Source organism: Mirounga leonina, unplaced genomic scaffold (assembly GCF_011800145.1).
Source record: "Mirounga leonina isolate KUSES-001 unplaced genomic scaffold, KU_Mleo_1.0 Mir_173, whole genome shotgun sequence".
Classification (NCBI taxonomy): Eukaryota; Metazoa; Chordata; class Mammalia; order Carnivora; family Phocidae; genus Mirounga; species Mirounga leonina.
Genome location: NW_023270447.1, coordinates 66,941,881 through 67,011,838, shown reverse-complemented (window position 1 = coordinate 67,011,838; position 69,958 = coordinate 66,941,881). Strand labels below are relative to the sequence as shown.

Genomic DNA, 69,958 nt, shown 5'->3' with positions numbered 1-69,958 from the left:
GAATGGAAGGTAGGGGATAGGATGTCAAGATTGTTGAATTAAATTCAACTCAAGGATCTATAGAGTGTCTTTTTGGAGACTGAATATCTTTTGGATACACAGAATATATGGAGAGAACGAGACAAGGTAACTTCCTTTGAGGATAGAAAACACAGAGCAGATTGTGATGAGTGTTACGGGAAAGATATGAAATCTGTGCTCTGGGAAGTATGATCACAGCAGAACTTGAATATGAAGCATGGAACTTCAGACAGTCATTCATTCACTCCACAAACCTTTACTGAATATTGTGATGGATTGCTAGAATAATCACAGCTCTTTGTGTCCTCTCCCTTCCTCAATGTGATTTTGCTATGCCTCCCATCTAATTCTCAGTCTCTTAAATCTGCCTGTCCTTGTTACTTGCAGTGATGAACAAAATATAGAGAGAGTATCATTGTATATAGAGCTTCTGAGGCTAAGCTTTAAGGAACTTTGCAGGTTTTATTTTCATTATCTTAGAGCACTGTGGCTACCATTTAAGAAACCTCAGGTATCTTACTGTATGGGCCTCATAGAGGAGAATAAAGGCACTTCAGCCAACAGCTACCTGCTAGACTTGACCATCTTGGACTATCCAGCCCTACTGAGCCTCTAGATGAATGCAGCCATGTAAGTTACCAAAGATGAGACCAAGAACAGAACTGATCAACTAAGCCTAGCCAAATGACAGAATCATGGGCAAATAAATGAGCCACTACATTTTAGTATGGTTTGTTATGCAGTAATAGATAATTGAAACAAGCCCCTACCATGGGTCAGGCATAGAAGATATGTATTTAAACAATATTTCTGCTCTTATGGAGATTATATTCTTGTAGCAGAAGATAGATAATAAACAAATAAGCAAATATAATGTCAGGTAGTCATAAATGTTTTGAAGAAAAATAAAGGATGTTAAAGGATTAGAGAGTAGACCCCAAGTAGCCAAAGCAATCTTGAGAAAGAAAACTGTATTACAAAACTATTATAATCAAAACAGCATGGTATTGGCATAAAAACAGACACATAGGTGAATGGAACAAAGTAGAGAGCTCAGAAATAAACCTATAAATGGGGTACCTGGCTAGCTCACTTGGTAGAACATGTGACTCTTGATCTTGGGGTCATAAGTTCAAGCCCCGTGTTGGGTGTAGAGCTTACATTAAAGGGGGTGGGGGGAAGGAGAGGTAGAGAGAGACCTGTGAATATATGACCAATTAATTTACAACAAAGGAGCCAGGAATACAACAACAGGAAAGGACAGTCTCTTTAATAAATGGTGTTAGGGAAACTGGACAGCCACATGCAAAAGAATGAAACTAGACCACATTCTTACATTGTACACACAAAAAAATGAACTCAAAATGGATCAAAGACTGGAATGTAAGAAACCATAAAACTCCTAAAAGAAAACATAGGTGGTGAGCTCCTTGACATTGTTCTTGATTATTTTTTGGATCTGACACAAAACCAAAGGAAACAAAAGAAAAAATAAAGAAGTGGGACTACATCAAACTAAAAAGCACAGCAAATGTAATCATCAACAAAATGAAAAGGCAACCTCCTGAATGGGAGAAAATATTTGCAAATCATATATCTATAAGGGGTTACTATCCAAAATATATAAATAACTCATACAACTTGATATAAAAACAGAACAAAAAATCCAATTAAAAAATGAGCAGGGGGCACCTGGGTGGCTCAGTCATTGGAGCATCAGACTTTTGATCTACGGGTTGTGAGTTTGAGCCCCACATTGGGTATAGAGACTACTTAAAAAATAAATTAAAATTTTAAAAAATGAGCAGACAATCTGAATTGACATTCTTCCAAAGAAGACATACAGATGGCCAACAGGTACATGAAAAGGTGCTCAACATCACTCATCATCAGGGAAATGCAAATCAAAACCACAATGAGATATCACCTCACACCTGTTAAAATGGCTATCACCAGAAAGACAAGAAATAACAAGTGTTTGTGAGGATGTGGAGGAAAGGGAAATTGTACACTGTTGGTGCAGTCACTTCCTCAAAAAATTAAAAATAGAACTAGCATATGATCCAGCAATTCCACTTCTGGGTATTTATTTGAAGAAAATGAAAACACTAACTTGAAAAGATATATGCACCCCCATGTTCATTGTAGCATTATTTAGAATAACCAAGACAGGGGCGCCTGGGTGGCTCAGTCGTTAAGCGTCTGCCTTCGGCTCAGGTCATGATCCCAGAGTCCTGGGATCGAGCCCCGCATCAGGCTCCCTGCTCCGCGGGAAGCCTGCTTCTCCCTCTCCCACTTCCCCTGCTTGTGTTCCCTCTCTTGTTGTGTGTCTCTCTCTGTCAGATTAAAAAAAAAAAAATCTTAAAAAAAAAAGAATAGCCAAGACATAGAAACAGACTAACTTTCCATTGATGGATGAATAGATTTTTAAAAATGTGATGCACACACACACACAGGAACATTATTTGGCCATAAAAAAGAATGAAATGTTGCCATTTGCAACAACACGGGTGGATCTTCGGGGCATTATACTAAATGAAAAAAGTCAGAGAAGAACAAATACCATATGATCTCACTTTTATGTGGCATCTAAAAAACAAATTCATAGATCTCATGGATACAGGGAACAGATTGGTGTTTGTCCAAGGTGGGGGCGGGGGAGTGGAGAGTGTGTGAAATGGGTGAAGGGAGTCAAAAAGTAGAAACTTCATGGGATGCCTGGGTGGCTCAGTCAGTTAAGCGTTTGCCTTCAACTCAGGTCATGATCCCAGGGTCCTGGGATTGAGTCCCACTTCGGGCTCCCTGCTTGGCTGGGAGCCTGCTTCTCCCTCTGCCTGCTGTTCCCCCTGCTCGTGCGCTCTCTCTCTCTCACAAATAAATAAATAAAATCTTTTTTAAAAAGGTACAAACTTCCAGTTATAAAATAAATAAGTCTTGGGGATATAATGTGCATCACAGTGAGTGTAGTTAATAATACTATATTGCATAATTGAAAGTTGCTGAGAGTAGATCTTAAAAGCTCTCATCACAAGAAAAAAAATTGTAACTACGCATGGTGACAGATTGTGGTGATCAGTTCAAAATATACAATTGCCCACTGAATAATGTGGGGGGTTAGGGGTGCTGACCTCCCCATGCATTTGAAAATCCACATATGACTTCTGACTCCCCAAAAACTTAACTTTTTTAGATTTTATTTATTTATTTGACAGAGAGAGAGATAGTGAGATCAGAAATACAAGCAGGGAGAGTGGGAGAGGGAGAAGCAGGCTTCCTGCTGAGCAGGGAGCCCGATGCAGGCCTCCATCCCAGGACCCTGAAATCATGACCTGAGCCAAAGGCAGACGCTTAACAACTGAGCTACCCGGGCATCCCAAAAACTTAACTGTTGACCAGAAGCCTTACCAATAACATAAACAGTATATTAACACATATTTTGTATGTTGTATGTATAATGTGTTGTATTCTTTTTTTTAAGATTTTATTTATTTATTTATCTGAGAGAGAGAGAGAGCTCAAGCAGGGGGAGGAGCAGAGGGAGAGAATCTCAAGCAGACTCTGCGCTGAGTGCAGAGCCTATAGGTACTGTATTCTTACAATAAAGCTAAAGAAAAGAAAATGTTATTAAGAAAATCATAAGAGATAATACATTTACAGCACTCTACTGTAAAAAATGCCCATATAGGTGGGCCCACACAATTAAACTCATGTTGTTCAAGGGTCAACTGTATACAAATATTGAATCATAACACTGTACACCTGAAACAAATATAATGTTATATGTCAGTTAAAACTCAGTTTTTAAAAGTTTATTAAAAAGGGAGGGTTAAAGGATGACAGGTGTTGTTGGGGGATAAAGAGAAGAGCTGCTATTTTAGAAAAATAAATCTTTTGGTTTGGGGGGGTTGTTTTCTTTATTTCTTTCTCTCTCTCTTTTTTTTTTTTTTGAGAAAGAGAGAGAGGGTGAAGGGGGGAGAGGGACAGAGGGACAGGGAGAGAGAGAATCTTAAGCAGGCTCCACACTGGGCATGGATGATTCGGGTCTTGATCTCCCAACCCTGAGATCATGAACTGAGCTGAAATCAAGAGTCAGGTGCTTAACCGACTGAGCCACCCAGGCACCCCAGAAAAATAAATCCTTTGAAGAAAATCTGAGAGTGTTCTAGAAAAGGTTTTCATGCTGATGACCCTCTACCAACTATCAGTAAAGTCTTTTCATGATCCTAACCCAGATCCTTACAACTGCATTAAATTCCATTTATAGAATCATGGAAGGGGGGACACCTGGGTGGCTCAGTCGTTAAGCTTCTGCCTTCGGCTCGGGTCATGGTCCCAGGGTCCTGGGATCGAGCCCCGCATCGGGTTCCCTGCTCCGCGGGAAGCCTGCTTCTCCCTCTCCCACTCCCCCTGCTTGTGTTTCCTCTCTCGCTGCTCTCTCTCTCTCTCAAATAAATAAATAAAATATCTTTTAAAAAAAAGAATCATGGAAAGGGCATCTGGGTGGCTCAGTCGGTTGGGTGTCTGCCTTCGGCTCAGGTCATGATCCCAGCATCCTGGGATCGAGCCCTGCATTGGGCTCCATGCTCAGCAGAGAGCCTGCTTCTCCCTCTCCCTCTGCCTGCCTGTCTGCCTGCTTGTGATCTCTCTCTCCGTCAAATAAATAAATAAAATCTTTAAAAAAAAAAAAGAATCATGGAAGAAACTTTAGAAGTCAGTTCATCCTATCATAAATAAAATGAGCCCTAGAGGAGGTATTATGTTGTAATTTACTTATATTAAATACAATAATATAGAATATAGAATATGATATATTATATGTTAATAAGTGTTAAAATACTTCAGACTAGAAAGTTTGATATACATGTATATTAACTAGCTTTAGTGTAAACCTATTAGGGTGTAAAGCTATTAGTTAACATTGAAGTACCCTAATAAGAAATATACTTTAGGAGTGGTTAGTTAGTATCTGAGAATGCTAGTCAATTGTCTACATTCCAGTAGCAGTTATAAGAACTTCCACTATTTCCGTCTCCAATCAGCATTAGAAACCGTTGAATACAGTTAGATGTTAGATACAGTTTCTCATGGGTGAAATGAGTGGTGTCAAGATATGTGATTCGGGTAAAAGTATTATATTGTACAAGCATCCCCACCCTTGCCTAGCCAAGATATAAGAATCTAGTGTGCCCAACAAGGTTCCTTTAGCGAGATGTTATGGGCTAGGACCTATTCAGTTTTTTTCTTCCCATTTAGTGGAGGATTGTGTTACCTGATTCTGACTAGCATGTCAGATAAATCCTGCTGCTAGAATATTTTCTTATTTACCTAAAGTAAACCTTTCATGCCAAGTGCTTGGCAAAGTGTCTAAAAAGATCAGGAGCTAAGACTTCATTGAGCTAACAAGTTGTATGACTGGTTTTGCCTGCTTGTTAATAAATATTTGAGCCTGTGGCAGATTTCAGTCTGAGACTTGCTTTCATTGTAGCACACCACTTGGTGGTAAGGTTTGAGGAAGGAACATGTGACCCATCTCTTCCTGTTGAAGGCTACTGATAGCTGCCCCTCACCCTTGCAATAAAAACAAACCCCCCAAAAAACCCCACTCAATAGTTAATAGTTTATTAATAGAATATAATTAATAAATGAACAAACTGGCTTGGGTCAGTATGCAACAGAAGATGATTTGCCTAAAATCACATAACAAACTGATTCTTACCACCATTAAATATCAAACAATTTGGACCCACATTACCAAAGAGAAGCCAACCAATGTTAAGTCAAGGTAAACATGTGTTTCAGGAAGTTCAGCTTGCTATAGCCTAGAGAATGGGCTGAGAAGAGAAATGCTGGAGATAGGAATAGCAATGAGGAGATTGTTGCTATAGTCCAGGTGAGGCAAGAGTCAGAGGAAACAAGCCTGGGCACTGGCATCAGAGAGATCCTCATTCCAGTACTGGCCCTCCCATTTATCAGCTGTGTGACTTCAGGAAAGTTACTTCCCTTTTCTCAGATTCAATTTCCCCCAAAAGAAATAATGATTATATGAAGTGGTACGTGCTCAGACCCCTAACTCACTGGTATGCAGTAGGCACTAAATAAATGCTAATTCCTTCCACCACCATTAAACAAAATGGAATGATGTAATGGATATAGAAAGACTAGTCTAAGCCTAAGCCCATATTATGTGGGCAATAATATAAATTTGTGGTCCAAATCACCCCTACCTACTCCATATACATACTCTCTGCCCAAAGTTCCCAAATATTTTCCCTATATAACTCGGAGAATCCTTTTTATGACTACCATCACTTTTAGGATTTAATACAGTTGGGCATATTCCTCTCGTGTGGCTATTATGGACATAGAAGGCTTGACAACATGGAGGAGTCAACCTGAGTTGGCCCCTTGGCAAGTAGGAAACGCCTCCACAGTCAGGTAGTTGGAAAATAGATGGATGGACCAGGCAGAAATACTTCTGGTCCAGTTCTAGCCTCTGGGAAAAAGAAAACAAGAGAGACTCTGGAAGACCAGAGGCACCAAGAACTCTAAGGAATGTGGCTTCTCTAGGGAAGAACTCCCATCTCTTCTAAAATTCTGGTCCCAGAACCTAGGACATTGCTATACATTTGATATCTCAAAATACTGTTGTTGAGAAGGAGAACTGGTAGTTTGAACACATATGTTTATCTCTTCTCCTTCTTGGAGCCCCACAAAAATGACAGCAAGTGAATAAAACCAGAATAAACCCACAAGGATAAAGAGAGTAGGAGAGGAGGCATCAGAGGATAAGAAGATGGAAAGCCGAGTGGAAAAATTAGCAGGGCTGAGAAGACTGCATACCAAGTGTCTGCAGAGGTGGTGCTAATGAGAAGCATGGCATTTCCTGCCACAGAACTCCGGCTAAGCTCAAGTACTAGAGAGGACCCAGAAACCCAGGAAGAAAGACCCAGGGAGAAGAATGGATTAAAGACAAAGGATTGGATCAAAGTCTCTATGATCCATTAGCCCTTCAGGTCCATCTACAATCTTGCACCTGTGAGATGCCTGCCCCTGCCCGGCAGGAGTCTCGAGGGTTAGTCTGTAGAGCAATTGAACCGGAGAGGTGCCTCACTAGAAAAAAGGAATCTCATTGGAAGTCTATATACCGCAAAAGAGAAAACACACTTCTCTGTCTACTCTCACCCCAGTCTCTTTGTTTGGTAGCTAGGTTAATCCCTTCCTAGGTATGAAAATGAGGACACTTTCTCTGGAGAGACTGAACAAGTTGTAGCTGCTATTATAAAAGCCACTGAAACTCCACACATAGATACAGAATTCAAATCAACCTTTTAATACCTGACTCTTCAACGTGAGTGGACAAAAAGATCAGCAGACATTTGATGAAAGCCCCCCAAATAAATGAAGGAGACCCAAACAAACAAAAAATAAGAGACTAATATTTTTATTTTTATTTATTTAAGATTTTATTTATTTATTTGAGACAGAGAGAATGAGAGACAGAGAGCATGAGAGGGAGGAGGGTCAGAGGGAGAAGCAGACCCCCTGCTGAGCAGGGAGCCCGATGTGGGACTCGATCTCAGGACTCCAGGATCACGACCTGAGCCGAAGGCAGTCGCTTAACCAACTGAGCCACCCAGGCGCCCGAGACTAATATTTTTAAAAAGGGACTAATATAACACTTGCCTCCCTTCATTTCTGGGATTTCATACACCCTTCTTTTCCTCCTACCTCTTTGGCCATTTCTTCTCAATCTCCTTTGCTGGATCTTCCTCATTTCTTTGATCTTTAAATGTTACAGTGCCCAGGGCCCTATCAATCCCAGAATCTCTTTTCTTCTCCATCTACACTCACTCCCTTAGTGATATTATCCAGCCTCCTGGCTTTAAATAATATCCAAATACTGTTGACTCCCAAATATATATCTTTAGACCAATCTCTTCCCTGACTCCAGATTGTGTATCTCTATGTCTACTAAACCTCTCCACTTGGTGCTCTAATAGGCACCTCAAAACTAATGTGTTCAAAATGTACTACTGGTCTTCCCCCCAAGAATCTGCACCCACCAAAGTCTTCCTCATCTTAATAAATGTCAATTTATTAATAGATAAACATTAATAAATGTCTTTCCCAGCTGCTTAAGCTGAAAACCTTGTGTGTTACTTTGAGTTTCCCCAAAAGCCGACTCTGAGATAAGGATTCAAGTACAAATAGTTTATATTTTACAGAAGCAGGATTCACTAGGAGGAGAGTGGGGAAGTGATATATGGAAGAGGAGGTGGCCAATGAAGATGTGTTGTTCTGCCAGCTACCACTGATTGGCTGGAGCTTAATCTTGTGGGAACTGATATAAAACACATGTGTCACAATTATCCCATCTGAGGGACTAAGGAGCTGGGGTATTTATACACCAATTCCTGAGGATCACTGGTCGACCTAGCTTTCCACGGTCAGGGTTAATTTCCCAGCACTTCCAATCTAAGGTAGGAATTGTTAAGACTGGCTTTTCCTTTGCACTTCTGGGAAAGGCCTCAGGCACAGAGATGCAGACATCTGAGGGTACTAACAGCACTGAAAGCTTGGAATTATACTTAATGCTTCTCCTTCTTTTATACCCTATATCCAGTTGATCAGTAAATTTTGTCTTCAAGACATATCCAGAATCCACAGCTATCACCCGCTATGACTCTACTTCCTTTCCTGTTTAACTTTTTTGTTCTTGTTAGAGTTAATAATTGCCTTGTTTTTCATTTTAAATAGTTCTTAATGTGACTCTCTTCCCCTCCTCTAGTTTTATTGAAATATAATTGACAAAACTGTAAGATATTTATTTATTTTGAAGATTTTATTTATTTATTTGTCAGAGAGAAAGAGAGCACAAGCAGGGGGAGTGGCAGAGGCAGAAGCAGGCTCCCCGCTGAGCAAGGAGCCTGAGGCTGACTTGATCTCAGGACCCCAGGATCATGACCTGAGCCGAAGGCAGATGCTTAACTGACTGAGCCACCCAGGCATCCCAGTTGTAAGATATTTAAAGCATACATCATGGTAATTTGATATACATATACACTGTGAAAGGATTTCCACCATCTAGTTAATTAACAGATACATCACTTCACATATTTATTTGCATGTGTGTGAGAGAACATTTAAGATCTACTCTCTTAGCAAATTTTATTTTATTTTTTTAGAGGGGGTGGGGAGGGGCAGAGGGAGAGAGAGAATCCCAAGCAGGCTCCATGCCCAGGCCCAGCACAGAGCCCAACCTGGGGCTTGATCCCACGACCTTGAGATCATGACCTGAGCTGAAATCAAGAGTCAGACGCTCAACCTACTGAGCCACCCAGGCACTCCATTAGAAAATTTTAATTATATAACAGTGTTATCAACTTTAATCACCATGTTTTATATTAGTACATTAGACCTATTCATCTCATGGCTGGACGTTTACCAACCTCTCCTTATTTCCCTCATCCCTCAGCCCCTCTAGTTTAAAACGCCATCTTTTTCATGTACTAAATTTCAATAGATAGATAGATACATAGATAGATAGGAGAGAGGGAGAGAGAGAATGGTCTTGGATGCTTTATTCTGTAGTAAAAAATAAGGCAAAATTTAAACAAAAAGTGTAATATAACTCTATTGGGAAAATGGAAGGAGAGGAGGGGATGTCAATAACAGTATTAAATTCACATCTTCCACAATAGTCATTAGATAGTTTTAGTGATTAATTGAACACTATTATAAGCACATTACCTAGAAATATGGCAGTAAATATCCAAAGAAACACCCAAAAGAATTGAAAATGGTTGGGGCGCCTGGGTGGCTCAGATGGTTAAGCGTCTGCCTTCGGCTCAGGTCATGGTCCCAGGGTCCTGGGATCGAGTCCCGCATCAGGCTCCCTGCTCCTTGGGAGCCTGCTTCTCCCTCTGCCTCTCTCTCTCTCTCTGTCTCTCACGAATAAATAAAAACAAAATCTTTAAAAAAAAAAAGAATTGAAAATGGTTGCCTTTGGGAAGCAAGACTCTTGAGATGTAGCGGTATGGAAATCTAAACAATGGTCATGTACTACATTAATAAAATCTCCATTCTGATTTTAGATGGGATGGATGTTTCTATTTATGTTCCAAACTTTCTATAATTATCTTTCATTTTATTACTCTCTATTTTAGTGTTATGCAAATACTATATGAATACATTACTTTATTTTAAACATTCTATGAAAATGAATAGAATAAAATGCATAGGGGCGCCTGGGTGGCTCAGTCAGTTAAGCGTCTGCCTTCAGCTCAGGTCATGGTTATGGAGTCCTGGGATCAAGTCCCGTGTTGGGCTCCCTGTTCAGTGGGGAGTCTGCTTCTCCTTCTCCCTCCACCCCTCCCCTGCTCATGCTCTCTCTCGCTTGTGCTCTCTTCCTCTCAAATAAATCAATAAAATCTTTTTTAAAAATTAAAAAAAAGAATAAAGTGTATAGTCCTCTTTAGCTGCCTCCTAATTCCCTCATTGAGGTAACCACTATTAATATTTTATGTGTACATATAATCCCTGACATTTTTCTGTGCATTTATAGTTTTGCATATACAAGTACATATTATATTTTATATTAACAAGATCGTATTGTACATCTTATCCTGCAACTGTATTTTTTCACCTTAAGAACATATTTTAGGGGCGCCTGGGTGGCTCAGTCGTTAAGCACCTGCCTTCGGCTCAGGTCATGATAAGGGTCCTGGGATCGAACTCCGCATTGGGCTCCCTGCTAGGTGGGAGGCCTACTTCTCCCTCTCCCACTCCCCTTGCTTGTGTTCCCTCTCTCGCTGTCTCTCTCTATCAAATAAATAAATAAAATCTTTAAAAAAAGAATATATTTTAGAGATCCTTCCATGCCAATACATATGGATGTATCTCATACATTTTAATTGTTACTTATTATTCTATAATAGAAATGTAACCCACTTTTTAACAATTCCCTTTGGTGAATGTTAAGGTTGTTTCTATTTTTTCCTATTGCAATCAATGCTGTAATGAAAAAACATCCTTGTATGTGTGTACAGAAGTTCAAGTTTCTCAAAACAAAGACCAAGAATGGAATTAAGTTTTTGAGGGAAGGCACAATTAAGTTTTTAATAGACACTGACTGACTACCTTCCAAAAATGCTGTCCCAATTTACAACCCCACCAACATTGTTCAAGAATAGTAATTTCCCTCACTCTTACCAACTGGTTGTAATAAATTTTTAAGATATTTTTCAAGCTAGGAATTTATTTTATTTTATTTATTTATTAAAAAACTTATTTATTTATTTGAGAAAGAGAGTGAGCGAGAGAGAGCACAAGGGGGGAAGGAGTAGAGGGAGAGGGAGAAGCAGACTGCCCACTGAGCAGGGAGCCCAATGCGGGGCTGGATCCCAGCACTCCAAGATCATGACGTGAGCCGAAGGCAGACGTTTAATTGACTGAGCCACCCAGGCACGCCTGAAGCTAGGAATTTTTAGAATATCTCATTTTTGTACTTTGCTTTTCTGACTGCTAATGATTGCACACATTTTCAAATTTGTTAGCATTTGTATTTCTTCTGTGAGTTGCTAATTTTTCTACTGTATTGTTAGTCTTAAACTGACTGTTTTGTAGGAGACCTTTATAGTTAATTTTATGGTGTTTTTTGTGAGAAGTTTTAATTTTTCATGTTATTAAATCTGTTGGTCTTTTTCCTTATGTTTTCCAAATTTTGTATTTTGTTTAAGAATGCCTTTCCTACCCCCTCAAAATTTGGAAATACTTTTCTTTTAAAGGTTTATTTATTTATTTTAGAAAGAAAGAGAGTGGGAAAGGGGCAGAGGGAGAGGAAGAGAAGAAGACTCTGTGCCGAGCATGGAGCCTGACGTGGAGCTCGATCCCAAGACCCTGAGATCATGATCTGAGCTGAAACCAAGAGTCTGACGCCTAGGCGCCCCCAAATTTGGAAATATTCTATAGTTTCTAGTATTACTTTGTGTTTGAAGTTTATCTATTTTAATCAACCTGGAATTTATGTTTGTGTATGGTGTGAGCAATGATTGGAGCATATTATTTTTCCCAAATGAATAGCCAGTTGTCCCAACAACATTTGTTACAGACATTATTTTCCCCTCTAATTTGAAATGCCATCTTTTTCATACCAAATTCCAATAGATAGATAGATGGGGAAGAAAATCTGGTCTTGGACACTTTATTCTTTTTATGTTCATCTATTCTTGGGCTAATAATATTATATTTGAATAATTATAGCCTCATAGCACATTTTGATATCTGATAGGGTAAGTCCTTCCTCCCATTTGGTCAACATTTTTGGCTATTCTAACATTTTTTGTCAACCTGCCAAATTTCATTTTTAAAAAGATCAATTTGAGTAGCAATAGCATCTTTAAAATAAGTGGTCTCCCATATGTCTTTATTTATTTGGATATTCTTTTATATCTTAGAGTAAAACTTCATAATTTTATTCATATAGGACATTCACGTTTCTCGCTAAGTTTATTTCTTGGTTCTTTATAGACATTGCAGCAATTGTGAATTGATTCTTTTCTGTGACATATTCTAATAAGTTATTGCTGGTCTATAGGAAAGCTATTGATTTATATATGATACTTTTATATATAACTATTTTATTAACATTCATTCTAATAATTTTTGAGTTGGTTCACTTAGATTTTGTAGGCTCTATCTTTCTTCTCCAAATAATGCTTTTATTGTGTCTTTTTTCCCCAATATTTATACCTTATCTTTTCTTGTCTCTCAGCAGTAGTTAAGTACTCCAATGCGTTGTTGACTGGTACAGATGATCATTGACATGCTTTTCTTGTACTTTAACTTAGTGGGGTTTGCCATTTTTATTTTAACAGGTAATTTGGTGGGTAGATTCTCAATTATCAGAAGCATGAAGGCATTATCTAAACAAATTGTTGACTTAGAGTTGCTTCATTCAACAGACAGCAAGACATCATGAAAGATATTCTGCAGCTGACTTCCCTTTGTCCCCTAGAAATATCCTGACAAGGGAACAAAATGTTAACAGTTTATTTGAGGTGAGTTTCATGGAGACTAAAGACCTGCCCAAATACTTTCTCACTTACTCCTTGCATGAGTAGCACAATTTGTGCATATTATAGTAACATGTTCAACTTAATAGGATGCACCTGCATTTAATATAAAGTATTTAATTTGATAGAATGTATCTTTATATAATATTTACACATTTAACTTTGGATGATTGCCTTTATAGGGATCATAGTGTGGGCATCCCCTTATGTGGAACCTCTACTATAAGTACAATGTTTGCCTTTGGTTTCTGGTAGATACTTTTTATGACATTATCGAAAGAGAGTAATAATAGCAGAAGTTACTATATATTTGTAATAGTTACTGTTGAAATTGCTTCATATATTAACTCATTTAGAAAATTTCCTTCTAGGGGCGCCTGGGTGGCTCAGTCGTTAAGTGTCTGCCTTCAGCTCAGGTCATGATCCAGGGGTCCTGGGACCAAGCCCCACGTTGGGCTCCCTGCTCGGCGGAAAGTCTGCTTCTTCCTCTCCCACTCCCCTTGCTTGTGTTCCCTCTCTTGCTGTGTCTCTCTCTGTCAAATAAATAAATAAAATCTTTTTAAAAAAAGAAAGAAAATTTCCTTCGATTCCCAGCTTATTAATAATCGTGTGTGTGTGTGTGTACGTGTGTGTGTGTTAACAGGAGTGTGGGATTTTACTGAATGGTTTTTCAGCATCTATTAGGATAATCTTATGACTTTTCTCCTTTATTCTGCCACTGTAAGGAATGAAATCAATACACCTCCTAGTGTTGAATCAGAACCTCATGGAGTCCCTTAATCTATCAACATCATCACTTTTCACTAATTATCCCACTCTCCTCATGTTCTCATTTTTTTCTCTTCCAGTCTAGATTCCATGGTACATCACTGCAATCACAATATTGTAAATATTCATAATTCTCTTGTCACTTTCTTTTCATTACATTCACTGACAGAACTCCAAATCCTCTTACACCCAATTCACTGGGTAGTCCACATCTGTACCTGAGCAGCTGGACATAGCTGGAGAAAATCACTCACCTGTGCTGTCTCAACTGAAATTTCTGACTACAAACCTTAAACGAGACTCAATACTTCCCAGTAATGCTGCTATACTCCCCCTGGTATAATTTTGTTTCCCCACTGTCCAATATGACCTTTTCTACTCCCTTCAAACCTCCAACATACTCCGTCCCCCTTTACTCTCATATGACTTCAATTTATAATTCATTGAGAAAGTAGAAGCATTCAGATTCATCTTCCTCCCACCTAATCTACCAACTTTTCTTTCTTTCTTTGACACAGAGAGAGAGAGTCTACCAACTTTTCTGATCTGCATCAGGATCCATATTCACTGCTTTTTCGCCTGGGTCTACACTCTTATCCCACATTCCTTTGTCTTCCCAAGGATCAAATTCCTTCCCTCTGCTGTACCATCAACTTCTCCTTCTCTACCAGATCATGTCTATCACCAAAATCACATGCCTAAGGATCTCTCATCTTAAAACACACATAAACAAAATTCTCCCTTGACAGCATATGTCTCTTCAGCTACCATTCCACTTACTCCTACTCATAACCTTTCCATAAGTCTTCAAACTTATGGGAAGGTTGTCTATATTTGCTTTCTCTGCTTCTTAACCTTTCATAATGATCCAACCAACCTTTTAACCTCTTCACTCCCTGAAGTTGCACTTGTCAAAGCTACCATTGACCTCTAGTTTGCCACATACACTTCTCTGTTGTTCTCATCTTGATCAACTTCTATGAAGTTTTCAACATGGTTAACCACTTCCTTCTTGAAACACTTTCTTTTATTAGCTTCAATAATATACCACTCTCCTCATTTCCTTCTACTTTATTGGCTGATGCTTCGTAGTCTCCTTTGCTGTCTTCTTGTTAAGCAAACCTCCAAATGTTGAAGTGATTCAGGACTCCATTCTCTGCCCTCTTGTCTTCTCACTCCTTTGTTGATCTCATCCAGCTCTAGTGATCTAGTTTTCCTTCCTTTCTTTCTTTCTTTCTTTCTTTCTTTCTTTCTTTCTTTCTTTCAAATTTATTTATTTATTTGAGAGAGAGCAAGCACAGGTGGGGGAGGGGCAGAGGGAGAGGAAGAGAAAGAATCTCAATCAGAATCCCCACTGAGTACAGAGCCTGATGCAGGGCTCAATACCGAGACCCTGAGGTCCGGACCTGAGCCAAACACAGACGTTTAACCATCTGAGCCACCCAGGCGCCTCATGTGTCCCAGAGGTTTTGAACAGATGTGTTTCCATTTTCATTTGTTTCCATGATTTTTTAAAATTCTTTAATTTCCTGGTTGACCCATTCATTCTTTAGTAGGATGCTCTTTAGCCTTCATGTATTTGAGTTCTTTCCAAATTTCCTCTTGTGATTGAGTTCCAGTTTCAAAGCATTGTGGTCCGAAAATATGCAGGGAATGATCCCAATCTTTTGGTACTGGTTGAGACCTGATTTGTGACCCAGCATGTGATCTATTCTGGAGAATGTTCCATGTGCACTTGAGAAGAATATGTATTCTGTTGCTTTAGGATGGAATGCTCTGAATATATCTGTGAAGTCCATCTGGTCCAGTGTGTTATTCAAAGCCCTTGTTTCCTTGTTGATCTTCTGCTTAGATGATCTGTCCATTGCAGTGAGTGGGGTGTTAAAGTCCCCTACTTATTATTGTATCATTATTGGTGTGTGTCTTTAATTTTGTTATTAATTGGTTTATATAATTGGCTGCTCCCATGTTAAGGGCATAAATATTTACAATTGTTAGATCTTCTTGTTGGATAGACCCTTTAATTATGATATAGTGTCCTTCCTCATCTCTTATTACAGTCTCTCGTTCAAAATCTAATTGGTCTGATATAAGGATTGCCCCACCACTTTTTTTTTTTTTTTGATGTCCATTAGCATGATAAATGGTTTTCTACCCTCTCACTTTAAATCTGGAGGTGTCTTTGGGCCTAAAATGAATCTCCTGCTAAGAGCATATCGATGGATCTTGCTTTTTTATCCAATCTGATACCCTGTGTCTTTTGATTGGGGCATTTAGTCCATTGACATTCAGAGTAACTATTGAAAAATATGAATTTGTGCCATTGTATTATCTGTAAAGTCAGTGTTTCTGTGTATTGTCTCTTTTCCTTTCTGGTCTATGTTACTTCTGGGCTCTCTCTTTGCTTAAAGGATCCCTTTTAATATTTCTTGCAGGGCTGATTTAGTGATCACAAATTTTTTTAGTTTCTGTCCTGGAAGCCTTTTATCTCTCCTTCAATTTTGAATGACATCCTAGCTGGATAAGGTATTCTTGGCTGCATATTTGTCTCATTTAGCACCTTGAATATATCATGCCAGTCCTTTCTGCCCTGCCATGTCTCTGTGAATAGGTCTCTGCCAGCCTAATGCTTCTACCCTTGTAGGTTACGGATCTCTTGTCCCAAGCAGCTTTCAGGATTTTCTCTTTGTCTCTGAGATTTGCAAGTTTCACTATTATATGTTAGGGTGTTGACCCCATTTTTACTGATTTTGAGGGGAGTTCTCTGTGCCTCCTGGACTTGAATTCCTGTTTCTCCAGATTAGGAAAGTTCTCTGCTATAATTTGCTCCAATATACCTTCTGCCTCTCTCTTTCTCTCTCTCTCTCTCTCACTTCTTCTTCTGGGATCCCAATTATTCTAATATTGTTTCACTTTATGGTATCACTTATCCCTCGAATTCTCCCCTGGTGATCCAGTAGTTGTTTATCTCTCTTTTTCTCAGCTTTTATATTTTCTATCAATTTATCTTCCATATCACTAAGTCTCTCTTCTGCTTCATTTATCCTAGCATTTAGAGCCTCCATTTTTTATTGCATCTCATTAATAGCCTTTTTTATTTCAACTTGATTTTGATTAGATTTTAGTTCTTTTATTTCCTCAGAAAGGGATTCTCTAGTGTCTTCTATGCTTTTTTTCAAGCCCAGCTAGTATCTTTATAATCATTATTCTGAACTCTAGTTCCAACATCTTACTTATATCCATATTGATTAGGTCTCTGGCAGTCAGTACTGCCTCTTGTTCTCTTTTTTGAGGTGAATTTTTCTGTCTTATCGTTCTGACAAGAGAAGAATAGATGAACAAGAGAACAAAATGTTAAAATGGCAACAACAACCCCAGAGAAATACACACCAAACAAATCAGAAGAGACCTGAAACTGAAAAAAAAATAAATAAAATTTAAAAAAGAAAGAATATAGGGGTGTCTGGGTGGCTCAGATGGTTGGGCATCTGCCTTTGGCTCAGGTCATGATCTCCAGGTCTTGGGATCGAGCCCCACATCATGTCATCAGGCTTCCAAGTCAGCAGGGAGTCTGCTTGCTTCTCCCTCTGCCTCTCCCCCTGCTCATGCTGTCTCTCTCTTAGATGGATAAATAAAATCTTTTTTTAAAAAAAAGAGAGAGAAATTGGGGTGCCTGGGTGGCTCAGTCATTGGGCGTCTGTCCTTCGGCTCAGGTCATAATCCCAGGATCCTGGGATTGAGGCCCGCATTGGGCTCCCTGTTCTGTGGGAAGCCTGCTTCTCCCTCTCCCACTCCCCCTGCTTCTGTTCCCTCTCTCGCTGTGTCTCTCTCTGTCAAATAAATTAATAAAAATCTATTAAAAAAAAGAGAGAGAGAATATAATCAGACAGGTTGAACAGAACAGAGCAATACACTGGATCCTGTGTGTATTTTGGTCTGTTAGAAAACTAGATCCCAAAATTGTAAAGAAAGAAAAACTTGTATATGTACAAAAATAAAATTAAATACAATGAAAGGATAGAATAACTGTAAAAATGAAAATTAAAAGACAAAAAAAAAGAAGGAATATAAACAGACAGGTGAACAGAACAGAGCAATACATATATTCTGAGTGTATTTTGGTTTGTTTGTTAGAGGAAATTACATCTCAAAATTGTAAAGAAAGAAAAACTTATATAAATAAAATTAAATACATTGAAAGGATAGAATATAACTGTAAAGATGAAAGTTTTAAAACTTCAACCAAAAAAAAAAAAAAAGAAGAAGAAGAAGACAAAAAAGAGAGCATATGATCAGACAAGTGAAGAATACAGAGCCAAACACTAGATTCTGGATGTATTTTGGTTTGTTAAAAGAAACTGCATCCCAAAATTGTAGAGAAAGAAAAAATTTTATATATATATAAAATTAAATACAACAAAAGGATAGAACTTAACTGTAAAAATGAAAATTAAAAAAGTTTTTTTTTAAGATTTTATTTATTTATTTGAGAGAGAGAGAATGAGAGACAGAAAGCAGGAGAGGGAGAAGGGTCAGAGGGAGAAGCAGACTCCCCGCCGAGCAGGGAGCCTGATGCAGGACTTGATCCAGGGACTCCAGGATCATGACCTGAGCCGAAGGCAGTCACTTAACCAACTGAGCCACCCAGGTGCCCCGAAAATTAAAAAAGATTTTTTAAAAAGAGTTGATAAAATAAGAAAATGGTTGAAAAAGGAAAGAGAAAAGGGGTGCCTGGGTGGCTCAGGTCACGATCCCAGGGTCCTGGGATCGAGCCTGCATCAGGCTCCCTGCTTAGCAGGAAGCCTGCTTCTCCCTCTCCCACTCCCCCCTGCTTGTGTTACCTCTCTCGTGTCTATCTCTGTCCAATAAGTAAATAAAATATTTTAAAAAAAGGAAAGAGAAAAAAATTAAAATTCAAAGACTAAAGAATCATGGGGAAAAAACCATGAATTCTATATACTATTTTCCCCTAGCACTGGAGTTTTACAGTTCTCTATGATTGGAAAACTTGGTCTTATCTTATTCTTTTGGTTTATTTTCTGTTTATTATTAGTCTCATTTCAAGACTGAACTGCATGAGGAGAGGAACCCCACTTCTCTGGCTCACCCTTGGATCCCCATTACCTAACCCAGGGTTTGGCACATGACAAATATTCAATAAATAGTTGCTGAAAAAATTCAGTAACATATAAGTCAATGAATATTTTCATATTAACTTAATAGACTCTAAAGAACCACAAAAGTCATCTGACCTTACCTTTTTCATCATTTCAAACTTGCTTCAATACCCTCAGAGCCTGGAGCTCACTACTTCCTGAGAACCCTTCCCTTTGGATAAGTCTGGGTATTAGAAAGGTCTTTCTAAAATCAGTTATTTCCCCCCCAACCTATAGATGAAGAAACCTTGTTCTGGGCTAGGGCGGAAGTCAAAGGGATTCGGCATTTTTTGAGCCCTTAAAGTGCCAGGCACAGTGTTAGGTGCTTTTCATTCATCATCTTCTTTGATCATCTCAATAACTCTAAGAAACAGTGTCATCTCCATTTCACAGATGAAAAAGCTGAGGTTCAGAGAGATGAGGAGAATTACTCAATGTCACATGGCCTATAGAATTGAAATTTGAGAATTACACTATAGATTTGAAATTCAAATTAGATTTATCTCATTCCCTAGTTCATTCCCTTTATTTCATCTTGAAGAAGAAAGAAAAAAATCAATTGTCCCAGTTAAAAAGTGTAGTAGAAACAAAGGCTGGAAGTAAAAGCAAACATATTAATTGATTTGTTTGTCAAAGCCTCATGCACTGCCCTCCTTAGTAGTTACACCATCTCGTAAAGATGGCAAAATCAAATATAATTGCCAAGTCTCTCTATTCCTGGCCCTAGATCATGGATATGTAGAAAGCTGCCTGCTTGCAAAATACAAATGAGGGCCACTTTTTTTTTTAAGTTCCAGGAGTTCTTTTATTGTTTGACTGACAGGACAACAAAACCAGTCAGAGAAGTCCCCAAGGAAATGATGGTCATGTTTCATTGTTGTTTGCCCTCTGGTCCTTCATCTTCTAAACATTTATTATTTTTCTTTTACAGATATTAAACATTTATTTTTATCACAAATGCAATCCAAGTGTGAATAAATAAATGTATTATCTTTTAACATCTGCCCCCCACCATGTTCCTTTAAATAGAAAAAGGAGCTAAGTGTCTCTTCAAAGCCTGTGTGGCCATAGTTGTCCCACCTATGGTTTTAAAAACAGACCATAACTTACATTCTGAAATCCCTTCTTGAACTACAGCTCATTCTGTTAAAGAAATCCTGGGAAAGAAGTCCTATTGATATTGCCAATAGCCTCCAAAAGGTGAGGATGGTAACTGGGCTGAAGGCAACTGAGAGGGGTCTTCAGCAAACTGAGGACCATTGGGAAATCGTGCAGAGGCAAATCTTGTCAATGAGATACCAGGTCCTATAATTAAAGCTAGAATGCCACCTATCGCTGCTGACCCAACCATGGCCACTGGTCCATTTCTTGCTGTCAGTATGGCTCCTGTTAAGGCAACAGTTGTGAAGGAGTTTGAGGGATCTTCTTTCGCTCTGACTTGAACCACAGTGCAGTCAGTCATGAAAAATAAACCTTCACAAACTGCAAAGCTATCTCCCAACCGCGGAGCCCTGGTTTTAATAGCTGTGAAACTCCCTTGTAGTCTGTGGTTTACTCCCACTGGAGAATTGTAAAAATCTTTGAGTGCTTGAAAGATACCACCATCTATGGTATCCATGGTAAAGGCCCCACCACAATCATCCACAGTTCGCAAGGGCAAGGCTCTCGCATATATTCCTCCATCTTGACTCCACCAAAAAAAAAAAACCCGTTTTTTTTCTTAAGTTTTTATTAAAATTCCAGTTAGTTAACATATGGTATAATATTAGCTTTAGGTGTACAATACTGTGATTCCACACTTCCATACAACACGTGGTACTTACTACAGCAAGTGCACTCTTTAATCCCATCACCATTTCCTCCATCCCTGTCCCTCCTCCCCTCTGGTAACCATTAGTTTGTTAAAAGGGCTACTTCTTAAAAAAAAAAAAAAAGAGAGAGAGAGTCACTTCTATTCAACATGGTACTGGAGGTTTAGGGCAATTAAGTAAGAATATAAAAGAAAAAGCATCTGTATTGGAAAAGAGAAAGTTAAAACTATCTCTATTTGCAGATAACATGATCTTATATATAGAAGATGCTAAAAAAATCCACACACACACAAATTAACTGCTAGAGGTAATAAACTTATTCAGTAAGATTGTGGATGCAAGATTAACATAAAAAAATCAATTGTATTTCTATATATTAGCAATGAACAATCCAAAAATGAAATTAAGAAGACAATTCCACTTATAATAGCACCAAAAAGAATAAAATACTCAGGAATAAATTTAGCCAAAGAAGTATAAAATTTGCACTCTGAAAACTACAAAACATTATTGAAAAAAATTAAAGAAGAACTAAAGAAATGAAAACATATCCTGTGTTTATAGATTGTGATATTTAATACTGTCAAAATAGCAATAATCCTCAAATTAATCTGCAGATTGAATATAATGCTTATCAAAATTCCAACTGCCCTTTTTTTTTTTTTTGCAGACGCAGACAAGCTGATTCTAACTTTCATCTGGACATGCAAGAGACCCAGAATAGCCAAAACAGTCTTGAAAAAGAAGAACAAAGTTGGAAGACTGACACTTCCTGATTTCCAAGCTACAAAGCTATAGTAATTGAGACAGTGTGATTGATACTAGCATAAAAAAAGACAAAGATTGATAGAATTGAGAGTCCAAAAATAAACCCTTACATTTGCAGTTGATTGATTTTGACAAGGGCTGTAGGCCATGGGGGAAAGAAGTCTTAAACAAATGGTGCTTGGACAACTGTATGTACATGCAAAAGAATAAATTTGAACCCTACCTCCCATCATATACAAAAGTAAATTCCAAATAGATCAAAGACCTAAATGTAAGAGCTAAAACTATAAAATGCTTAAAAGACAAGATAGGAATAAATCTTCATGACTTTGGATTAGGTTTCTTAGATATGATAGCAAAAAACCACAAGCAATCAGAGAAAAATTAGATTGTTGAAATTAAAAACTTTTGTGCTTCAGGGGCACCTGGGTGGCTCAGTCGGTTGAATGTCCAATTCTTGATTTTGACTCTGGTCATGATCTCAGAGTCCTGGGATTGAGCCCCAGGTCAGTCTCCACACTCAGTGGGGAATCTGCTTGAGGATTTCTCTCCCTCTGCCCCTCCTCACCTCAAATAAATAAATAAATCTTTTAAAAAAATAAAAAGAACAGAAGATTTGAATCAGCATTTCTCCAAAGAAGTTATACAAATAGACAACAAGTACATAAATAGATGCTCAACACCATCTGTCCTTAGGGAAATGTAAACCAAATACACAATGAGATACCACCTCATACCCAAGAGGATAGGTATAATTTTTTAAAATCTGAAAATAAAAAATATTGGCAAGAATGTGGAGAAATTAGAGCCCTCACACATTGCTGATGGGAATATAAAATAGTGTAGCCACTGTGGAAAACATTTCTTCAAAAAGTTAAACATAGAGTTATCATATAACCTAGCAATTCTCCTCCTAGGTATATACCCAGAAGTGAAAAGTTATATATCCACACAAAACTTATATGTATCCACACAAAAACTTGCACATGGGTGTTCATAACAGCATTATTATAGCCAAAAATGGAGACAATCCAAATGTCCTTCAACTGATTAATGGATCAACAAAATACAGTGTATACATACAATGGAGTATTATTCAGCATTAAAAGCAATGGAGTAGTGGGGTGCCTGGGTGGCTCAATCAATTAAGCATCCAACTCTTGATCTCAGCTCAGGTCTTGATCTCAGGGTCATGAGTTCAAGCCCCACATTGGGCCCCATCTTGAGCATGGAGCCTACTTAAAAACAAAACAAAACAAAACAATGAAGTATTGATGCATGCTACAATATGGGTAAACCTTGAAAACATTATGGTAAGTGAAAGAAACTAGATACATAAGAGCACATACTGTATTATTCCATTTATATGAAATGTCCAGAATAGGCAAATCCATAGAGACAGAAAGTAAATTAGTGGTTGCCAGGGGCTGGGGTATAGGGTTTCTTTTTGGATGATGAAAATGTGCTGGAATTGGATAGTGGTGATGATTGCACAACATTGTGAATACATTAAAAACCACTGAATTTACACATTAAAATGGCGAATTTTATCATATGTGAATTTTATCTCAATTAAAAAAATGCAAAAGAATGAGGCTGCCAGTAGAGTAGGAGCAGGTGGGCAGAAATTCCATTTGGATGCCAGGTGGTGTCTCTTGGCAAGCTAGTCTGGTTCAGTAGTGTCCAGTGAAGGTCCCTGTCCTCCTCAGCCAAGTGGCTCCACTTCAGCTCCCACTTAAGATTTTTGTTTGAATAAGGGGTTCCCCAGCTAAAGAAGAATGAAAGCCCTTGGCCCAACTGATCAACTGCAAAGAAGTTCCTCCCCAACTTCTAAGCTCCAGACTTGTGCAACGTTAGTATGAGGAGAGGCTGAGGAGTCAAAACATCAACAGAGGCCAGTGGCCCAGACAAGGGTTGGAGTGTCACAAATAGGGCTGCTGGCTGGAACCCAGCCTTCTGGCACAGTGTCTGATAGGAAGTCTCCCTCTGGCTCCTTCTGGTCTCAGGGGAGCATTGACATATTTGAGAGGTTTAGTTTCATTCATAAACCTTGACTGAGCATGTTCTGGCTCTCACCCCCAGATGGGTGAGCCAAATTCCTGTCCTCAGGTGGCTCAGGCACAGGATGTGAAAACATGCTCAGTCCCTGACAGTCCTCTCCCCTCTCTTGGACTGGGCTGAGATCTTGGGTTCACTGTCTCTCAAAGGACAGCAAGAGAGTGGCAGGGGAGCAGCTCTTAGCCTGGGGAAAGGAGGGAAGGGATGAAAATTAGTGACTATTGGGCACATATATTGGGCCAAGCACACAGGAACATGTGCATATATGACTTGACTTCCTCCTTACTGACTCCTTTAGCAGTAGGTGAAGGGACTTGTCCCAGGTACTTGGAGCTAGTATGCTATAGAACTGAGATTTGAACCCAGGATCATCTGATTTGAAAGTCTGTGCTCTGGAGAAGCTGGAAGTTCACCCAGAGTTTTTCACCTAGGCCCCTCTGTTGGACCATTTCTAGCTCCCACTATTTACACATTACTTGCTCATTCATTCATTCATTCATTCATTCCATAAATTTCCCTGAGTAGGCATTTGGTGCCATATAATGTGTTAGGCAACAGACACACAAACCTGAATACCCAAATAAGGCATGAGCCCTGCCTTCAAGGATTTATAATGCATTGGGAGCTAAGCCTGGACTGAGATAGAAGACCGGGGGCTGAGTTAATTATACCACCAAGGGAGGCCCTATGGTGGTCTGGCCAGATGGCAAGTGGTTTTAATATGAGAATGAGAATTCAAGGTTTGGGACAATGGGGGCAAACATATTGCTGATTCTCTACCCAGCCCCCACCCTGTCCTGTAGATATGGGCGGTGTAGGAAAATGAGCAGCCACCATCAGAGAGAGCTGAGGGGGAAGTGGTATTCTGGGGAATGGCTTCTACTCAGCCACAGCAGGAAGTGGAGGGAGGGCTTGCTGAACAGGCCAAGGCTTAGGGGACTTTACTGACTATAGAACTTTGGTTTGGGAGGGCTTAGAAGGGTCTTTGGGAAGGGGCCAGTGGGTGCTAGAGTGGGTTTGGGAAGGAGAATGTAGATGATCAGAGTGGTCAAGAATAACAGAGTGAGAGACAGGGGATTGAGGCATTGCAGTCCTGACTGAAACAAGGTAAATACATTTCATACGCAGGTTTCTGAGGCTATTTTTGGTACAGGAAACAAGCTATCATCCTTGCTCAGGGTACCAAATAGGACATGGGGGAAATTTGTTAGGAAGTGGGAGACTGAAAATCAGCCTCAACTCAGGCTGGAAGCCACCAGCACTGTTTAAACTATGGGAGGAATTTAGCCTGGAGTAGAGAAGAAGGGAGGTGGCTACTAGGTTTAACTCAAAGCTTGATCTCTAGTTGTTTTTTCTTATATTCTTAGCTGTAAACCTGTCTGTTCATTTAATGACTACTTCCTCCTCTTCAAACTTGCTGTCCCCTCTTACTATTTCCAGTTAATATCTGATTTAACAGAGAAGTATGGTGCTATGGAAAGAACTTCGAATGTAGTATCCGTCACTATAGAATCTAGTCACTCAATTAAAAGTCCCACTTCCATCGCCAGTCAGGGATGGAAGCAGCCAGAACTAGAATGCAGGATTTAGAACTCCAATTTTTCCATCCTTCACTGCGGTATCATATAACGCAGAGCCTGACTTCCTCAGCTTCCCTGAACTTTGGTTTCCTTAACAATATCTACCTTATAGTCACTGTGAAGATTAAATGACATGTGAAGCCCATAATACAATGCCTGGCCATGGTATGCCCCTAACATTTTTTATCATTACATGCAAAAATTACCTGGCTCTCTGGCTTTGATGCTCAAATGAATATCTCATTATACATGTTACAGGCTGAACATATGAAATTCATATACTGAAATCCTTACCCCACTATCTCAGAATGTGACTGTATTTGGAGATAGAGTCTTTAAAGGGGTAATTACGTTAAAACAAAGTCTGTAAATTGGGCCCTAATCCAGCATGATGGGTGTCCTTACAGGAAGAGGACATTTTGACACAGACATGTACAGAGGGAAGATCACGTGAAGACACAGTGGGAAGACGGCCATCTACAAGCAAAAAAGAGAGATCTCAGAAGAAACCCGTCCTTGGACTTGGACGTCCAGCCTCCAGAACTGCCAGAAAATTAATTTCTGTTGTTTAGGCCACTCAGTCTGTGGTACTTTGTGATGGCAGCCCTAGCAAACAAGACATACGCATTGTACCCTTTTAACTGGTGGGCAGAAGGCTCCCTCGTTTTGCTGACTAGAAACTGCTTCTTGGGCTGTAGTGCTGTGCTCTCCAACTCAAAAGTTCCCACTGGGCGGGCCATGCTGCCTTGGAGTGGCTGTTGCTCCCTTGGCTCTTGGCGGCTAAGAGGAAGTCATGTGAGAAAGCAAGACTTGCCCTTCTGAAGTGCTTGGTGACTTGCTGACCAGAGGTGGTTGTGGTGTGACTAGCAAGAGAATGCATCATGCATCATGGTCCATTCCCGGGGTGCTTTCAGGCTGCATGGGGAGGGAAAGGCAACTGGGTGTGCGATCTGGATGAAGCAATGGAGGAAAAGTGTTCCGTCTGTGGTGACCCTGGTGTCCTCTGTCCCAGGACAGGAGAGAAAGAGGAGACAGAGGAGAAAGAAGGGGTCTGAGGTGGGAGGAAGGAGGAGAGGTGCCTGATGTGAATCACAGGGCACTTTCCACCGCCAGAAGTGGTGAACTGTGTCTGTGGATCAGCGGGGTCTGGAATCCCGATCTTTTGCGGGGTACGGTTTGCCGGGAGGCTCTGGGACCACCGCACGAATCACCGCCCCGCCCGCCTTTTGCCGGGTCGACGGTCCTGGGCGGCTGGGCAGCGCGAACGGGCGCGCGCGCCCCCGACACGTCCTCGGGGCACTGCCCCCTCCGGGCGCGCGCGCGCCCCCGCCCCACCCCGTCCCGCCCCCCGCCGGGCTCCGTGCACCGGGCGCCCGGGGCCGCGCACGCCCCCTCCTCGAGCCGGGACCCTGGGTCGGGCGCGCCCCGCGCCTCCTCCCCGCCCGGCGGGCGCGCGCGCTGGCTCCCGCTCCCGCTCCCGCTGGCGGCGGCGGCGGCGGCGGCGGGGATTGTTTTTGTTGTCGCTGAGGCCGGAAGAGCCGCGGGAGCCGCGTCCCTGTCCCCGGGCCGGGCGCCGCCGCCGCCCCCTGCCCAGCGCCCGCGTCTCCGCGGCGCCCCCCCGCAGCGCCAATATTCCGGAGATCAAGCGTTACGCGGCGGCGGCGGCGGCGGCGGCGGGGCCCGGAGCGGGAGGCGCCGGGGACCGGGGCGAGGCGGCCCCCGCCGCCGCCATGGAGGCGCTGGGACCCGGTGAGGAGCGCGCTCGGGCCGGGCCCGGGACTGGTGGGCGGGCGCGTCGCTCCGGGTCTCCCCCATCGCTCTTGCTCACCTGGGTTCGGGCCGTCAGGCGTGGGGGAAGGGGATCCGTGCCCCATAGCACAGGGCGGAGGGAGCTGACCCGGGCCTTGGGCGGCGGAGACCGCGGTCCAGCCTGGAGAGACGAGGCAGGGCTCGGGGTCTAAGGGAGGCGGGCCCAGGGTGGTGACCCCCGTCCCCAGGTGGACGGGAGACCTAACCGAACCTCGGGGAGGTGGTCTGTGCTCCAGGGTTGAGGCAGGCCAGTTCGGGCCTCAGAAGGAATGATCTGTGCCAAGTGCTCAACTGAGGCCTGGCCTCTACTGGCCCGGGAAGGACACCCTCCTACTACCAGGGGTATGCTGGGCATGGGGCCACACCCGTGTTTTTCTTTGCACTGGTAGACGGTCCAGAGCCCTCAGATAAGGAAGAAGAACTTCCCCCAAATACTTCTCATGACCCCCCAGAGGCCAAGAGGCAAAGTACCCACCCTCTCAAAGGCCCTGAAGTCTCAGGAAATATGGTCCTATGCCTGTCAGTCTGTGCAACAGTCCGGGAGTGATCTGGGCTGTCGCCTTAGTGACAGGCAAGTGTCCAGTGAGCCCCTTCTAGCATGGGCTTTAATGGCCTGAGTGCTCATCTAACTGGGTTATCGTTGGTTGGGAGGATTAAATGAAGGTGAAAGTGCTTTGGAAACTGTAATTCCCCATCTTTTGGAATGACCTCTGTTTCTCTCTCCCAGTCGGCCCAAACTAGAGGAACCATTCCAGGTTGTAAGAAACGCTCTGCAGGCTGGGAACCTGGTGCTCCCTCCTCAAACCGCAACAGGTTTCTAATGCCTTCGCTAAGCAGGGTTTAGAGGCTGTGATAGAATTAACTTTATATCAAACCTTATCTACATAGTGGACTTAAGTTGTAGGGCATTTCATTTTTTTAGTGTGCAGAAAATTCAGTTTACCATTTGAGTTTGGAAACTTTGCCAGTTTGTTTACTTAGAACTTGTTTACAGAACTGAATGAGTAAAGCCCACTTTAATTTGCTGCTTAAAATATTTTTTAAAGGCCCCCATAATCAAATTTCATATGCCTTTTAAAAGTAAATTGGTTTCGTGACACTAATATTATTTGATAAACCTCAATCTGAGTATTACTCTGGGTTTCTTCAGCTATGTCCCCCAGCCAAAGGCATGATCATGTCTTTAGGAATGTAACAGACTTCTGTTCAAATCCAATCTAGTAATTTAATAGTTGTATAACCTTGGGCAAATTCCTTAATTCCTTTGAACTTTCATTTCCTCATCTATAAAATGAGGGTAATAATAATTATGTACTGCAAGATTGTTGTGAGAATGAAATGAGATAATGTATATGAGGAGTCTTATTGTGGAGACTAATGCTTTGTAGATATTCAACAAATGTTTCTTCTTCCCTCCCAGTTAGTAATTCATAATTGAAGCAACTGTTGCATTTATGAGCTGATGCTGGAAGAGACTATGTAACTAACTGTGTATACAAATTGAATTTCATGGAAAAGATCAACCTGGTAGTTAGGAACCTCCTAGGGACTTTTGGGGGGGGGGGGGGTGATTTTAGCTTTTGCCGATTTGAAGACAGCTCAGGATTGTAGAAAATTAATTCTCACTAAGCACAGTTTGAAGACACGAGTGGAAAAATCAAAATGTCACATAGATCTTTTCTGTTAACTAGAATATTTTCTTGTCTACTGTCTAGCAAACCCCTTTTCCGGTGTCACGGTACCTTGGAAACCCAATTAATAATAAGCCGCTTGCTGAGCATAGAACTGGAGCAAAGGGAGTTGATAGTCTTGTGGGATATTTTATCCAGGCTGTTTTAGAACTTAGAGAAGCATTATAGCCTTACTGAAACACACCACTCTAGTGCTTTGTGCCCTCCTCACTTGAATAATCACTGACATGTTCTTAGTCTTGCTGTGCTCTGTCCTCACCCCATTTTGGTTTCTGACAATAATAACTTAGAAATATAGTTAGTCAGATTACCATTTATTTTGGCTATATTAATGATAACTTTTATTTTTACAGTGCTTTATAGTTTGGAAGGTGCTTTCATAGCTCTTAGCTCATTTGATCTTCTGTGAGGTAGGCAAGGTAGCATTAGCCCCATTTTACAGATGAGTAAAGAGATTCAGAGAGCTGAAGTGACTTCAAGATCTCAAGGCTGAGTGGTGAAATGCAGATGAGTCTGGGTCATCTGAGCCCTAGTCTATTGCCCTCCTCTTCATTTAAGGCTGACTTCTTCCAATCGGTGTTGAGTAATATTTGTTTCCTTTTTGGAAGATGTAATTTTCTGACTTTGTCACCAACTTTTGGAGATATACCCATTATAAAGCCCAGGACCTTTGAGCACTGACTATAACATTTCATGCAAGTACAATCATAATAGCTAACATTTATTGAGCACTTACTATTATGAGGCACTGTGTTAAGCTTTTTGTATACATTATCTCATGGGATCTTCACAATTGCTTTATGAACTAGATGCTATTATTATCACACCTCCCATCTTTTATAGATGAGGAAACTGAGGCACACAGTGACTAAGAAACTGGCCCAAGGTCATGCAGTTAAGGAGTGGTAAAACCAGGATTGAAACCTACACAGTTTGGTTCTGCCTTAGCCACCCTGCTTTATTTCTTTAAGTAGTTTGCTGAATTCAAAGAAACCAGCTTTTGGAAAATTTTAGATTATATTTTTCTAAATAAATCTCCTAAACTTACTCAAAGAAGTGACCACTCACCTAACTTCTCTTTCATATTACCAAAGAACAGGCACACACTACTTACATTTCTCCATCAATCCCACTTCTTTAATTTCCTCTGCCTCTGTCCCTTTGGCATCAAGTCTTCAGAGAGGTATAGATACCTTAGGATTGTGAAGTATGTTGGGGAAGAAAAAGCACTGGGCTGGAAATTAGGAAACCTAAATTGTAGTCACAATTTAAAGTCAAGTCCTATGTCCTTGGGCAAGTCATTTGCTCCAAATTTCTGTTTCTGAATTTCTATCATAAAGCTGGATTTATGATACAATGATTGTTTAAATGTACTTTAGACTGTGCAGGGCTAACTTGTCCATATGATTTGATGGGGTTAACTCAGTACGCCAATCACCTTTGATATTATTTATTATTTACCTCTTACCTTGTTTTTAAATGTCTTACCACACCCAGAGTAGATCCCTTGTACACCAGAAGTGGAACTCAATTCCAAGCAGTCATATTTTTGGTATAAATTATGTGCTTTTGCTTAAGTGAAAAATAAGAGTCAATTCTTGGGTTTTAGGAATGACTGGGTTTCTGTTTGGTCTCTATCTGGGGCTGCTACAAAGATGACTGATACAGGCATACCTTGGGGATACTGTAGGTTCAGTTCCAGACCATCACAATAGAGTGAATATCACAATAAAGCAAGTCCAATGAATTTTTTGGTTTCTCAGTACATAGAAAAGTTATGTTTACTCGATACTGTAGTCTAAGTGTGCAATAGCATTAAGTCTAAAAAATGTGCATACCTTAATTTTTTTTTAAAGATTTTATTTATTTATTTGAGAGAGAGAGAGAGAGAGCACATGAGAGGGGGGAGGGTCAGAGGGAGAAGCAGACTCCCTGCTGAGCAGGGAGCCCAATGCGGGACTCGATCCTGGGACTCCAGGATCATGACCTGAGCCGAAGGCAGTCGCTTAACCAACTGAGCCACCCAGGCGCCCTGTACATACCTTAATTAAAAAATACTTCATTGCTGGGGCGCCTGGGTGGCTCAGTCGTTAAGCGTCTGCCTTCGGCTCAGGTCATGATCCCAGAGTTCTGGGATCGAGCCCCGCATCGGGCTCCCTGCTCCACGGGAAGCCTGCTTCTCCCTCTCCCATTCCCCCTGCTTGTGTTCCCTCTCTCGCTGTGTCTCTCTCTGTCAAATAAATAAATAAAATCTTTAAAAAAAAAAAAAACTTCATTGCTAAAAAGTGCTAACCATCATCTGAGCTTTCAGGGAGTCATCTTTTTGCTGGCGGGGGCTCTCACTTTGATGTTGTTGGCTGCTGACAGATCAGGGTGATGTTGCTTAAGTTTGAGGTGGCTGTGGCAACTTCTTAAAACGAGACGATAATGAAGTTTGCCACATCAATTGACTCTTCCTTTCATGAATGATTTCTCTGTAGTATGCAGTGATGTTTGATAGCATTTTACCCACAGTAGAACTTCTTTCAGAATTGGAGTCTATCCCCTCAAACCCTGTCACTGCTTTATCAACTGAGTTTGTATATTCTAGATCCTTTGTGCTCAGTTCAACAATCTTCACAGCATCTTCACCAGGAATAGATTCCATCTCCAGAAACTGCTTTCTTTGCTCATCCAAAGAAGCAACTCCTCATCCCTTAAAGTTTTATCATGAGATTGCAGCCATTCAGTCCCATCTTCAGGCTCCACTTCTAATTCCAGTTCTCTGGCTGTTTCCACCACACCTGCAGCTACTTCCTCCACTGAAGTCTTGAACCCCTCCCAGTCATCCAGGAGGGTGGGAATCAGCTTCTTCCAAACTCCTGTTTGTGTTGATATTTTGAGCACTTCCCCTGAATCTTGAATTTTCCTAATGGCATCTAGAACAGTGACTCCTTTCCAGAAGGTTTTCTCTTTACTCAGATCTATCAGAGGAATCACTCTCTCTGACAGCTATAGCTTTACAAAATGTGTTTCTCAAATAATAAGTCTTGAAAGTTGAAATTACTCCTTGGTTTATGGGCTGCAGGATGGATGTTGTGTTAGCAGGCATGAAAACACCACTAATCTCGTTGTACACCTCTGTCGGAGCCTGTGGGTGACCAGGTGCATTGTTCATGGACATTAATATTTTGGAAGGAAGCTTTTTTCCTGAGCAGTATGTCTCAACAGTGGGCTCAAAGTATTCAATAAACCATGTTATAAACAGATGTGCTGTCATCCAGGCTTTGTTATTTCATTTATAGAGCACAGGCAGAATAGATTTAGCATAATTCTTAAGGACCCTAGGATTTTCAGAATGAACATTGGCTTGAACTTAAAGTCACCAGCTGCATTAGCCATTAACAAGAATTGGTCCGTCCTTTGATGCTTTGAAGCCAGGCATTGACTTCTCTCCAGCTATGAAAGTCCTAGATGATCTCTTCTTCAGATATAAGGTTGTTTCAACCACATTGAAAATCTGTAGCCAGATTTTAATTATCTTTAATTATCTTTTTTTTTTTTTTAAGATTTTATTTATTTATTTGACAGAGAGAGACACAGCGAGAGAGGGAACACAAGCAGGGGGAGGGGGAGAGGGAGAAGCAGGCTCCCTGCAGAGCAGGGAGCCCGATGTGGGACTCAATCCCGGGACTCCAGGATCATGACCTGAGCCGAAGGCAGTCGCTTAACCGACTGAGCCACCCAGGCGCCCTATCTTTAATTATCTTAACTAGACCTCTTGGAGAACTTGCTGCAGCTTCTGTATCAGCACTTGCTGCTTTGCCTTGCACTTTTATGTCCTGGAGAGGGCTTCTTTCCTTAAACCTCATGAACCAACCTCTTCTAGCTTCAAACTTTTCTCTTTTTTTTCTTTCTTTCTTTTTTTTTTTTTTTTTTTGAGAGAGAGAGCGTGTGCGAGAGAACACAAGCAGGGGTGAGGGGCCAGGGAGAGAGGGATAGAAAGAATTTCAAGCAGGCTCCATGCTCAGTATGGAGCTCGATGGGGCAGGAGGTGGGAAGGTTCCAATCTCAGGACCCTGAGATCATGACCTGAACTGAAATCAAGAGTCAGAGGCCCAACCGACTGAGCCACCCAGGTACCCCTAGCTTCAAACTTTTCTTCTGCAGCTTCCTCACCTCTCTCAGCCTTCATAGAATTGAAGAGAATGAGGTCTTGCTCTGGGTTAGGCTTTGACTTAAGGGAATTTTATGACTCATTTGATCTCTCCAGACCACGAAGACTTTCTCCATATCAGCAATATGGTTGTTTTGCTTTCTTCTCATTTGTGTGTTGGCTATAAAGCATTCCTAACTTCCTTCAAGAACTCTTCCATTGCATTCACAACTTGGCTGACTCTTTGGCCCAAGAGGCCTACTTTCCACCTGTCTTGGCTTTTGACATGCCTTCCTCATTAAGCTTAATCATTGCTAGCTTTCGATTGAAAGTGAGACACATGTGACTTCCTTTCACTTGAACACTTAAAGGTAGGGTTATTAACTGGCCTAATTTCAGTGTTGTAGTGTCTCAGGGAATAGGGATGCTCAAGGAGAGGAAGAGAGACAGGGGACTGGCCAGCCGGTGGGGCAGTCAGAACGCACAACATTTATGGATTAAGTTTGTTGTCTCATATGGCTGCAGTTCATGGCACCCCAAAACAATTACAATAGCAACTCAAAGATCACAAATATAATAATAATGAAAATGTTTCAGATATCGTGAGAGTTACCTAAAGGTGACACAGAGACGTGAAATGAGCAAATGCTGTTTGAAAAATAACACCAATTGCTCAATGCAGGGTTGCCACAAACCTTCAATTTGTAAAAAATGCAATATCTGCAAAGCACAATAAAGCAAAATGCAATTAAATGAGATATGCCTGTATTGTTCAGTTCAACATTTATTGAATTCCTACAATGTGCTAGTCCTTGAATGAGGTATTGAGGAGATAACAGTGAAATGGAGGTCCATTTCTTCTAAGAATTTACAGTCTACTGGATGAGACAATAACTAAATATTGTTTCTATGTGCTTGTGCTAAGTGCTCCCTTATGCAGAGGGTCTTGGGTACACCAAGGATGCATCTTCCAGTCTGGGAGATTCCAGAAAGGAAGTCACACCTAACCTGAGTTTTGAAGGATGAGTAGAATTTAGGGAAAGATTAAACAATGAATTTAATATGTGAGATTTTCAATAACTTTAAGAATTAGTATATGGAGATCTGTCAACACACGTCTCATTAAAGTGTTTGCTTTGATTTTCCTAAGTGATGTTGGACTAGAATAGCTTCTTGCCTCAAAGTTTTCTCTCCTTAGTGAATTGTCTTTGTTCTTGGCAAAATGCTGTAGCAATAAGAACCTGTTGTAACTTTCCACTGTAATCACAGCCCACTTTACTCAACACCTATTCATAGCAGAAAAGATGTTTATTTTTTAGGCCAGTGTCTACTTGACATTATCATCAGAAGGAAGTAAGGTTTTCTAGAGTCAAATATTTCCCAGTCTGTGTTTCCTCAATCCTTATCTCCTGAATATTGGTAGATATTTGATTCTAAAAAGAGAGAGTTTAGGGGAAAAAATAAGTTGGGTTAAATGATTAGTTAAATAGATTTATTTATTATGAAACTCATTAGAGAATTTAATACAATAATGTACATTGGAATTTTGAGAAGGGGAGAGAATTCGCAGTTTCTTTAGCTTATTGATCCTTCCTTTTGTGGAATATTTTATGAACCATCAGTGGAGTAATTTGGAATGACTGCTCTGTCTAGACCAGGGTTTCTCACCCTCAACACTATTGATATTTTGGATAGATACTTCTTTGTTGTGGGGGGCTGTCCTGTGTACTGTAGGATGTTTAGATGTATCCCTAGCCCCTAACCACTATATGTCAATAGCACCCTCTGAGTGGTGACAACCAAAATTATCTCCAGACATTTGTCAGATCCTGGGGAACAATATCTCCCCCAGGTTGAGAACCACTGGTCTAGACTGTAAGTTCTTTTAAGGCAGAAGCTCTTTTTCCTGAATCTATAGAGCAGGTTAGACATGTAATAAGTGAATAAATGTTGAATAAGTAAACAAGACATTATGATCAAGAAATGTCACATTGGGGACGCCTGGGTGGCTCAGTTGTTAAGCGTCTGCCTTCGGCTCAGGTCATGATCCCAGGGTCCTGGGATCGAGCCCCGCATCGGGATCCCTGCTCCGCGGGGAGTCTGCTTCTCCCTCTCCCACTCCCCTTGCTTGTGTTCCCTCTCTCACTGTGTCTCTCTCTGTCAAATAAATAAAATCTTAAAAAAAAAAAAGCCCACAGAAATGTCACATTGTCCAGATTCTACAAACATTAGGTTATAAACAATAAAGTCTAGCATTATTGGTATTGTTTCACTATCTAAATTAGCAAGTAAATTAATAAATGTAGCTGCTGTTAATCTCCTCCTGTCTGTACAAATTTTAATAATGTAGGCTAGTTTGTGAAGGATTAATGGATCTTCTCCAGCCTGAGCATGGTGATAGTCCCTAGAGCTTAGAGATGGTTTTATTTTTTATTTTATTTATTTATTTATTTTAAGATTTTTATTTATTTATTTGACAGAGAGAGACACAGTGAGAGAGGGAACACAAGCGAGGGGAGTGGGAGAGGGAGAAGCAGGCTTCCCGTGGAGCAGAGAGCCCGATGCGGGGCTCGATCCCAGGACCCTGGGACCATGACCTGAGCCAAAGGCAGATGCCTAACCGACTGAGCCACCCAGGCACCCCGAGATGGTTTTATTTTAAAATGCATATAATTTTGGGGTGCCTGGCTGGCTCCATCAGTGTAGCATGAAACTTTTTTTTTTTTTAAGATTTTATTTATTTATTTATTTGAGAGAGAGAGAATGAGAGACAGAGAGCATGAGAGGCAGGAGGGTCAGAGGGAGAAGCAGACTCCCTGCCGAGCAGGGAGCCCGATGCGGGACTCGATCCTGGGACTCCAGGATCATGACCTGGGCCGAAGGCAGTCGCTTAACCAACTGAGCCACCCAGGCGCCCGTAGCATGAGACTCTTGATCTCAGGGTTGTAAGTTTGAGCCCCACATTGGGTGTAGAGATTACTTAAAAATAAAATCTTTTTTAAAAATGCATATAAATTTGTAAGCCTAGCTTTAGATCTACTGATGCTCATAAGAGGTTTTCTACAGTAGCTTATATCTGAGAGGATTTCATCATACTGTCTATATAATTTTAATGTCCCCCAGATTCAAAATGATAGCCACATGGCAAAATATTTAGAAATCTAGAAAACCTTAGGTTAAAAGATATCACAAACTCTTTATATCAGAATATGTTCAGTGAATAATAAGATCTCAATAATTATATCTGTTGTTGTTATCATCATCATGATCATGAAAGGAATATTATCCTTTATGACCAAAGAGTACATCAGAAGTCTTTCAATCTCTTCAGGACCTCCAACCAGCCTGTTTCAGCCACCTCGTCGTCCTGGCCTTGGAACTGTTGGAAAACCAATTCGACTGTTAGCCAATCATTTTCAGGTTCAGATTCCTAAAATAGATGTGTATCACTATGATGTGGATATTAAACCAGAAAAGCGGCCTCGGAGAGTCAACAGGTAAGGATTAGAAAAAGTAGACTTCTATATATTTAAATGCATATAACTTATTTATTATGTACCATACTGTTCTCTAAATTCTTTCAACGTGTAGGCTTTGTTTTCTCTCTAAGATGGTAAGTTTCTTGATGGCAGCTTTGTTGTCTCATACTTGGTTATCCTCCACAGATTCTAGCAGAGTGCTGGATACGTCATTGTTCAATAAGTAGATACTTATCAAATGAAGAATAAAGTCACTCTTATTGTCCAATGGTAGCAGAAATTTAAATAATAAAATAAATAAGTAAAAATAAGTGAAGTGTTAGTATCTGTGGGAAATTAGAACTATCTGAAAATTCAGGGGCATCTGGCTGGCTCAGTTCGTAGAGCATGTAACTCTTGATCTCGTTGTTGTGAGTTTGAGCCCCATGTTGGATGTAGAGATTACTTAAAAATAAAATTTAGGAAAAAATTATCTGTAAGTTCAAATTTTATTATTAAGTATTGGTATTGGACATGAGAAAAATATAAGTATAAAGGCAGAAAAATCATCTTGGAATATTGAAAAAAGTAAGCTCAGAGAGAAGCTCTGTTTAATTCTAACATTATCCAAGAGGGGTCTAGATGAGATGATTTAAGCCTTGTGGTCTGTGTGGCAGGAATTTACCAAGTGTGAAGACATAGTCCTGTAGTAGATATTTTTACAATGCTAAGAACACCTACTTACCTTTTCTCTGTTTTCATGCCATGATAGTTAAGCAGTCCTTAATATTAAGATTCTTGCTTTTCTTTCTTTTTTTAATGAGAGCAGTTATTTTTTAAAGATTTTATTTATTTATTTGACAGAGAGATAGAGAGCACAAGTAGGCAGAACATCAGGGAGAGGGAGAGGGAGAAGCAGGCTCTCCACTGAGCAGGGAGCCCGACCTTAGGCTTGATCCCAGGACCCTGGGATCATGACCTGAGCCAAAGGCAGCCACTTAACTGACTGAGCCACCCAGGCGCCCCAGATTCTTGTTTTTCTTAGAATGCCTGTGCTGTCAAGTACAATATTTTATGCTGCCTGATTTTTGTTTCTCATTATAGATCAATAATACGGCTTTCTGATACAGTTTAATCTCATGCAAACCCATGATTGCTTGGCTATTGTATAACTGAGATCAATTGTAATAGAAATGGTGTTAATGGTTAACATTAATCCATTCAATGAATATTTTATTGAGTGCTTCCTATGTACCAGGTATTGTTCTATGCCCTGAGAATACAACATGAACAAAAAAGGCAAAAGTTTCTACCCTTGAGGAGCTTATATTCTAATAGGGGAGAAGACCAAAAATAAATGAATAAGCAAACAAAACATATTACATGTTAGTTGGTGATAAGTGCTATGAAGAAAAATAAATAAGGGAAAGAAGATAGAGAATGGGGGTGAGGGGAGCCACTGAGATATTTTTAATAATTTTTGGAGGTAGTGTCAGCAAGATGTGTTGATGGATGGAACATGAGGTATGAAGGAAGAAATGAGTCATGATCGATCCCAGGGTTTTTGTCCTATGCAAATAGAAAAATGGAGTTGCCATTTATTGGGATGGGGAAAACTATGGGAGAAATCAACAGGGCTGGCAGATCAGGAGATCTGTTTTGGACACATTAGGACTGAGAGGTCTATTAGACATCCTAGTAGAGATGTTGAGTGGGGGGGGGAGTTGAACAGATGAGGTTGGATTCAGGGGAGTGGTCCACGCTAGAGACAAACATTTGAGAGTCATCACCATATTGGTGGGAAAACCATGAGCTGGGTAAGATTATATGGGAAGTGAATGTGGTTAGAGAAAAGAAGACTCCAGGACTGAGTCCTGGGGTACCCCAATATTTTAAAATTGGGGAGGTGAGGATTATTAGGAGGAGACTGGCATGGAGAGGCCACTGGGATAGGCAAAAACCAGGACTGAGCGAGGAGGCAAGGGAAGATGTGTTAAGTTGGAAGAATTTATCATTTAATGTTCAAAGAGCACTGAATTTAGGATTGTGAAGCCCTCTGGGGACCTTGGTAAGAGTAGTTTTGATGCAGGGAAGGTGGAGAAGGTTTAAGAGAGATAGGAGAAGAGCAATCAGAGACAACTCCTTTAAGGGATTTTGACACAAAGGGGAACAGAGAAGTGGGAGGTTCAAATGAAGAGGAAGTCGGGTCAGGGAAGTTTAATTTTTTTGAAGATGAGAGAAACTATAGCATATCTGTATGCTGAAGGAAATAATCTAATAAAGAGGAAAAATTTGATAATCCAGGAAAAAGGAAAATTCTTGGAGTCATATCCGTGAACACACCAGAGTAAGTAGGCTTGTTGTGTGACAAGCACTGTTCTAAATATTCTGTGTGTATTTATTCACTTAATACAACAAACTTTTGTGGTAGGTATTATGATTATTATAATTTTACAAATGAAAAGAAACAGATAGTGGAAGATTCAGTAACTTGTCCAAGCTCTGCCACTTACTCACTGTGTGACCAAGGGCAGATCACTTGCCTATTCTGAATTTTTTTTCTTCTTTTTACTATGGAAACAGTAGTCATCAGCCTATTTGTCTCACAAAGATTAAGTGAGAATAGATGTGAAAATATCTCTTCACTATAAAACTATGTATGGTTATAATTTAAGAATATAAGATGAGAAATTATCCTTCCAATATGAAAATGTATTATTCTTAAGATAGTTTTTTTTTTTAATTGGTAACATATGATACTACACTTTTCCATCAATTTTTTCAGTTGTGTGATTTGGTTTATAAATGTGTATCTTTTCCATAGATTTTATTTGCAGAATATTAATGCCTTAGCTAGTTGTGATATATTTTGGCTTTTAAGATATAGTTCCTGCATGTAGCACTCACTAAACATTGGTAAGATACAGTTTTCTATTAACTCTAGCATTCCAAAATCTCACAGACTCAGATCTGTGCATCTTAAACCATATACTCTAGTTATCCTGCAACTGCCTTTACTTCAGAGCCTGTATACGGTGTAGTCTGGCATATAGACAAGAACACTTAGGTAAAACTATGCATGCTTGATGGAGGGAAAGGGCTTTCATTCCAAAGAAGAAACTACATTGGTAATCTTTATGGAATGACAATATTTTACATTTCCTTCTCTACACTGCTCAGGAGCACTTCGGAATAAAACAAGACAGTATGAAAAATAATAAATGACCAGCATTAGGCAAGGGGGTTGACTTATTCCTTTGTGTATGATGCAGCTTGGATTTATTGGCCCTCACATTTCTGAATTTCTGCCTGCTCTCTTTTCTGAAACCATGATACTTGAATGAGGATGTTTATTTGCTAACAAATTTATCATGGTTCAATTATGAATATTCATGCCAAACTTAGATACCTAAAATAGGTTATTCTGGTAAGGCTATATTTGTCATGGGAGAAGACCATGAAAGGCAAGAGTTTGAGAGGATGCCGTTAAGTGTTATGCTCTCTTTTTATTCCCTGCTTTTCTTGTCATCTCGTAGCTGCTTTTGTTCTCTCGTTGCTACCTTTCTTTAGTTGACTGTTGTTAACTATTTTTTTAATTACTGAAGTCAATTATAACTATAACTCTTACTTTTTCCAAGTAGTTTTGAACTCAATTTAGGTGATTAAGGTATGGTGATAGTTTTCTTACTGCTCACCATTTCTCAAAGCTAACTGCCACTCTCTCTGTTAAGAGAGGTAGTAGATACAATGGTGCGGCACTTCAAGATGCAAATATTTGGTGACCGGCAGCCTGGCTATGATGGCAAAAGAAACATGTACACAGCACATCCACTGCCAATTGGACGGGATAGGGTAAGTGTTAACAGCCAGAAGTGCGTATTAGACTTAGGTCACTTACATAGGACAGAAATGTTTCCCCTTCCAATAGCAACTTGATTCTTAGAGTTGTTTCACATAGCGATGATAGATTTGTTACTGTGTCCATATTCTCTTGTCCTGTAGTTAATCAACAATTGAAGATGAGATTAGCATTAGAATTTAGGTTGATTGTGATTATTAGAATTAGATTAGTTTGATTACATATATTCTGGTTTTCACATTGCTAATGTACTTGCTATGTGAATCTGAAAAATGGAGTTTTTATAGATTATAGAAAATTATCTAACACCCACTTGGGGAAATATTCATAATACCACAATAACTTTTTCTTTTACAAGTTTAGTTTTTAAATTAGAAAAGCAATATGTAAACATATACTCCTTATAAACTTACTTAGACATCTAGAAATACTGTGATTTCCTGCCTCCCTACCTGCCTGCATCCCCCAATCCCATTTTCCTTTTTAGAGGAAACTACTCTAATAGTTTGGTATGTATCCTTTCGGATATTTTTATGTGCATTAGCTATTTATGCATACGCCTATGTATATTCTTACTTGTTTGCACATCATTCTAGGATTTGCTTTTTCATTTAACAATATGTCTGGGAGATCTTTCCATTTCTGTACATTTACATATAACTTATTATTTACTTAATTCAAATTCTTTTTTATTGTGGTAAAGTATGCATAACATAAAATTTACTATTTTAACCATTTTTAAGTGTACAGTTCAGTGGCATTTAGTGTATTCACGTTGTTGTGCAATCATAATCACTATCGATCTCCAAAATTTTTTTATCATCCCAAACTGAAAGTACATACCCACTAAGCATTAAGTTCTCCCATCCCCTTCCCCCAGTTCCTGGTATCCACTATTCTACCTTAGGTCTTGGGGAACCTGGGTGGCTCAGTTTGTTAAGCATCTGACTCTTGATTTCAGCTCAGGTCATGATCTCAGGGTTGTGAGATCAAGCCCTGTGTTGAGCTCCGTACTGTGCGTGGGGCCTGGTTAAGATTCTCTCTCTCTCTCGCTCTTCTTCTGCCCCTCCCTCTTTCTGTCCCTATGAATTTGACTATTCTAAGTACTTCATATAAGTGGAATCATATAATATTTGTCCCTTTGTGTCTGGCTTATTTCACTTAGCATAATGTTTTCAAGGTTCATTCATGTTGAAACATAGACTTTTATTTTCAAACTATTACATAATAGTTAATATTATATTATTCCCTCTTGATGGACACTTAGGTTGTTTCCAATGTTTTACAATTACAGAAAGTCTTAAAAATAAATATGCTTATGCATATACTATGTTGAATATTCCTGGGATCTTTCTTTCATACTCTGTAAATATATATGTGTAACTATGATTTTTTTTTTCCTAAGGTTGATATGGAAGTGACCCTTCCAGGTGAGGGTAAAGACCAAACCTTCAAAGTGTCTGTTCAGTGGGTATCAGTTGTGAGCCTTCAGTTGCTTTTAGAAGCTTTGGCTGGGCACTTGAATGAAGTCCCAGATGACTCCGTACAAGCACTTGATGTAATCACAAGACATCTTCCCTCCATGAGGTTAGTACCTTCGTTTGAGTTCGTTCCCACAAATGTCAGATTTTTTCGGTAGGTCGCACTAGAGCCATTGAAAAGTTTCCACGTAAGTCACAGTGTAAACTTGGTTTCAAGTTTGTTTATAAAGTTGAGAATAAAATGAAAGACCTTTTGAGTTTTTGATGGTGAAACATGCAAACTCATTTCTTCAGGTACACTCCGGTGGGTCGTTCTTTTTTCTCACCTCCTGAAGGTTACTACCACCCTCTGGGAGGGGGCAGAGAGGTTTGGTTTGGCTTTCATCAGTCTGTGAGACCTGCGATGTGGAATATGATGCTCAATATTGACGGTACGCTAGAATTCTCCTTTTACTCTTTACTCTTTTGGCTAGTTTTTTTTAGTGCCTCCCCTTTCTCTGAACTGAAGCTAAGTATCCGTCCTCTCTGTTTGTTAGTCTCTGCAACTGCTTTCTACCGGGCTCAGCCTATCATTGAGTTCATGTGTGAGGTTTTAGACATTCAGAACATCAATGAACAGACCAAACCGCTAACAGATTCCCAGCGTGTCAAGTTTACCAAAGAAATCAGAGGTAGGTATTTGCATTACCGTAGTCTCAGCAAGGCAGCTCAACGTAGTGCAAGGAGCAGGGTCTTGGAGTCAGACACACCTGGGCTTCCATCCCATCCCAGCCAGGTCTATCAGTGGGACCTTGGGCTAGTTACTTACTCATCATAAGTCCTAATTTGTTCATCTCTAAGGTAAAGAAAATAATGTGTATCTTTAAGTTTGTTGTGAGAATTAAATGCAATTAGATGTATAAAGCTTCTTGTCCCATAGCTGGCACCCCTCAGGCATGCTTACCCTTTACCCACTTAAAAACTTCCATTTTAGGGGCGCTTGGGTGGCTCAGATGGTTAAGCATCTGCCTTCGGCTCAGGTCATGATCCCAGGGTCCTGGGATCAAGCCCCGCATCGGGCTCCCTGCTTGGCGGGGAGCCTGCGTCTCCCTCTCCCTCTACTGTTCCCCCTGCTTGTGCTCTCTCACTCTATCAAATAAATAAATAAAATCTTTTTTTTTAAAGATTTTATTTATTTATTTGTGTGAGAGAGAATGAGAGAGAGCACATGAGAGGGGGGAGGGTCAGAGGGAGAAGCAGACTCCCTGCCGAGCAGGGAGCCCGATGCGGGACTCGATCCAGGGACTCCGGGATCATGACCTGAGCCGAAGGCAGTCGCTTAACCAACTGAGCCACCCAGGCACCCAATAAATAAAATCCTTAAAAAAAAAAAAGAAATAAATTTAAAAACTTTCATTTTATTTTATTTATGTATTTTATTATTATTTTTTAAAACTTACCTTTTAATAAAGTAACACAAGTTTATTCTCCTTTGGAATTTCTTTTCTTCTTGTTATTAGCTGTCTTCTCTCACTACAACACAAGCTTCATTAGGGCTATCTCTAGACCCAATAATAAATACCAGAATTGTTGGGGTTTAGTAGATATTTATTGAACAAATTAATAAATTTATGTAGGTGCACATTTTAAGTCATCTGGGTTCTAAGTTTTTCTTCTTAGCTGAGACTTTTTGCCTATACATGATGAACTTGTTCTCATATCCTTGCAACCTTAGTCCTGTACAATGCTGAAGTTCTGAAGACATTTGAACCTGTTTTTGTCACTATGATTTTAATTAATACCTGATGTTTTGACTTTTTTTTTTTTTAACTTCAGGTCTTAAAGTTGAGGTGACCCACTGTGGACAGATGAAACGAAAATATCGAGTTTGTAATGTGACTAGACGGCCAGCCAGTCATCAAACGTATGTTAACCACGTTGAAAATGATACTGTTACATTTTTGGTAACAGAAGAAGCTGCTATGATTTGAGAAAATGGTATCCCGTATTGCAAGTTTCAAAATCACTGAGATCATCCGTTAAAAGCCCCAGAGCTTTAAAAAATGTTTTAAAAATTTTTGATAGAGACATTTAAAAAACATATTTCTTGCCTTTGATTCATTTCACCTCTTAAACAAAGGATGCCAAACACAGATCAACTTTTATATAAAAATGCAGAGTCATCATTTATTATACTGTTATAATTCTCAATGCATGTCCCAAAGGATCTGTTAAGTCCTATAAGTCATATAAGGCTGTCATGAGAAGATACTGCTTTGTGTTTTGTTTGGCTTTTTCTCTTTTTTGTAGCTGGCTGCCACTTCTTCCAGCTATCAGTATGTACGGCATGTCTCTAGCAGCTACTCATTTCCATTTTCCAATCTTATTTTTCTAATCACCCAACTTCTAATCCACTGAGAACTCCGCAAAATGAGAAAATATATATGAAAGTATATATTTACTATATATGTAAGTTTTGTTCTTGTAATCAAGATTAAACTGATGTCTGACATAAATAAATATTGGCTCCTCCAAGTAAAGAGCATGAACTTAAATATATAAACTTTACATTATTTTGGTTAGTCAGAAGCCTTTTGTTTGTTTATATTCTAGTCTGACTTTGTTTTAGTTCCACGGTTCTCAATTTTTAAACTTTAGTGTACATCAAAATCATCGGGAAGGCTTTGTTCTAGATAGTAGAAGTTTTTGGGTGACCTCTGGATAAATGTGGTATAGTAATTCAGTATGATTTGAATAAATTCTTCAGTATGAACCCATATGCACCTGATGTAAATTTCTTAAGAGCTATAAAGTGATATTCCATGTATTCTTCATATTATACTATTGACTTCATTCTCTAGGAGGAAAAACATTACTGAAACCTTATGAAATCACTATTGAGAAGTGTAGCTTTTGTTTCAAGAACTGTATCTTTTTCATTAATTACTTCACATAACCCTAGAAAAATAATTATACTTATAGATTTGTATAATCTTTGCATGAAAATTAAAAGCACGTAGATTTAAATATCACATAGATGATCCTTGCTGCATTGTTATTTTGTGGGGCTGTAACAGTTAAGAAAGCAGGTTAAAGTTATTATTGTACCAAGTATTTAAGATAATTTGCCCACTGAAAGAACCAAAGAAAGAGAATCTCTTAAATCTTGTTCTCCAGTTTATATCAAATATCCTGGCACAGTCTCAGTTTCATGTGTTTGGTCTTGTTGCCTCTAAATCCACATATATTTGTCCTGGTTTGGGGATCTGGAAATGTGGCCCCAATAACTATGTTACACTCATTTTAACAAAAAGTTCCCTTAAGCAAATAAAACTCCTCTGTGGATGATCCCAAGTCCTTATTTGATTTTAATAATTTATAGGAAGCCAGCTAGAGATTATATATGTATCTGTAGGTGTAGATTATATATGTATCTAGTGAGTTTGTGTTTTCCCGTTCTGCAGCTTCTTCTCGTTTTAACTTCTTTTTAAGTTTTAATTTAATATTTTTCTCATCCCAGCTTCAACAAACATGGAAAATTCCAAGAGTCGCTTTTCTCATTAAATACTAAAATGACTTAAGTGAAACTGGTCAAATAAAGATTGACCTTTGTTTTTTAAGTGACTGATCAAGGTAGAAAATGTTAGGCTTTTGTTTGTTTGCTTGTTTAAGAAAAAAAGAACTTGAAGACATTTCTAAAAAGGTATTCTCTCCCTTAGTTTTCCTTTACAGCTAGAAAATGGTCAAGCTATGGAATGTACAGTAGCTCAGTATTTTAAGCAGAAGTATAGTCTGCAGTTGAAATACCCCCATCTTCCCTGTCTCCAAGTGGGACAAGAACAAAAACATACGTATTTGCCCCTTGAGGTAAGCTAAACTGAATCTTCTTTTGCCGAATCTGCCAATCTCTTGAATGAGTTAAAAAAAAAAAATCATGTTCTAAACTAGTAGTAGAATTTAGTATTAATTTCTAAATTATTTTGGGCAGGGGCACCTGGGTGGCTCAGTCCATTGAGTGTTTGACTCTTGGTTTCAGATCAGGTCATGATCTTGGGTTTGTGGAATACAGCCCAGCATGGGGCGGGCTCCTGGCTCAGCAGGGAGTCTGCTTCTCTCCCTCTCCCTCTGCCCCTCCCCGCTTTGCGTGTTCTTGCTCTCTCTCTCTCTCTCTCAAATGAATAAATAAATCTTTAAAAAAATAAATAAAATATTTTAGGCAGGTAGCTTCGCTAGGTAATAGCATTTTCATGTTTTGGGGAATGGAAGAGGTAAGATACAGTTTAGCAAAGGCTTCCTATATAGAAACCCGTTACACAAACAAATTTCTCTTTGCCTCTCTGTAGGTCTGCAATATCGTGGCAGGACAGCGATGTATAAAGAAGCTCACAGACAATCAGACTTCCACAATGATCAAAGCTACAGCAAGATCGGCTCCCGACAGACAGGAAGAAATCAGTAGACTGGTCAGTAAGGCATGGTCTTCACAATACACTATAGCTTTCAGATGAGAAAACAAGACAATAGAAAACTCCTGGTAGGACACAGTTACTCTTTGGTTTTTATATGCGCAGGCTTTCCTGTTCTTTAGGTGAAGAGTAACAGCATGGTGGGTGGACCGGATCCCTACCTTAAAGAATTTGGTATTGTTGTCCACAGTGAAATGACAGAGCTCACAGGCAGGGTACTTCCGGCACCGATGCTGCAATATGGAGGCCGGGTAAGCTTTTTCTCTCATTCAGCAAAAGCTCCTTCCAACAACCAGTCAACAAGAGAATAATCCAGGGTTTCTCCGCCGCACCGCACTGAATTGACCCGTAGTTTAGCTCCTTACTGCTTTTTGTCTTTTGGCTAATACCAAATAGTGTTTTGTTTATCCCGTCATCAACATTAACATGGCCTTAGATTGTAATGTCTTTTCTCTTTTCTTTTGTTTCTTTTCTTTTCTTTTCTTTTCTTTTTTTTTTTTTTTTAAAGAATAAAACGGTAGCCACACCCAACCAGGGTGTCTGGGACATGCGAGGAAAGCAGTTTTATGCTGGCATTGAAATTAAAGTTTGGGCAGTTGCTTGTTTTGCGCCTCAGAAACAATGTAGGGAAGATTTACTAAAGTGAGTATCTTCATATTTTCAGCTTAGTAATATCCCTTCCAGATATGAAAATACCATCATGACATGAATGTGCTATGCACGCTGGCACTAAATCCCTGACTCTTAGAGTGACGCCATCTGGCTGTAGGAAACAGACCTTGTATTATAGTAAATTGCAAACTTGGGAATGACATTAAGAATCTGACTCAGCTTCCTTGCAATTAGAGCAGAAATCTGTGACTAACTAAAGGCCGAAGCAGAGACCGTTGGCAGAATCTTGAGTTCTTAGTGAAGCTTCCTTTGGTATTAATTGTATCTTTTCAGCTGAGATTAAAAAAAAAAAAACTCGTCTGTTTTTAATCATTGTAATTTACTAGTGAGCTTGTTTTCCTGCAGGGTCACTGAGAGCATTGGTTCATGTCTTCCAGATGCAGCTCTATCTATAGAAAGGAAGTTAGTGAGAAGGGTAGAAAAATCAAGGCAGCAAAAGGGAACTGGACGGAAAAAAGGAATCTTGCAAAATATTTGGCAAATGCACAAAAATTATTCTGAAAGCTTTATACATAAAGTCACTTCTCATATCCAGAATTTAAAACTTCACAATGAATTTTGTTGTTTTTTTTTTCAAAGTGATGGTTTCTTTTGATATTGTTATTGAATCACATAGGTTACAAGTTTGAATATAATCCTAAATATGCCAATTTTGTGTTTCCAAGTTCTCAGCTGAACACAAGCTTATCCGACCATTCTTGTGCCAGGCTTACCAACATACACATTCCCTGAAATTTTGACTTTGCTTTTCTTTAGTTCAGAATTACGGACTTGAATGTTTAAAAAAAAAAAAAAGAAATCTTTGAACAGAAATGCTATTCTAGTTCCTAGGGCCCAGTTGAGGCATAATTCTTTAAAAATTCAAAATGTTGATCTGAGAGCTTAATAATACAGATTCTTGTGCATTATAATTGCGGTGATACAATTGCCAGCCCATCTTTGGCAACCAGTTAAAGATTTTTTTCTTTGTTTAGTTGTTTATTTTTAATTTTGGCTAAGAATGTGCAGAACTGAAAGAAGTATCTTAGTGGAAAATAAATGCTAGGAACATACTCTGAAATGAAAGCATTGTGCCACTTGGTTCTATTTTAACAGGAGTTTCACTGATCAGCTCCGTAAAATCTCTAAGGATGCAGGAATGCCTATCCAGGGTCAGCCCTGTTTCTGCAAGTATGCACAAGGTGCAGACAGCGTGGAGCCCATGTTCAAACACCTGAAAATGACCTACGTGGGCCTACAGCTAATCGTGGTTATCTTGCCTGGGAAGACACCAGTGTATGGTATGGACCCCTTTAATACTGAACGAGGGATGATTTCAAGGAGTAGGTCAGGATAAGCTAGGTTATGCTGTAGTCACAAACAACCCCAGACTCCCGGTGGCTCAAAGCATCCAAGGTTGATTTTTTGCTTCTGCCATGTGTGCATTGAGGTAGACCGTGGCCCCTGTTCCATGCCATCGTGTCATTTTCCCTCTGGGACCCAGGCTGGCCAAGTAGTTGCTATTGGGAAAGTTGCTGGCCCCATGGCAGAGAGAAAAGAGAGCTCTGCAGGGCTCTTAACATTTGCAGCTTCTTGACCACAACCAGCCACATGGCTCTTCCCAACCTTTGTGTGGGGATCGAGAATGGGGGCCGGGAAATGCAGCGGGAACGAGTGTGCGGCATACAGTGGAATTCTACCGTAGTCCTCAAAGCAGGAAGAACTGGAATGTTTGGTGAAAAGCACTTAGGAAGATCAGAGTGGGGAAGAGTGGGGGAGCCTACCACTTCCAGAAAAGAAGCTGTTCAGTTTGTGTCTATTGTAACAAGAGTGATACAAAGTTCTTTTGGCTATCATCTAAATAAAGGATTTGGGAACTACAGACCGCTGTCTGAACGTTATAAAACGTCTTCAACGCCCTCTGTAGTTGTTTCTTTTGTTACTGTCTGTTTATCTCTCCTGTTTAGAGGAAAAAGAGGGGGAGGGTGGGAGAAAAATACTTAAAAGTCAAAGAGCTGGCGTGTATACTGAGAGGGAGGAGTTGAGAGATGGATTCCTTTGCCAGACCAGTCCTGTGGAAAAAGTAACCCCAGGGGACTGAGTTAGTGGCAGCACGCAGCATCCAGGAGTAAAGGAAGTGGGCTACCTTCAATGCTTGCAGGAGGGAAGAAAAGGAAAAATTGCCCTGGGGGGTTAGCAAATAAAACGACCACTGTGTAAATGTTCATGTGTGGATTTTGGCCTCTACTCTTAGTAATTAGGAGAATATTTAAACATTTTTAAATTAATTAATGAATTTATCCTTGTAGCGGAGGTGAAACGTGTTGGAGATACCCTCCTGGGTATGGCCACACAGTGTGTCCAGGTAAAAAATGTAGTGAAGACCTCACCCCAAACCCTTTCCAACCTTTGCCTGAAGATAAATGCAAAGCTCGGAGGAATTAACAACGTGCTTGTACCTCATCAAAGGTAAGATTTTGAACTCTGTTTTTTCTACTTTTTTTCCCTACGTTTTTATTAAGATCAAATGTAACGTTATTTACGGTAAAGCACACAAATCTTAAACATGCATCTCAATTACTTTGTCTTATATATGTATACACTCATGTAACCACACTCAGGTGAAGATCTAGAACATTTCCAGCACCCTGTCAGGCTTCCTTGTGGCCCCTCCCAATAGATAACCCCCAAAGGTAACCACTATCACCATAGATTAGTTTTGCCTCTTTTTGAACTTCATATAAACGGAACCATACAATATGTAATATTTTGTGTCTGTTTTCTTTTGTTCATCCTTATGTGTCTAGAATTCATTCATGTTACTGTATTAAGTAGTAGTTTATTCATTTTCATTGTATATCATTTCATTATATGAATATACTCACAGAATTTTAATCTCATACCGTTGATGGATATTTTTGTACATTCATTATACAATTTTTCTACATTTTTGGTGGATGTAAGTACTCTTTCTCCCGAGTATATATCCAAGAGTAGAATTGCTAAGTTACAGAGAGTATGTGTATTTAGCGTTGAGAGATACTGTGAAATAGTTTTGCCGGGTGGTTGTACCAGTTTACATTTCCATGGAGATTTCTGGTTGCTCCATATTCTCACCAACACTTGGTAGTATCAGTCCTTTTAACTTTAGCCATTTTGTTTGGGATAATAGTATCTCATTGTGGTTTTAATTTTCATTCCCCTGATGATTAATCATGTTGAACACAATTTCATATGTTTATTGGCTATTTGGATATCCTCTTTTGTGATGGGTTTTTCAGTTCTTTGCCCATTTCTTAGATTGGGTTGTCCATCTTTTCATTAATTTGTATTTTCCCTATCTATTGAGATAATATCTGACTTGCTAACTCTAAAATGTTTTCATGTGAAATTCTATATGTGAAAGTGATTTGAAAAGTTCAATTTAGGGCTGTGGTATTAGTGATTTCTATACGTGACAAGAATATGAAATTGAGTGCCTTGCTCTTATACAATCATATTCCATTCTTAATTTGCCCTTGAATAACATTTATAGGTAACAAAATCCTTCCTACACCATTGATGAATGAGGTATACAGGCCATGTGGGAAGTTAACCTAAAATCTGAAATCATTTAATTTTACCCCAAATGTTTGAGACAATATAGCATAGTAGTTTAGGACGCATACCTCAGTGTCTGACACCCTAGGTTTGGATTCCAGCTTTCCTGCTTCCTAGTTATGTAAGCTTGGGCAAGCTCCTTAACCTCTTCTGTCTCATTTTTTAAATCTGAAAAATTGAGATAGTAATTGTACCACGCTCATGGGATTATTGCGAGGACTAAATGAGTTAATACAGGTAAAGTGTTTAGCACAGTGGCTGGTACATAGTATATGTAAGGTGTTATTATGTTATGCATATGTATGTTACAGATGTATGTTTGCTGTTGTATGATGATACATACAGAGAAATATAACACAGCCTCTGCCCTCATGGAGATATCTATTCTATTATAGAGATTTTCAGATTTGGGATGTCTCCTATATTATACTCTAAGAATCAGTACTCAGTTCCAAATCCTACTTTTAAGAATTTGCCAGAGAAGCATGCATGATTTTACCCCCCTTGATTCCTTAGAAAAATCAGTGCCAAATAAATGAGTTCATTCTTTCAACAAATATTTATTGAGTGCCGGCTGTGAGCTAGGCAATGTTCCAGGCACTAGGGATACTGCAGTGAATAAGACAAAACAAAATAAAATTCCTGCCCTTGTGGAGCTTACACTCGTGTGTGTGTGTGTATGTGTGTGTGCGTGTGGAAAATAAATACAATTTAAATTAAGTGGGGTGCCTGGCTGGCTCAGTCAGTAGAGTGTGTGACTCTTGATCTTGGGGTTGTGAGTTTGAGCCCCACAATGGGGGTAGAGGTTACTTAAAAATAGAATCTTTAAAAAAATAATTAAGTAAAATATGTGGTATAAGTGATGAATACTATAGATAAAAATAAAATAGGGAAGTAGATAGACTCAGTTCTCTTCTGTAAGCCTCACATCTTAAAGAGCATTGGGGGTTTTGTCCCCGTTCCATGTAAATTCTGCAATTCTATATCTGTTGTAAGAATCCTAGGATCCCAAGAGAGTTCATTCTGGGAAAGTCTTCCCTTCACACACACACACAGATTTTATTAAATTTGGCTCAGGTCCTCTTTTTAAAGTCTTCCCTTCCTGCTATTATAGAAGAACCATGTTGATTTCTTTTTTAATATTTTATTTATTTCTTTTAGAGAGAGAGAAAGACAGCAGGGGGAGGAGCAGAGGGAGAGGGAGAGAGAGAGAATCTCCAGCGGACTCCTCACTGAGCGCAGAGCCCAACATGGGGCTCGATCCCAGGACCCTGAGCCAAAACCGAGTCAGACGCTTAACCGACTGAGCCACCCAGGTGCCCCAACCATGTTGACTTCTTAAGTCAATTCAGATTCATTGCAAAAGAGACACAGACACTCAGTGGGCCTTAGAGTTCTCACCCAATGTGTCTAAGTCTTTATTCTGTCTTGTAAAACTATATCTGTGATTATATCTGGTGAGCTTGAAAGTACAGATTTTCATCCGTATGTCTGAGTGTCAGTGTCTCCTTCAATCTGAGCAGGCCCTCGGTGTTCCAGCAGCCTGTCATCTTCCTGGGAGCGGATGTCACGCACCCCCCAGCAGGGGACGGGAAGAAGCCTTCCATTGCTGCTGTCGTTGGCAGTATGGATGGCCACCCCAGTCGGTACTGTGCCACTGTTCGGGTGCAGACCTCCCGCCAGGAGATCTCCCAGGAGCTCCTGTACAGTCAGGAGGTAATTCAGGACCTCACTAACATGGTTCGAGAGCTGCTGATCCAGTTCTACAAATCTACACGCTTCAAACCCACTCGGATCATCTACTACCGTGGAGGGGTATCGGAGGGACAAATGAAACAGGTACTCTGATTACCCATGGTTGCCTTTGGGGGTTCTAGGTGTCTGATGGAGCTTCCTCCCATCTGCCACTCCAGGTAAACCAGATCTGAGAGCTGCAAAGTGAGTTCTCAATCGAACGTCATTCTATTTCTAACTCCTAGGTCGCCTGGCCAGAGCTAATAGCAATTCGAAAGGCATGTATTAGCTTGGAAGAAGATTACCGGCCAGGAATAACCTACATTGTGGTGCAGAAGAGACACCACACACGACTTTTCTGTGCAGATAAAACAGAAAGGGTAAGAAACTATGGTAGAAGCCTCATTAGCTGATGCAAGTGAATATGATTTCAGTGGGGCATACGTATAATTTTTTTTCCCTAAAAACAGGAGTGTAATAATAATTCAATAAATATACTAACTCCAGTTGAACATAGATGATCACTTCTGAATGATACAGGTTTCAAGACTGACTATTTCTCTTGTGTGACAGAAGTGCTGGCTTCTGGAGTTTTTAAGGGCCACAAAAACATGCCAAAATACACGGTGGTGATACAGGCAAACGCCAAAGGGATGGTTTATCTATTTGGACTTTATTATCATTTGCTACTTTTTGCTACCAGTGCCTAAGGCGTGGCTCTGGGAAGAATTTCTCTTTCAAATGATTTTGTATCAGTTCATATATCAGCGCAGGGGATTCTTGGGGTACACACTTTGACCACTTATAATATCACACTTACTAACCATGAGCAAGTTAGCGTCTCTAAGCCATAATGTTCTCATCTGTAAAATGTAGTAAGAACAATACCTATTTCACAGGGGTGTTGTAAGGATTAAATTAATAAATGAATATTAATTTGGGGTATAATTCCCAGCTTTTGATAAGAGGCATTTTGTATAATTGATATATAATCTGTTATTTATGTACAAACTAGCTAAATTATAGGTACATAATATTGACTGACTTTGCTTCTATAATATTTTCTATGATGTTATTTCATCTTTTGCAGGCCCTCCCTGATCCACCCCCAGAGAGACCAGTTCTTTCTGTTGCTTAATCTTGTAATTTTGTGTGTCACTCCCATTATTTTCTAGTACACCTTTATTTTTTGTCTCTAATCCAAGGCTGAGCTATTTTGTTTTGTTTTGTTTTGTTTTCAGAATCATTGGAAAACTAAGGTTTTCCTTGGGCTCCGGTTCCACCAGTCAACTCAGATTCCAAGTGTTGTCTTCTGAATTGCCCAAACCCTGACTCAGTAGTACTTCTTAGACCTCCACTGATACAAATTCTCCAAACTCTTGCCCTCGCTCTGGTCACAGAACACCCTGCCACCCCCTCCTTAACTGCATTGTCACCTCTCCATCCCTCCATCAAACTGCTGTCCATGTAGCTCTAGGAGCTGGATTATCTTCCTAAAACCAGGCTATCTCATCATTTTGTTCTTTACCATCCCATGTCACTCCTAACCTTCCAGAGATTGATAATCCTGGTCCTTGGTCTGCCCTGCTCCCTTGACACTTACCAGCATCTCCAATTCTCTAATCATGCCTCTTGCCAATGTCCACCTCTGGATCGGTCCACTTACCCATTTCCTTTGCTTCGACCCTTAGGCCAGTGGAGATTGCTGAGGAAGAAAGTCATTTGTTTAATGATGAATGATATTGCAGATTCATGATAGCAAATCTCAGCCAGCCTTTGACGCCGCAGTTTCTCCATTTATCCAGGTCCCCATAGCATGTGTTCCAAACCTTCACTCAACTCCCGGCCCACTCTGTGATGCCCTCTATTTCCCCAGAAAACAACATCGAGAAGGCATGAGTTTTCTCAGCTTCCTCTCCTCTACTTTTTTTTTTTTTTTAAGATTTATCCATTTTAGTGTGGGAGAGAGTGCGAGCTGGGGGGAGGGGCAGAGGGAGAGAGAGAAGCAGACTCCCCACTGAGCGTGGGGCTTGACACACGGGGGCTTGATCTCATGACCCTGAGCCGAAATCAAGAGTTGGACGCTTAACCAACTGAGCCATCCAGGCACCCCTCTCTCCTCTACTTTCAAATGTACTGAAATGTGTTTTCTCCTCTCCTTCCTCGCACATCTCAGAGGCTAATCTCTCCACCTATGCTTTTGTTCCTAAAGGTACGCTTCATTAATTACCCTTGGTTTTCAAAACTCCAGTTCCTTCTCCTCACCCTCTAAAGTGCCTCAACTCTTCCTAGATCACCCTAGTAAGCTTCCTTTTACTCTGTTTCTCTCTCAGTCTACCTGCCACCTTATCTTTGTTTTCTTTCATGACCAAACTTTTAGAAGAAAAATGACTTGACTTTCCATCTGTACCTTCTCACATCAGACATCCATTCTCTGGAGCCTGACTTCAGTTTCAGTGATTCTGCTGAAGTTGTTCGCTCAGTGACTTGCTCATTTCCAATCTAGTGCTATCTTGTCAGGTTCTTACACTGACCTCTTGGCCTGAACAATAATATGACTTTCCAGATTCACTACCCTCCTCTATAATCAGACTTTCTTTGACTTCTCTTCCTCCTCTGGCCATTAAATACTGATGTTTCCAGGCATTCCATACTTTCCTCTCCCTCTTCTCTTCTGAATTTCAACTCTCTTTAGTCTCACCCACTTTTCTGCCTGCACTGATCTGTTTATAGATTCCTAAATGTGTATTCCCAGCTGCAAACATTGCTGTGCAGTTCCTGATCTGCACCTCCAGTTGTCTACCAGACATATTTACTCAGATGCTCTTTAGACATTGTATCAGTAATATAGGTTAGGCCATGCTGTGGGAACAAAAAAACCCTCCAAAGTCTTCGGGGCTTATAAAGATGCATTTCTTGCTCGTATTACACATTCACTCCACAGTGCTCCACTCTGCTGCAGCTGTGACCCTGATGTCCTCCTTTTGGAACCTAGGCTGACAGAGAGCAATCTATCTGGAACATCACTAGTCGTTACAGCAGAGGGAAAGAAAGATCCTCACAATCCATATGTTGGCTCTTAAAGCTTCTGCCCAGAAGTTACACATTTCAGGCCACACTCTTATCAGCCGAAGCACGTTACATGGCCACTCCTGAGTTAATTGGGTGGGGATATATAACCCTCCCCCAGGGAGGGTCACGGGAATATTTGGCCCTAGTGATACAATCTACCACAGGCATTTCAAGCGAAACACATCTAAACCTTCTACTTACTGTTTTATCCCCATCCAAAGCCTATTCCTCCCCCAATTTTCCTTTTCTTCTATGACTTGGCATCATTGTATATTAAGTCAGCCAAGCTAGAAACTTCAGAGCTGTCTTTAAATTCTCCCCCCTTCTTGTCCCCCCATATCCAGTTCAAATAGTCTTCTGTGTTCTGCCCTGAACTCTCTTGTCTCAATTCTTCCTCTTGTGTGTTACCTCTGTCCTAGGCAGAACCTCCTATATCGCAGGAGACTCCTACTGGTCTCCCCATCAGCATTCGTCCTCCACAGATGCACCCTCTACCTGCCGTCTGGGCTAGCTGGCTGGCTCAGTTGGTAGAGCATGTGACTCTTGATCTTCGGGTTGTGAGTTCAAGCCCCACATTGGGCTTAGAGCTTACTTAAAAAAAAAAAAAATGCATGTCTTACCTTGCCACTCCTTTATTCAGAAACCTTCACATATCCCCCATTGTCTACCAGATACTTCCCTTTGGTGGTCAGTGTTTTCCTAAGGTAGCCAAAACATTTTAGTTTCATCCTTCTACCATGCCCTCATACACTTTCCATTTCCCATATATATTGTGGATTTGAATTCCCGAGATGACCACATCTGTCCCCCTCTTTTTCCCCCCACTATTCTTATTAAGGTATTATATAGATAACAGTAAAATCCACCCTTTTTAGTGTACTGTTCTGCACGTTGTGACAAATGCATATAGTTGTGTAACCACCATGTCTATGAAGACATGAACAATCCATCATGCACACACATTCTTCCAAGCCCTCTGCAGTCAACCTTTTCTCCCTCACCTACAGCCCCTAGCAACCACTGACAGGCATTCTGTCCTTACAGTTTGGTTTTTTTCCAGAATGACATGTAAGTGGGATACCATAGCCTTTGGTCTGGCTTCTTTTACTTAGCATAATGCATTTGAGGTTCATCCAAGTTTATTGTGTATATCACCAGTTTATTCCTTTTTATTGCTTAGTATTTCATCATATGGCTGAACCACAATTAGTTCATCTATTCCTGACTTTAGGGGATATTTGGAGTGTTTCCAGTTTTCATCCCATCCCCCCTTTCAACTCCTGCTTATCCTGTAAAGGATGGCTCAACTATTTCTTCCTACCAGCTTTTAGGTGGTGTTCATGAAGGGCAGGAGTGCAGGTTCATTAGTTCTCTCTGTGCCTCTGTCTCTCATCAACATCTGCTGCAGAGCCTTCCTCATGGGTGCTCAAGTGGTAATTGTTGAAATGAACATGCCTGGATCTCTTTTTCCCCAGGGCATCATCTCCTTCCGTTCTCATCTGTAGATTCTAAGAGATTTGCTTTAAAAAAGATTCCATGCTGGGGCAACTAACTGGCTGGCTCAGCCTGTGGAGCATGTGACTCTTGATTCTCTGGGTTGTGAGTTCGAGCCCCACACTGGGTAGAGAGATTACTTAAACATAAAATCGGGGCACCTGGAGGGCTCAGTTGGTTAAGCGTCCATATCTTGATCTCAGCTCAGGTTTTTATCTCGGGGTTGTGAGTTCAAGCCCGCATTGGGCTCCACACTGGGCATGAAGCCTACTTTAAAATTAATTAATTAACTAATTAATTAAAATCTTTTTAAAAAAGATTCTATGGTCAAATAAGTTTAGGAAATACTATTTACTCCATCTCCCTCTTAAAGATTATACATCACTGAATAAAGGTTCTGAGAAGTCATACGATAGAAAAACTTTTTTTTTTTTTTTTTAAGGATTTTATTTATTCATTTGACAGAGAGAGACACAGTGAAAGAGGGAACACAAGCAGGGGGATTGGGAGAAGGAGAAGCAGGCCTCCCGTGGAGCAGGGAGCCCAATGTAGGGCTCGATCCCAGGACCCCGGGATCAGGACCTGAGCCGAAGGCAGACGCTTAACCAACTGAGCCACCCAGGCGCCCCTAGAAAAACCTTTTTTTTTTTTTTTTTAAGATTTTATTTATTTATCTGAGACAGAGAGAATGAGAGAGACAGAGAGCACATGAGAGGGGGGAGGGTCAGAGGGAGAAGCAGGCTCCCCGCCGAGCAGGGAGCCCGATGCGGGACTCGATCCCGGGACTCCAGGATCATGACCTGAGCCGAAGGCAGTCGCTTAACCGACTGAGCCACCCAGGCGCCCTAGAAAAGCCTTTTTAACTTGAGTTCAACCCAGTGTTTCTCAAATGTGTTTGACCATAAAATACCTAAACACATCCTGCGGAACTAATATTCCTGAAGAACACACTTTGGGAAATGATGCCAGAACTATTATAACTCAGTTACATTTCCTCTTGTCCAGGTAGGTCCCCAAGTTCACATTTGAATTTGATGGAATGAGACTTTTCTGTACTCATAGATGTTCCTGTACGCATTGGTGCACAATTCAGCTGAAGGTAATAGTAGTTAGAATGGAGCCAAGTAAGCTCCCACCAAATTCATTGCCTCTATACGAAATAAAATTCCTCATATGGAACCCTGCTGTACGGCACAAGAGGATGAAAACTGACCAAATAGCAAGGTTTAATTCCTTTCCGTGTAAATGCATTTCTGAAGTTCCCTTCTCTGCTTTCCTCGAAGGTTGATTTTAGAATTTTGGCTGCAAGTGAGCCTTACAATTTCTGATTCTTTTTTTAAAGATTTTATTTATTTGTCAGAGAGAGAGAGAGAGAGAGAATGAGCAGGGGGAGCAGCAGGCAGAGGGAGAAGCAGGCTCCCCGCTGAGCAGGGAACTGGATGCGGGACTCTATCCCAGGACCCTGAGATCATGACCTGAGCCAAAGGCAGACACTTAACGGACTGAGCCACCCAGGCGTCCCACAATTTCGGATTTTAAAAGTGTAAATGAATGTCACCTAGTTGTATAGCTGATCAGATTAAGACCCAAAGATATTAAGCTTTGTTAAGGTATGTAGTTGCAAGACTAGGCTTAGAACTGAAACCCCGGGTTTCCTAATTCCCATTTCAGTGCACTCTTCCTGATAATGCATGTGCTGGTGACTTCTTTTACTGATTCTGTAAAAACATTAATTTTGTTGAGCCTCGTGTACCAGTTCAAAGATTTATTCATCTTAACTTTTACTGAAAGTTGTGCATATCTTTTTACTCCAAGTAAGGAATAAAGTTGAATTTTTTTCTTGGGAAGCTTATCCATTGTAAATGCCTTTCTTTCCCCCTCTGTGAACAATGCCGATATATCGTCTATAAATAGATGACAGTAATGCAACCCAGGTAAAATAATTATTTGTCTGGATTCTCCTAGAGAAACCATGGAGTATATTTGTTCAAGAAAACACTTAAGGACAAAGTGGTTGGGCTAAGAAACGTTACAGAAAATTTCAACATGTTGAATTAAACTGATTTTCAAAACTTCACTTAAGAACAGTTTGCTAACTTGTTACCAATTAACACATAAGAGGAAAATACGGCCTGAGCTCAGTCTGGCATTTTGATGACTAATTATAACTACCCCTGCACCCTTTTTTTTTGGTAGGTGGGGAAAAGTGGCAATGTCCCAGCAGGAACTACAGTGGATAGCACCATCACGCATCCATCCGAGTTTGACTTTTACCTCTGTAGTCATGCAGGAATTCAGGTAATTTGGAAACTGGTTCAGATCTTCGACTCGATAGGGAGAGGTTTGCAAATTCGGCAACTGGCTTGACTAGACTTGTTATTCAACACTGTACATTACTTTGTTAATTTAGTGCTTGTATTCTAGAACTGTTACCTTTTGGTCTAGGTATCTGCTGGTAGGTGGGCTAGGCAGGAATACTTCTGAATTTAAGGAGTGGATTTCAATTCTCTGCTCTCACGTAGTCAACCCATGTCAGAAACATCCTAATCATAAAAGTCTCTCTGCAGGGAACCAGCCGTCCTTCACATTACCAGGTCTTGTGGGATGACAACTGCTTCACCGCAGATGAGCTCCAGCTCCTAACTTACCAGCTATGTCACACCTACGTGCGCTGCACGCGCTCAGTCTCCATTCCAGCCCCTGCATATTATGCCCGGCTTGTAGCTTTCAGGGCAAGGTATCATCTGGTGGATAAAGATCATGACAGGCAAGTTTCTCAGGCACAGTGAAATCTCTTTTTGTCTGAATTAGCAACATGTTAAAAAAAAAAAATGAGCGACTACAGAAAACTTTTTAGAAGAGCTAAACTTCCTTTTAGGGTTTAAATTTCAAGAAGCGAGTAAAATTGAATGTGCCTTTGAGAGCTTATAATGTGACTTTGGGTCCAAGAAGTGCTCAGGCTTGCTCATACTTGCATGGTGTGTCTATAGTCTGCCCAAGGAAAAAAGTCTAATTTGGAGCTGCCTGTGGTTTTCCCATAGAGCCAAATGCATTCAATTCTGCTCAGGAGTCCTGAGCATCCTCAAAGGTGGCCCCCACAGTGCCCTGGCTCCAGTCCAAGCAGTCACGGGCCTGTGGATTCCACTTCATGCGAGGGGAAGTCCTGCACAGCTCACTTTGTTTTCAGTACAATTTGGAAGAATGCATCAGAATGAATCTGGGGCATGTGTGTGGGAGAGGAGAGGTGCCAGACCATTTTCACCCCCAAATAGGGATCTCAGAAGCATCAGACATTTTGACCTGTTACTGAGCATGATTAAATAGCCGAACAAGCTCTCTGCATTAATTTTCTTTTCCAAATGACCATCTGTGAAGTGTAGCAGTTTCTGGGCTCTTCCCCAAGTCTGAATTCAGCTGCTAAATAGTAGACATTCCATTGCAAGTCTATTTCTGTAAGGGTTGAAAATACGCTATTATGGAAAATGCCCAGCTGTGGCTTTATACCTTCCATTCTGTAATATACGTTCATTCATTCGACACATTTATTAGGTATTGATTGTGTGCCCAGCACTGTGCTAGGTACTAAAAGTCCTAAGATGAGGAAGACCTGTTCCCTGGGATTTTCTGTTTCCGCATGGCAGACAATAGAGGCAAACTGAGCACTGACAATTAGCCCAAGGGAGTACAGGCGGAGGTGCAGTGGGACTTCAGAAGAAAGGTTGTTAGAGACGATTGCATTGCTGGTTGGGTGGGATTTGGCTCTAGAAAGAAGAAAAAAGGATTTTCCAGGCAGAGGGGAACAATGGACATAAAGAGAAAGCAAGTGACATGTTGAGACAATACCCAGTTTTCTTTGGCTGGAGTGTATGAAAGGGGAAAGCAGGCACGAAGCTGGCAAAGTATGTTAGAGCAGGTTTTCTTTGTTAAATGTAAAAGGCGACTTGGGGGATAAAATAGACAGCCCTTCACCGTTAGGTGGGTGTGAGTGGGAGAGAAGAGGATGAAGTGAAAGATGACTCAGATTGTGAACTTAGATGGTAAGGGCAATGATAATTTAAGTAATAAAATAATTAAGTAGCAAAAGTAATAATTTAAGTCAGAAGAGGGATGGTGATTTACAGTTTACCAAGCCCTTTATATCCTATGGTACCCTTAAGAGGTATGTTCAGAAGTTGTTACTGTTACCGTAAAAGACCAAAGTTTGAAGGAGTTGTTACTTCTTCAGGGTTATGTAGCTAGTGAGGAGAAGATGAGAAGAGACTCCTGGCACAGTAACATTTGCACAGCAACATAGTACGCTCAGCATTAGATGAGGCACAGGAATTCATTCAACAAATGGTTATTGAGACTGTACTATGTGCTGGGCACCAGGGGTTCAGTGGTGAGTAAGATAGACAAAGTCACTGCTTTCTTGGAGTTTACATTTCCTGGGGGGAAGGTATAACTATCCAATTAATAATTTACTTTCAGTCGTGTTTAGTACCATGAAAGAAAAGTAGAGGATTCTGTGAAAGTATGTTTCAGGTGGCTCTGACCTGAACTTCGGAAGCGGAAGATTTCTTTGGGGGAAATGACATTTGACTGAAGCCTAAAGGCCAAATAAGCAGTAACCAGACATAGCAGGCAGTGGAAATCCTAATGTAAGCACTGTTAAGGATTTGGGTCTTTGGAGACATTATTCTATTTGATTATTGTAACAGCCCATTCAATAAATTGTATGCATTTTTCAGTTGAGTGAGCTCATGTTTAGAGAGACCCAACAAATTATTTAAGGAACCACAGCTTGAGCCTAAGATCTTCTTCGATCCAGTAGTCTTTGTGCTATTTGAAACATGTGAAGTTTGAAGTGGTGTTTGTTACACCTGGTTTTTTGCATTATTGTCTTTACAGTGCGGAAGGCAGTCATGTGTCAGGACAGAGCAATGGCCGGGATCCTCAGGCCTTGGCCAAGGCTGTGCAGATCCACCATGATACCCAGCACACGATGTATTTTGCCTGAGAGTCTCAGAAAAAGAACTCAACCAATTTGGCACCCCATGCAGCCTCAAAACGTTTCAAATGCCTACCGCCTCTAGAGAGAGCCAAGTTGACTTCAGGTGGTCTTCTACCAGCAGCTCGGAATAGTTGCACTGAATCTATACTTTGCAGCACTGTCTGATGCATCAACAAAATTGAGCCATTTTTTAAAAGTAATAGATACTCATAGATTGTCTTTTCTGATGCACTGGACTGAATTTTTACCTCATCATGCAAAGGCTGATCAGCCTGAACTTCCTTAAGGACTTTACAAGAAAGGTTTCTATGGACTATTTTGCTAGCTGTGGTGTTCACCGCATCCCTCTAGTCTTATAAGAGAAGATTATTCCTTGTTTTCTGTACTCATTGAGTGGGGTGTGTGCATAAGTGGGAGAGAAAAACCAAACAATCTACTTCAGTTCAGCGTAACTTTTTAATTATGTGGGTCCATAGACTTTTTAATGGAGATTTCTGACTTCGCCACTGTAAATGCCTTTAACGAGCATTAATTTTTGAAAGTTTTACAGAGCTTTATTAGTTTTCCTACTTTATCTTCTTGATCTCTACAGACTTGAGCTGGTGCAAGTACAGGCTGCCAGGCAATTGCACTGTATTTGGTTGCAAATTCAGACCGGCAGTTCTCTCATTTGGTCGACTTTCGTGAATGTGTAGCAGAAACAGATATAATGCATGTCACGGTGACAGATAACACTGCCATGGTAAAAGTACTCATGTTTCCCCCTCTTTGAAAAAAAAAACTAACTTTTAGTATTTTTCAAAGTTTTCAAAAGTGCCCATTTTATGCTGCTCTGTGGTTTGTTAGATCTAAATGATTTTTAAACTCTTCTCATAGAAAATTAACTTTGGCAATAAGCATTTTTTTAAGGTCCCCTCTCTTCCTCCCCCAACAATGTAGTTTTCTAGGTGAGATTTCAGTATGATTTTATCAGCTGTTTCTTATAGATCATAATCTGGCAATTTCTGAAACTGGTCAGAAAAGACATATATTTCCATGACTTTAAAGAATTATTTTTATCTGTTTTGTAGTCACAGCTGGTGTCCTGTCACTATGTTTTAAAATAAGCTAGGACCACGATGCTTCCTTATTGGATGGGCTTTGCCAATCCTTAAGGTACATTGAGCGATGCTGTGACCTGCACAAATGTACCAGCATTTAAAACTTTTTTTCCCGGGAATCAAGGTTACTCACACAGTCATGTGCAGTGCAAATTTTTTTGCTTCTCTTTCAACCTGAAATGTACTTGGTGGGGTTTCCTTCCTTTCACTAAACTAAAACTGCATAGAAAAGGTTAATCTTTCTTAATAGATTCTAGATCCCACTCGCAAGGAGACGGGTTCCTTTCTTGTCCAAACAAAGGGAGCTGATCTAAAGCAAGCATCAGTGAAAATGTAGGGAAAAAATGTATTTTGTATTTAGTGTAGATAACACTTTGTGAATGGACAACAGTTACATAGAGTCTTGGTAGTTCCAGCCAGTGTTTCCCAGCCCAGATTTTACTGACTTGTGATTCTCTATCCTGGAACCTCAGAAGTGAGAGCTGGAGAAGGGGATAAAAGCCCCAGAGCCACAGTCCGTATGGCTGAGGAAAGTGCTGGTGGAAGAGACAGACACAATGTGGGAAAACGATTTTGCCCCTTCTGTCTGGAAACTGCTGGTGGGGAAACACTGGATCTGATGGTGAAGGGTGTTTGCTTGAACTCATTAGCCGGTCCAAATCTCTTAAACTAGCCTTCTCAAAATCCCAGCAATACAAAGCACTGTTTTTCTTCAGCCTTTCAAAGAAGCTTGTAAATACATTGAAGTTTACATTTCCATGTGCTGTTGATCAGCGGCGCCACCCGTGTTTGCTGAGACTGGTCTCTGAGAGTTCTATAATGTATATTGAGTCCTGTAGCTCATTAAGATGACTGCAGACATCCTTATTCTCCGCGTATAGTGGGATGAAAGCAAGCTCTGTAATTGAGGCACAACACAGGCAGGAGTGAAGAGATGGCAGATGTTAATTTCTTACGATTTTCCTTTTCTGCAAATACCTCACTTGGATACTACAAATCAGGACATGTTGGTTAGCCAGAGCTGCTGCTTTTATTCACACTTGTTCAGGGAGAGCTCAGAAAATACCCTTCAGCATGGCTGCCCTGGACCCAAGAGGAGGAAACAACAGAAGCTTCTTTAGGAAAAGGAGGACTGATTGGCGTCCAGGATGTGAAGAACTCTTGGTGGCTGGCTGGCTGGCCAGCGGGCACCACGCCTGCACTTGAGTGCCTGGGGCTTGCTTGTTCACGCACAGAAGTTCACTTCTCATCATCTTCTGGCACATATGGAGCAGGGAGCAAGGCGGAGTGCCAGGAGGCCCTGATTCGCTTGCCGGCAGTTGGGCTATATGCTTGACCTTGAACTATACAGTTTGTACAACCTCAGTCAGTCCTGTACACTGGGGCAAATCAGCATGGTGGTGGAGGAAAAGCCGGGAGGCCTATTTTTTATAGGAAACAGTACCGTTAAGGGGGCAAATGCTCTCATTTTGGATGAAAGGAAAGAAATATGGAAGAACTAGGATCATTGGGGGAAAAAAAAAAGCCTGCTGAGGGTGTGAATCTTGAAGAGGTAATCACTACAGAATCAGAGTTGCAGCAATACTGTTGCAAGCAAGTCTGAATGCATAATTTCAATTTGGCTTGATGATTTGAATACCATAACCCCTTGGGACTGACTGAATCATTATGCATGTGTCAATCAATGGGAGGTGTGCATTCTCTAGAAGTAGATTTAGGCTGTTTGGTTTTGTTGTTGTTGTTGTTGTTTAATGCAGCCTGTTCAGGCACTGTCATGTGGTGTGAAAGATTGAAGTATAGCAATGCTACAGAGTAACAGGGGATGGGAAGCGGGGACATTGGGAGAGTGGTGAAGATCCAAATGTTGAACCAATTATGTTTTCTGATTGTCGTTAGCTGTTGAACCCTGAGTGGTTTCTAAAGTGAACTAGCTGGCCCAGTGCAGCTAGAGTCTGGGCAGGTAGAACATATTCATTCTTACTATAAATTTTATTTGCTGCTTCCAAAGGTGATGATTTACAGGTTCTATATGGTCTGTACTTTAGGATCTGGTGCCCAACCTACGTCAGAGCTTCTCTACCTGGCTCAGCTATCTACCCTGCCTGTGGGAGAAGGCAACCCACTGTATAGGGAGGCTCACCCTCCCCGCCCTGCCCTAGCGACCCTTTGTGGATGTGCTGTAAGATTTTCTTGCTCAATAGCAAAGTGGGAGCTCTGCTTTCATTTTAAGAAAGTGGAGGCTGAGGGCATTGTATCAATACTGCTTGAACTCCAGGGATTTTTCCTTGTCGAATTAAAGGGAAGATCTTGTTACTGATTAACCATTTTCTTATCCCGTGCTATTGACATTCATGCTCTTTCTATGTCTAGTGGCTGAAAATGTTTGCATTTGTTCATTTGACTAATGGTGTAATTTTGGTTTCTATATTGTTAGACCTGTAATGTTCTAAAAATGTATTTTATTAACTTTGGGCTGGGTGTATTCTCTAGCAATACGAGGTACTTTCTAAACTATTAAAGGAGGGGTGGTATCCCTATGTTGAGATATGATGATGGTTGTTTAAATTTTGCGATTTTTTTTTTCGCCTGCAGGGATATTTTGTGTTCTTGTGTCCAAAAGAGAATAAATTGGCATTCTTGTGCCAAAAGTTGTTTTTCTTGTCAATTGTCTGATACATATGGAGTATACTGTACTTGTAACATGCATGGTTGCTTTTAAAAAAGTTTCCTAGATTTTAAGAAATTTGAGAAAAAATAGAGAGGAAACTTGGTGTTTTTAACTCCTGGGTCTCCTTATCTTTAGAAATTGATATTTGGGAATTTTGGAAGAGCTTCTCAGCAAAATTTCACATATGAAAACTTTTACAAGACTCATCAGGGTTCTGGGTGTAGCTCTTAATGGGAAGATCTATTTAAGTGAAGTTTTGAGAAAAATCTGCAGTCTCCAGAGGGCGGTATGGCCCACATACTTTAAGACTGACTTCTCCAGAGGAGGAGCTCCCTAAATTCACCCAACCTGGTGCTATCCAGTCTCAAGTCTTTAAAAAATTCTCACCACATCAGGGTGAGTCACAGCAGAAATAATGCAGAGATTTACACTGTATAGCACTTCTCCTCAGGGAATTTATGGTTTACCAGAGAAGCACGTTCTGCATACAACTAACTTTACTACAGGTAGTTCTTTTTTCCATCAGTACAATATCCCCCTCTCTGTTTATCCATTGTCAAACATTTATCACAAACCCACTACATGCCAAGCTCTGCCTAGGTGCTGGGAATATAGAAGAGTAAAATCTTTTTTTTTTTTTTTTAAGATTTTATTTATTTATTTGACAGAGAGAGACACAGCGAGAAAGGGAACACAAGCAGGGGGAGTGGGAGAGGCAGAAGCAGGCTTCCCGCTGAGCAGGGAGCCCCATGCGGAACTCGATCCCAAGACCCTGGGATCATGATCCGAACCAAAGGCAGACGCTTAACCAACTGAGCCACCCAGGGTCCCAGAAGAATAAAATCTTAATCCTTCAAAGAGTTCATTCGAATATGGCATGGGGCAGGGAGGCAGTGAGATTAACATTGCCTGAGTGCCTAGTATAACCAGTCAATTTATATTGACGTCTTTAATCCCAGCGACAGTCCTCTGAGGTTGATAATGGTATCCCCTTTTTAAAGATGAGGAGCCCACAGTTGGTTAGGCGACTGCCTTCGGCTCAGGTCATGATCCCAGGGTCCTGGGATCGAGTCCCACATCGGGCTCCCGGCTCAGCGGGGAGCCTGCTTCTCCCTCTGACCCTCTCCTCTCTCATGCTGTTTCTCTCTCGCTCGCTCTCCAATAAATAAATAAATAAATAAAATCTTTAAAGATGAGGAGCCCATTTCAAAGGGGTTAAATAACACAGTTTCTGGATGGCATAGCTGGCATTGAACCCAGGCCTGTCTAGTTATTACCCCTGCGGTTGAGCACAAAATGATGGGAACTTAGAAAGGGAAACAACTTCAGCTATGGGGAGTCAGGAAGGATTTTACAGTGGTGGTGAATTTGGGGATAGGTGAGCAGGAGTTTTCCGGGTGGACAAGGAGAGGATAAGGGGTTGCTAAACACACTATTCCTTTACAGTAGATCGTGGTAACTACAAGTTTTGTCTATCCAAATGCTTTCCCTTCCTCCAACTTTGGGTGATTGAATATCTCTTACAGGAATCTCATTTTTTTGTGTGTTTCAGGTGAGTCTAAATGACCTTCCTGCCTTGTCCCCCACCATGTGTGTCATGTTCATGTCCATCCTTGAATCAGTCCCTGGGGGATGTGCACCAACTAGGAATGACTCATGTGTCCATGCCTGTGAGTGTGTGTGTGTGTGTGTGTTAGGGGGTATGGCCAGCAAGTAAGGGAGACACAGACTGATCAGTACCGTTACAATCCATATGCCTCTCTCTTTCTCCATCTCTTGGCTCCAATTTCCTCTATGTTGACTTTATTCTCCAGAGGCTAGTGGCAAATATTTAAGGAGAAAAGAGACAAAGGCAGATGAGGAAAGTAGCAACTATATTACAAGTTGACTGGAGAAGAAAATAAATTAGTTTAACAAACATTTCTGGAGCTCCTATTATGCTGTAGGAACCATAAAGATGAAAGACACAAGTTCTGGCCATGGAAAGGTTCATTTGTAAACTTGGGGCCACACATGTAACAAGGTAGCTTTGAGAGTTAAGTGCCGTGAGAAATATACACATGGAACCATGGGATCACTTGGAGAGTTTCCTAACCCAGGTGGGGGATAAAGGAAGGCTTCTTTGAGGAAGTGATGACTGAGCTGACCCATAAAGAATAAATACAAGTTTTATAAATGAACAAGGTGAAAGAAGGCATTCTAAGAATTCTTTTTTTTTTTTTAAGATTTTATTTATTTATTTGAGAGAGAGGATGAGAGGAGAGAGAGAGCACATGAGAGGGGGGAGGGTCAGAGGGAGAAGCAGACTCCCTGCCGAGCAGGGAGCCCGATGCGGGACTCAATGCGGGACTCGATCCCGGGACTCCAGGATCATGACCTGAGCCGAAGGCAGTCGCTTAACCAACTGAGCCACCCAGGCGCCCCTCTAAGAATTCTTGTCATGGGCAAAGTCACAAGAGAAAAAAGAGATCATGACTTATTTGGATGAATTACAAGTGATTTTAGTACTCTTAGATTATAAAGAGTGAGGGAGGAAGAGGGGATGATAGGTTGGATGATGGAGGCAAGCACTAGTTCCTGACAGAACAGGACTTGAATGGCATGCTAAGGGGGGGCGGGTAGAGTTTTCCACAGGTGCAGGGCTATAGCGCAGTCTGATATGAGTCCGTTATGCCAGCAACAGTGCTTCGAGTAGGTTGAAGCTGAAGTTTTGCTGAAGGGAGGTTAGAGTTTTATTGTAATAGCCCAAGCAATAGATGATGAGGCTTGTACTTGAGCAGTGATAGTGCAGTTGGAGAGAAGGAATGAACAGAAGAGATATTCAGAAAGTAGAAAAAGTAGAACTTGTTGAAAGTGGACATAGAGAGTGAGAGGAAGAAGGCAGATTCCTTAGGACTCTCAGGTTTCTGGCTGGCGTAGCCCGATAGATAATAATGCCACTGAGAGAATGAACACAGAAGAAGCAGCAAATTTGTGATTTTTAGAGAAGGAGGAAGGTTTTAAGTTCAGTTTGGGACAAACTGGATTTGAAAGCAGTGCATGCAGACTGGAGGAAGAGTTTGGGAGCCATCAGTATATAGGTGGTGATGCAAACCATTCATACATGTGTTCAGGGAGATTATTCAGGGCAAGAAGAAATGAGAAATATGGATTCCCAGGGAAGACAAATATTTAAAGGGTAGACACAGGAAGAGGCACAGCTGAAGGGGAATAAGAAATGCACAAAGAAATAAAAGAGAACCAGTTGTCCTAGAAATCAAAGGAAAAGAGCATTTCACTAAATATACATAGGATAGGAAGTTGCTGTATGACACTAGACAAGTTACTTAACTTCTTCTAACCTCAATTTTCTCATTCATAAAGTAGAAAGTACTAGTACTTTCATCCTGGGGTTTTAAGTATTAAATGAGATAATATATGTAAAATCTTGGAAGCACTTAGGTGTAAGCAACAAAGAAGGAAATGATCAACTATCCAATATCACATTGCAAGACAAAATCTGAAAAGTGTCCATTGACATTTATTTGTAGCACAGAGGTCATGGGTGACCCTGGTGGGGTCACCTGGTGGGAGCACCATTTGAGGGTGGAGGGAACAGAAGCCCAAGCACAGAGATCTGAAGAATCTATAGAATATACCTTCTAGCTAGCAGATTGGATGTATGGGGGGAAATGAATTCTGATGTTGCCTGGAGTGAGAAGTATGTTCATTTTTCAGAATAGAGATTTGAGCACATTTACACACTAGGCAAAGAGTCAGCGAAGAGGGAAAAATTGGCAATATTGGAAAGAGAAAAGATGCATGTTGAAGGGAGAACTGGAAGGAAGTAGGAGGGAATGAGATCCAAAGTACAAGTAGGAAAAACTGGGAGAGGGAGGAAGCCATACTATATAGTCTTCTGTAACTTTTTGGAGTATAATATAGTAAAGTATCCAGGTCTTAAGGGTATGTAGCTCAAATTTTCACAAAGCAAACACATTCATGTAACTCTGACCCATATTTAAAAACACAAGTTTACCTGTGCCCCAGAAGCTCCTGAAGACCCCTTCCTAGTTGTTACCTGAGCCCACTCTCCCCAAAGATAATCACTGTCTTGACTTAGATAGTTCTTCTTGTTTTGGAGTTCATATAAATGGGATCATTCAGAGTGTACTCTTTTGTTTCTGGCTTCTTTTTCTCAGTTAGGTGTTTGTGATACCTGTCCGTGTTCTTGCACATAATAGAAATGTGTTCGTTTTTTATTGCTGTGTAATACTCCATTGTAGGAATATACCACCATCCATTAGCCAGGTTGTAGACAGTTGGGTTGCTTCTCCTTTTTGGTTATTGTGAATAATGTTGCTATGAACATGGTTGTACAAATATCTCTTTGAGACCCTGCTTTCAATTATTTTAGGTATATACCCAGAAGTGAAGTTGCTGGATCAGATGGTAATTCTGTGTTTAATTTTTTGAGGAACTACCATACTATTTCCCACAGCACATGGACCATTTTACATTCCCACCAGCAGTGCACAAGGGTCCCAATCTCTC

General features: G+C 40.5%; 1 protein-coding gene and 1 pseudogene across 7 annotated transcripts; one reads left to right on the top strand and one right to left on the bottom strand.

The window, feature by feature from the left end:
- Positions 1-19,902: 19,902 nt before the first annotated feature.
- Positions 19,903-20,701, bottom strand: LOC118020262 (annotated as a pseudogene).
- Positions 20,702-26,879: 6,178 nt separating this feature from the next.
- LOC118019697 (protein argonaute-4) lies at positions 26,880-65,409 on the top strand. 7 transcript variants are annotated; one of them, XM_035019120.1, is made up of 18 exons: positions 26,880-26,984; positions 36,202-36,367; positions 40,060-40,180; positions 41,593-41,774; positions 41,963-42,099; positions 42,205-42,339; positions 43,484-43,571; positions 45,367-45,514; positions 45,991-46,110; positions 46,236-46,364; positions 46,622-46,755; positions 47,881-48,065; positions 49,074-49,233; positions 51,888-52,203; positions 52,344-52,478; positions 58,861-58,962; positions 59,232-59,431; positions 61,555-65,409. In XM_035019120.1, the coding sequence occupies exons 1-18, from the start codon at positions 26,966-26,968 to the stop codon at positions 61,661-61,663; spliced, it is 2,586 nt and encodes an 861-aa protein (XP_034875011.1). In that variant the 5' UTR covers positions 26,880-26,965; the 3' UTR covers positions 61,664-65,409. The 7 variants fall into 7 exon arrangements, 6 of the variants coding, with proteins under 6 accessions (XP_034875011.1, XP_034875007.1, XP_034875008.1 ...); XM_035019116.1 differs by having other exon boundaries at positions 41,963-42,339; XM_035019117.1 differs by lacking the exon at positions 26,880-26,984 and having other exon boundaries at positions 35,813-36,367.
- The last annotated feature ends 4,549 nt before the right edge of the window (positions 65,410-69,958 follow it).

Bases quoted from the DNA above. Each gene is read 5' to 3' on its own strand.
- LOC118019697 (XM_035019115.1), top strand. From the start codon at position 36,135: ATGATCATGAAAGGAATATTATCCTTTATGACCAAAGAGTACATCAGA. The intron at 42,340-43,483 runs GTAGGTATTTGC...TTTTAACTTCAG, and splicing joins GTTTACCAAAGAAATCAGAG to GTCTTAAAGTTGAGGTGACC. The intron at 43,572-45,366 runs GTATGTTAACCA...TCTCTCCCTTAG, and splicing joins CGGCCAGCCAGTCATCAAAC to TTTTCCTTTACAGCTAGAAA.